This window comes from Colobus angolensis, unplaced genomic scaffold (genome assembly GCF_000951035.1).
Source record: "Colobus angolensis palliatus isolate OR3802 unplaced genomic scaffold, Cang.pa_1.0 Scaffold105, whole genome shotgun sequence".
Taxonomy (NCBI): Eukaryota; Metazoa; Chordata; class Mammalia; order Primates; family Cercopithecidae; genus Colobus; species Colobus angolensis.
Window position 1 is genome coordinate 5,811,125 of NW_012111475.1, and position 51,240 is coordinate 5,862,364.

At 44.3% G+C, this 51,240-nt stretch overlaps 1 protein-coding gene across 2 annotated transcripts; it reads right to left on the bottom strand.

The window, feature by feature from the left end:
* Positions 1–7,284: 7,284 nt before the first annotated feature.
* Positions 7,285–46,232, bottom strand: RNF8 (ring finger protein 8, E3 ubiquitin protein ligase). 2 transcript variants are annotated; one of them, XM_011944526.1, is made up of 8 exons: positions 45,912–46,232; positions 39,616–39,744; positions 30,474–31,211; positions 27,817–27,879; positions 24,358–24,447; positions 22,063–22,170; positions 17,987–18,191; positions 7,285–7,782 (listed from the first exon to the last, which is right to left on the bottom strand). In XM_011944526.1, exons 1-8 carry the CDS (start codon positions 46,020–46,022, stop codon positions 7,766–7,768), a joined length of 1,461 nt encoding a protein of 486 aa, XP_011799916.1. In that variant the 5' UTR covers positions 46,023–46,232; the 3' UTR covers positions 7,285–7,765. The 2 variants fall into 2 exon arrangements, with proteins under 2 accessions (XP_011799916.1, XP_011799921.1); XM_011944531.1 differs by lacking the exon at positions 17,987–18,191 and having other exon boundaries at positions 7,296–7,782.
* Positions 46,233–51,240: the final 5,008 nt, after the last annotated feature.

Below are 51,240 nucleotides of genomic sequence, written 5' to 3' on the forward strand. Positions count from 1 at the left end.
AACCCGGGAGGCGGAGCTTGCAGTGAGCTGAGATCCGGCCCCCGCACTCCAGCCTGGGCGACAGAGCGAGACTCCATCTCAAAAAAAAAAAAAAAAAAGCCGAAAAGTAAATGATGGTGCAAATACACAATGAAATAACAGGCAGCTTAACAAAGAAAGGAAACTATGTACTGACATGGAATTGTTGACAACATATATCTGAAAATAGTAAGGTACAGAATAGTGTACAGTTTATCATTTGTGCAAAACAAGGAGAAAGACCACATGTGTATTTGCTTGTGTGGACAGGGAAGATCTCTGGAAGAATACACAAGGAACTGTAATACTTGTTGCCTCTGAGTGGGAAGTAGTCGCTGTGGGGAAAGGGTGAGAGGCATTTCATTCTACGCCATTTTGTACCTTTTATTTCAAACTATGTGAACATATTGTCTACTCAAAAAGTGTACGTCTGTACTCTCCTAAAAATGAATTACAATATGTAAACTAAAGACAGAACATACAAAAATTGACATATACCAATGCAATCTATAAACAAAACACATGTATAGGGAAACAAGAAGTTATTAAATCAAGGTGGTAACAATCTTTTCCTTTTGCTATTTTTCCAGAATTGTTATGATGTGGTTATAGTAAGTACTTTTAAAGCAATTTTTCCATGTTTAACTTGACTTCCTCCATGATTCTACCAGTATTTCAATTAGTAATCATGGGCAGAAGAATGGAAATGAAGACTAAGGACTCCAGAATCCTCAAATTCACAGTATATTCAACAAAGAAAAAATCCCTGCCATCCTTAAAAAGTTGGCAAGTCAATAGTTTCCAACCCTTTATGAAAATACATGGGGTATAGGCTGGGACTGGTGGTTCACAGCTGTAATCCCAGCATTTTAGAGGCCGACGCAGGTGGATCACTCAAGGTCAGGAGTTTGAGACCAGCCTGGCCAACATGGTGAAACCCCATCTCTACTAAAAATACAAAAATTAGCTGTTTGGTGGCACTTGCCTGTAATCCCAGCTACTCAGGAGGCTGAGTATTTCAATGTTATCACTTGATCCTTGGAGGCAGAGGTTGCAGTGAGCCAAGATCACACCACTGCACTCCAACCTGGGAAACAAAGCGAGACTTCATCTCAAAAAAACAAAAAAGAAAATACATGGAGTATAAAGAACTACAAAAGAACGGTTCTTGGCTGAGCATGGTAGCTCGTGCACATAATCCCAGCATCTTGGGAGGCTGAGGCAGGAGGGTTGCTTGAGGTCAGGAGTTTGAGGCTGCAGTGAGCTCCGTGTACTGCAGTACACGCCACTGCACTCCAGCCTGGGCGACAGAGCGAGACTCCGTCTCAAAATAAATAAATAAATAAATGAATAAATAAATAAAATAAAAAAGCTTGTAGAAGGCAGGCTTGAGGAAGTACAATGGAGCACACTGACTGACTGGCTGTGCTGAGGACTCAGGCTATGCTGGTGGCAATGACATCCCTTGCCTCCACCCCTTCCACGAAGTGCCTATCTTATCTACATTGACAGCTATGAGGAAGGAAATGGGGGCTATTTACAGGGGGCGCCATGACATCTACTTTCTCCCTGGTCTCTGGGATAAGTTCTGGGTTCCAGTGGTTATGGTACTGATGGTCAGCAGCAACTTGGTTGAGAAAACTGAGAATTCTAAAGGTGTTGGTGATACCAAAGGTGCCAAAATGTGGCCTCAAGTTTTGGGAAGAGCTGTTCTCCTGCCTCTGTAGTGACACTGCTACCATGCTGGGCAATTCCAGAGCACCAGGAAGGAGAAGCATTCTTAGACTGAATGGTGGCTTTCTCACAAGAACAGGGAAGACCTGGGGTGAGCAGGCTGTGGGGCGACACCAGCAATGCTCTGGTGAATGTTTAACCGCCTATCCAGGGGTGGGGAAAGCTCCAACTTACAGCATTTGCCAATTTCCATGGTGTGAATCCTCCCACCATGGCTGATTTCAAACTACCAACATGACCTCACTGAATGCAGAGTTGGGAAGAGATGTACACCATTAGCTGCAGAACCAGGGCAGCACTGGGAGAGGCCCAGGGAAGACGGGGAGGAATTGAGATCAGGAGAGCACTCTCACAGCCAGGCTGAAACTCACAAAGGCTCATGGTCCTGAAAACTTGTCCAGCCCTATCCACCACTAGGTTAAGTTTGGTGTCAATATTCACATCAGAAACATTCAGCTGTGCTTACCTTGGCTGAAGTATCTGAGGCTTCCACAGAGGTCTTCTGGGTACCTGCCTATACAGGACAGTGGTGTGTGGTGCTTCAGGGCCTATTCTCCATGCTAAGAGGCCAAACTTGCCCTGAAACCTGCCACAGATATGCCCTTGAAGGCCCCTGGGTAGAGCTGGGTAGAGGCCCAGGAGAGTTTGATCTCTAAGGAGCTGGTCCCTACATCCTGAGGGCCAGTGGGTGGTGGTAAAAGCAGCAGACTGCAAACGTTTGGGGCTACCCAGGTCCTAAAGATGTGAAATGCCAGCTCCGGATCTCAAGGTGGGCCAGCATAGCCTGCTGGCTCTCCTGCGTGGAGGTTGAGGAATGTGAGGAAACACCCACTATTGCTAGCTCAGTAGGCAGCAGTGCGCAAACCCCTCCCACAGCATCTGATAAACCTTTGAAACGCTTTTGACACCTTACTAGAACATCAGCTCACAATGGTTGTGTTTTGCTCATTGCCATACCAAACACCTACAGCAGTACCTAGTAAGAAAATGGGCATTTGATAACTATTAATGAATTGAATTTATTGGATACATGCAGAGTATAAATAGCCCCAAATCACAGCAGGTTGAAGTATTCACAGAGCCTGAAGGAAAGTGGATGGCAGAGATAGTGGCTCTGGAAACTGGAAGAGGTGGGCATCTGGAATGCAGTAAAGCAGCAGCAGGCAGGAGGGAGATACTGCTTGGCGACTAAATGAGCTCAGGCACCCCATCACTGGTACATTGTTTGGGGATGCTGTAGACAAAGGAATGATAGCATTGGAGTATTTATTGAATACCTATCACAAGCTCAGCCCTTTCCTAGGATTCATATACTTTTCTAAATGGAAGAATCAAGAAAATAGTTCATTATTTCTCCTTAATTCAAGGCCCCATCGTCTTCCCAGGAACCCCACACTCCCACTGCCTCAACTCCCATTTGTGGGAGAAGCTGAAAAAGCTGACAAGGCAGGAAGTTTTTTTCTCTGAATGAGGCTAAGTAGGGGTCACAAGCCCTTGGCCTATTGTGACCAATGGCAGATCCTGTTCCAATCAGACCCCACATTTAGGAACAAGTCTGCGTCTCAGAGCAAGAGACAGATTCCAGGATTCTCATCTTAGATTAGGACCACAATACAAAGTAGACATTCCTTCTCTTAATTTCTATGTCAAATTTAGCTAATCACTGGATTCATCAGAAGCCTAGGGGGTTGAATGTCGAGATAAACATACCTAGAGTACCCCACGTTTCTGGCTTATCTCTCCACGATGAGGTGGAGAGATTCCAGCCACGGAGAAAGGCTGTAAAGAGCAAGCAGGCAGTTGGAGAGAGCTACCAATCCCAGACACTCCAGCAGCTATGGTGACTGCCTAGATGGTCACTCACAGAGGAGGAAAAAGTAGTGAGAGAACTGGAGATAAGGGGGAAATCCAGGTCTTTCTATGCAACAGCAGCTTCCAATCAGAGAAACAGATGATGGGTATCCAGCTATCCAATCCACAAAGCACAAAGTCCCCTGCTTTGGCACAGCCTGATTGTTGGGATGAAGCATGCCTAGAGGTAGAGTGAGCCCTTTCTAGGTTAACACAACCAGATATGGGACACCTGCCATTCACTGCAAAGTGCTTCACATAGCTGGCCGCATTCATCTGCTTAATAAAACCAGATAATGAAACAACCCCCCTTTTCCAGGTCCCCAGAGTCCTGCTGTAAAGAATGTGCCTTTAATTAGAGCCAGACTGCACAGCACTGGGGCTCAGCTATACTACAGTTTGATGCTGCAAGGCAGAAAAGTTACTATGTATTTTCTAGGCAAGCAAAATGCAGATGATGTTTAATATCAGGTATCTCTCCAAGGAAAGAACATTCTGTAGCTGAGACAAATAATGCAAGTTTGTGTTAATTTTTGGTTTGTCTTTTAAACATAGTACATTCAGGCCTTTGTTTGTGATCAGTGCAATAATGACAGATAAAATTATTTAGAGATGAAGAAACCAAAACGAAGATACAAGGAGGTTGTGTAACTTGCCTGAGGCCCACACAGTTACTAACAGCAGGGCCAAGATTCAAATTCTGCTAGTCTGGCTTTTAATGCTGTTGTATTGATTTATTATTCTTTTTAGTCTATCTTTAAGAGCTCACTTTCCTAGATGTTGTGGAACATTTGAGAGGGATATGGTATTCTGAAAGGAGGGGCTGCAAATCACTCTATGTCCAGCAGCTGTGGGATGGAATGGTCAGTCTGTGAGGTCAGTCTCTGTACATAGTCTTCAGGCTCAAGTCAAGATGATTCTTCTTGGCCAGGTGCAGTGGCTCATGCCTGTAATCTCAGCACTTTAGGAGGCCGAGGTGGTAGGATTGCTTTAGCCCAGAATTTCAAGACCAGCCTAGGCAACATAGTCTCTATTAAAAAAAATAAAATAATTTTTAAAAAGATATTTTCTTTTTAAAATATCTTTTCTCTAAAGATGTATGTACAAGGGTGTTAACTGCAGCATTGTTTTAAGAGTAAAAAGGTTTGGGCCGGGCGTGGTGGCTCAAGCCTGTAATCCCAGCACTTTGGGAGGCCGAGACGGGAGTGGATCAAGCCTGTAATCCCAGCACTTTGGGAGGCCGAGACGGGTGGATCACGAGGTCAGGAGATCGAGACCATCCTGGCTAACACGGTGAAACCCCGTCTCTACTAAAAAATACAAAAAACTAGCCGGGCGAGGTGGCGGGCGCCTGTAGTCCCAACTCGGGAGGCTGAGGCAGGAGAATGGCGTAAACCCGGGAGGCGGAGCTTGCAGTGAGCTGAGATCCGGCCCCCGCACTCCAGCCTGGGCGACAGAGCGAGACTCCATCTCAAAAAAAAAAAAAAAAAAGCCGAAAAGTAAATGATGGTGCAAATACACAATGAAATAACAGGCAGCTTAACAAAGAAAGGAAACTATGTACTGACATGGAATTGTTGACAACATATATCTGAAAATAGTAAGGTACAGAATAGTGTACAGTTTATCATTTGTGCAAAACAAGGAGAAAGACCACATGTGTATTTGCTTGTGTGGACAGGGAAGATCTCTGGAAGAATACACAAGGAACTGTAATACTTGTTGCCTCTGAGTGGGAAGTAGTCGCTGTGGGGAAAGGGTGAGAGGCATTTCATTCTACGCCATTTTGTACCTTTTATTTCAAACTATGTGAACATATTGTCTACTCAAAAAGTGTACGTCTGTACTCTCCTAAAAATGAATTACAATATGTAAACTAAAGACAGAACATACAAAAATTGACATATACCAATGCAATCTATAAACAAAACACATGTATAGGGAAACAAGAAGTTATTAAATCAAGGTGGTAACAATCTTTTCCTTTTGCTATTTTTCCAGAATTGTTATGATGTGGTTATAGTAAGTACTTTTAAAGCAATTTTTCCATGTTTAACTTGACTTCCTCCATGATTCTACCAGTATTTCAATTAGTAATCATGGGCAGAAGAATGGAAATGAAGACTAAGGACTCCAGAATCCTCAAATTCACAGTATATTCAACAAAGAAAAAATCCCTGCCATCCTTAAAAAGTTGGCAAGTCAATAGTTTCCAACCCTTTATGAAAATACATGGGGTATAGGCTGGGACTGGTGGTTCACAGCTGTAATGCCAGCATTTTAGAGGCCGACGCAGGTGGATCACTCAAGGTCAGGAGTTTGAGACCAGCCTGGCCAACATGGTGAAACCCCATCTCTACTAAAAATACAAAAATTAGCTGTTTGGTGGCACTTGCCTGTAATCCCAGCTACTCAGGAGGCTGAGTATTTCAATGTTATCACTTGATCCTTGGAGGCAGAGGTTGCAGTGAGCCAAGATCACACCACTGCACTCCAACCTGGGAAACAAAGCGAGACTTCATCTCAAAAAAACAAAAAAGAAAATACATGGAGTATAAAGAACTACAAAAGAACGGTTCTTGGCTGAGCATGGTAGCTCGTGCACATAATCCCAGCATCTTGGGAGGCTGAGGCAGGAGGGTTGCTTGAGGTCAGGAGTTTGAGACCAGCATGGTCAACATAGCAAGATTCCATCTCTACAAAAATAAAAAATAAAAAATAAAAAGAAGTGAAAAAAGGAATGGTTCTCTAGTTAGGCAGTAAGAAGGCAGAGGGAAGCAAATCATTAAATTATATAATGCACAGTTTCACAACCCGAGTAGAGGGCTCCTAGTTTCAAATAATCATTCTTTAATTTCTCGTATTTTTTCTCATTCTCATCACAGGAAACCAAGGAAGCCACAGGTTATCCCTAACCTTCTATCTCCTGAACATCAAAACTAGTTTCCTTTCTGTTTAAAAAGGGGAGGTTGGCCAGGCATAGTGGCTCACGCCTGTAATCCCAGCACTTTGAGAGGCTGAGGCAGATAGATCATTTGATGTCAGGAGTTTGAGACCAGCCTGGCCAACATGGTGAAACCCCGTCTCTACAAAAAATACAAAAATTAGCTGGGTGTGATGGCATATGCCTGTAGTCCCAGTTACTCGGAAGGTTGAGGTGGGAGGATGGTTTGAGTCTGGGAGGTGGAGGTTGCAGTGAGCTGAGATTACACCACTGTACTCCAGCTTGGGCAACAGAGTCAGATCTTGTCTCAAAAATAAAAATAAAAATAAAAAATGAAGGAGAGGTGGAGAAAAGAGAGACTTTTAATTTAAAAGAAAAATAAAGAAAAAAGCACATCAAGTTATCATAAAATCATTGCCTGTGTGTTTATGATGCAGGATAAAATAGATTTGGAAACATTCAAATGCCAGCTGAAGGAAAGGAGTTCTTCCCACCCCTGAAACAAGGTAAACAGTGACCCATCTCTGTAATAAAAAGGAAACACGACAATCAGGGGGTTAACAGAGCTCGTCTGGTGTGGCCATGATCTGCGGCTTGGCCTCTTAGGCTGACATTCACTTGAAGTCTATCATCTGATATAGTCACTTTCTTGGTTGTAATCTATGAGCTGCCAGTGTTTACTTGCGAGACTGTCTGGGAGCAGGAAGGGAAGGAAGGTAAATACACCAAAGCCCAGCTGAGAAACTGACAGGTTTTACATTTTATTTCCAGGAAATGAGAGAGTATTCTCACAAAGAAGAGGTAAGCCATCCTCTCAAAATAGACACCGCCTTCAGAGGCAGCCACGGGATACACCCAACCTATCCAAAACAATTGTCACCGGAGGTGTTTCTGAGGTATCAAAACAGTAACAACAACAACAAACTAAAAAAACAAAAGAGAACTCAAATAACTCATTCGACATGTAGTGAGGCAGAGTCTATGAAGTACCCTAAAGCAGTTGGGTGCTGGGAATCCTGGTGGTGCTTCAGCCAATGATGGCAGCAGGGCTGGCCACTGTGGAAGGCAAGTGACTGAGGGCTTCCTAACTCAGTCTCTGTCCCACAAGACTTCTCAGTTGACCTTCAGAGCAGCGGAGTCACGGCTAGAGAGAATGCTCCAGACCATCTCAGGCTCCCATTGCCTGGCAGTCTTTCAAATGCCCTTAGAGCATGGTCTTCAGAACAATCTCTTTGCTTTGGAGAAAAAGAAGAGAAATAAATAAATGAGGAGCTGGCATTTCCCTTCCCTGGACTCCCTGCTTCCAGCCTTGCCACTCTGTCTCTTCCTCACACAGCAGCCATAGCAAACTGAGAAAACAGAAGTCAGATCATGTTACTCTCGCTCAAAGCCCATTCCTCATTCCTCTCATAGTAACAGTTAAAGTCAAAGTCCTTTCAAAGGCCTACAAGGCCCTACACAATCTGCATCTTGCCCAAGCTTCCTCTCCTCATCTCCTACCCACTCCCCAGCGCTCACTCCACTCCTCAGCACTGGCCTCTTTGCTGTCCCTCCAACATACCAGCACGCTCCCCCTTACCATTCCCTCTTCCCCTACATGGCAGCATGGACGCCTCCTTCAGAGCTTCCCTCAATAGTTCCTGCTCAGAGGTGCCTTCCTTGATTACCCTACCAAGCATTGCCAAGGCTTTCACCATCACCCCTTCTCCCCTTCTTGCTTGATTTTTCTCCACGGCAGGAATCACATCTAACTTAGATTTTCACTTTTTACATCCTCAGCATCTAGAACAGTGCCTAGCACAAACCTGGCCCTCAATAAATCTGCTAAAGCATGTTAAAGGAGGGAATGAATTATATACAAGAACAGACAGGGAGAGGCGGGAGTTCTTCCTGTGTCCAGAGAGGAAGGGGACAAGAAAGGCTATTTACTTACTAGCCTCCAGGCTTTTCCAATAGCTTCTGCTTCCTTGATCCCAGAAAGGTGGGGATCCTGGCCTATGCCAAAGGCACAATAAAGTCACCGAGCAAATTTTCCCCTTTCTCTGAGACTGAATTCTAGAATGCTTTGGTAGGGGATTGAAAGGACTACAGAAGTTATTCGTCTCCCACTTCTGGGTAGCCTTTGAGGTGGTGGGCCTTGGGGCTGGGCATGCCTTCATCCTTGGAGAGAGAGAACCAAGTGGGGTTCCCTCCCTCTTAGCTAATGGTCTCAACTATTAGCTCACAGAAGAATACAAAAGCCACAAGAAAGAAATTATCTCAATGCCCCTCAAGCAAACTTCCTTGCCCCACCTCCCACATGAAACTCTTCCTTCTGTAAAACAAAGAATGTACCCTTCTACTCTTTTTTTTTTTTTTTTGAGGCAGAGTCTCGCTCTGTCGCCCAGACTGGAGTGCAGTGGCCAGATCTCAGCTCACTGCAAGCTCCGCCTCCTGGGTTTACGCCATTCTCCTGCCTCAGCCTCCCGAGTAGCTGGGACTACAGGTGCCCGCCACCTCGCCCGGCTAGTTTTTGTATTTTTAGTAGAGACGGGGTTTCACCGTGTTAGCCCGGATGGTCTCGATCTCCTGACCTCGTGATCCGCCCGTCTCGGCCTCCCAAAGTGCTGGGATTACAGGCTTGAGCCACCGCGCCCGGCCCCCTTCTACTCTTTAAAGACTAATTCCTTTCTGAGCTCTGCACTCCCTGTCTTCCCCTGCCTTCCAAAGAATCACACCCTATCCGCTATCTTGGTTTTCCAGCATGCCCTTCTCTACAGGCTCCTTTCAATCAGCAATTGAACATGCTCGAATCTCGTCTTTAAAAAACAACAAGGCCGGGCGCGATGGCTCAAGCCTGTAATCCCAGCACTTTGGGAGGCTGAGACGGGCGGATCACAAGGTCAGGAGATTGAGACCCTCCTGGCTAACCCGGTGAAACCCCGTCTCTACTAAAAAATACAACAAACTAGCCGGGCGAGGTGGCGGGCGCCTGTAAGTCCCAGCTACTCGGGAGGCTGAGGCAGGAGAATGGCATGAACCCTAAAGGCAGAGCTTGCAGTGAGCTGAGATCCGGCCACTGCACTCCAGTTTGGGCGACAGAGCGAGACTCCGTCTCAAAAAAAAAAAAAAATAACAACAAAAACTCCATTTCACCCTACTTCCTCCTCCAAATACAGCCTTCTTTTTTGGTGGTGGTCCTCACCATCTTAGTCACAGCCAAATGTTGTGAAGAAGTTGTCCATTCTTTCTGTACTCCCTCATCTCATACTCACTCCCCAATCACTGTGAACTGACTTCTGACTCCACCATCCCCCATGACGTATACTAGATAAAGTCACTGATATCCCACATGTCTGCACACTCAATGGGCAATTTTTCATCCTTATCTTGTTTAATGTCTCAGCAGCATTTCATATACGAACTTCTCACTTTATAACTCTTCATAAACACGTATTTACTGAAGAGCTACCATGTGCCAAACACTCTTCAATGCTCTGAGAATACTACAAGGAGTAAGATAAAATTCCTGCCCTCAAGGAGTTTAGAAATCTTGAGGCAAGAGTACACTAACAAATATTATTTCAATCTGGTAAATGCTTTCAAAGAAATAACAGGGCAATGTCTAGAATGTAATGAGGGGGGTCTACCATAGACAACAGTGTGGCCAGGAAGGCTCAAAGGACACCATGTAATGTCTTTTTTTCTTTTTAAAGAGATGGGGTCTGGCTCTTTGCCCAGGCTGGAGTACAACGGCACAGTCACAGCTTACTGGAGACTTAAACTCCTGGGTTCAAGGGATGCTCCAGCCTCAGCCTCCTGAGTAGACAGGACCACAGGTATGTGCCACCATGCCTAATTTTTTTTTTTTTTTGAGATGGGGATCTCACTGTGTTGCCCAGGCTGGTCTTGAACTCCTGGCATCAAGTGATCCTCTCACCTCAGCCTCACAAGTAGCTGTGAGGACAGCCGTGTACCAGCTCTAGTGTCATTTGTTGCCTGCCCCACATACCTCTTTTTCCAGCTCTCTCTCTTTGACCATTCATCAGACTGTCCTGTAGGCCCTTCTTCTACTACTCATCCCCTAATGTTGGTGTTTCTCACGGCTAAGAACTTGCCTTTTGGCTCTTAATACCACAGAGAGGGTAACAGTGGTTCATCCACTTCCATGGCTCATGATCCCCAAACCTAGGATCTCAACTTGGCCTGTCCTTCAGGCTCCAGATCCACACATTCAAATACCCACTGAACAGCTCCATTGATGTCCTCAGGTGCCTTAAACTTCTCAGTTGAGAACTAAATTTGTCTGCCCCAACTGCTCCTATTTTAGTAAATGCATCATCATCAACTCAGGTGCCCCTAATAGAAAGAAACCCGGACATGATCTGAGTTCCCCTGCACTCCCCACAGCATATCAGTCCCACAGACCTGTGGATTCTACCTCCTTAACTACCTCTTGAATCTATCCACTCTGGCCATCCCTGCTGCTACTTCTCTAGCCTAGCCACCATCATCGCTGGCCATGATTACTGCCTTTATTTTTGTTTCCAGAACCATGTAGTCTCTTCACTACAGCCAGACTAACCTATCCAGAAAAACACAAACATCAACAGTCAGATCTCCACTTAATATCTTCTGATAGTTTCCCCCTGCCCCTAGACTAACTCTGCAACATGTGTGTAACACCCTTCATGACCCAGTCCTGCCTACTTTTCCAGGCTGAATGCTCAATATTCTCTCTAGCACTCTGTACTTCTCTCAGCCCCTACAAACCCCTTGCTTTTACTTCTTGTCCTTCCACCTAAAATATACACTCCATGTCCTTCACTGACTCAGGGAAGACTTTCCTTGACTCAGCACCCTTTATTTCTCATATTGTAGGATTTTACTATAAGGAGCCTAGGGCCTGCACCTAGAGCAAAAGTTCCATGAGGGGAGAGGTTGCACATGCCCTCTTTGCTTTTATCCCCAAGCACTTAGCATTTAGTAGGAGCTAAGAAAAAGGAAAGACCCAGGACTGGGCATGGTGGCTCATGCCTATAACCCCAGCACTGTGGGAAGCTGAGAGCTGATTCAATGAGCGCAGGAGTTCGAGACCAGCCCAGGCGACACAGTGAAACCCCATCTCGGCCAGGCGTGGTGGCTCACGCCTGTAATCCCAGCACTTTGGGAGGCCGAGGCGGGCGGATCACAAGGTCAGGAGATCGAGACCATGGTGAAACCCCGTCCGAAACCCCATCTCTGCAAAAAATACAAAAAATTAGCCAGGCATGGTGGTGCACACCTGTAGTCCCAGCTACTAGGGAGGCTGAGGTAGGAGGATGCTTGAGCCCAGGAGGTGGAGGTTTGCAGTAAGTAAGCTGAGATCATGCCACTGCACTCAGCCTGGGCGACAGGAAAAAAAAGGAAAGACCCAGAAGAAAGGAAGCAAGGAAGAGATTTTCTTTGGGGTTGGTTCTGGTTCAAGTTTAATGAGACAAGGGTAAAAGCAGTCCAAACTCTCCAGGGTACAGAAAGTAATTGAAGTAGAAGCCCTAGCCAGGAAAAGGAGCATGTCTGGTTATATCAAGAACCATAGCAGTAGGCAGTTGGACAGAATATATATCCAGCTGATGAGGTATAACCAGACACTCTCTATGATTAGTTCATAGAATATCAACTTATTTGAGCTTGCTCTAAAAATACTCAGTGTTCATCTAGGGTTAACCAAGAAACTCAAAGAAAAGTTGCTTTGGTTAATGATGCTACTCTATATTTGCACAGGTAGTCTCCTACAACAGACATTCCTGGAAGTAGGTATGAAAAATCATAAAATTACATGTTAGGAGGGAAGGAGGATCCATGTTTTAGAGGGCCAAAATAACTGTATTGTCACTAAAAATCAAAAAAGGGCAGGAGAAAATTTTACTGTGGGAAATAGCAATGAACAATCTGAAGTGTCTCCTGCTAAACACCAGAGATGGCCAGAACTGCTCATGTTCCATCTCCAGGCCCTTTTCCAAGCCTGATGGACAAGCTAGGCTGGTGGGCTGACAGCTGGGCTGCAGCCTCCAGCAGCAATGGGATCCTACCATGGCCAGCAAGCACTGATTTTCACTTTCAGTACAACATGGTGCAGGGCTCACTGGAGTCACTGACTCTCCTGCATTGGACTCCTCAGGGTGTATTTAAAGCTATAGTAGCCCAGCAGTCAAAGTCAGCCTTGGATCTCTCAACCGGGGCATGCATGGTTCCCTCAAACTCAATCTTCCATACATTTAGGGTGCACTGAAAGATGATTAATAGCATCTAGGAAGGCCACTCTCCTAAACTGTGAAAACTTTTCTGGGTGCCCGCAAGACGGTAGCAGCTTTTGGTGAAAGGAAGAAGACACTCTACCACAGAGCACGAAGTCAGAGAACAGCCTTTTGACCTCCAGATGGAAGGACCATTCAGAAATCACAAGGATTACAGAGTCAATAAGGAATTCAAGGTTCTAGGACTTCCTGGGTTGCTACTCCATACAGTCCAATTAATCCCACAGCAGACCTCTACTAAGTTTCACTAGGTGAAGAGTTCCTATGATGCCTTTGTCATTTCAAACTGTGTATTCTGAGGTGTCAATAAGAGTGATAGGGGGAAAAAAAATTAGACCAGGTGCAGTGGCTCACACCTGTAATCCTGGCACTTTGGGAGGCTGAGGCAGGTGGATTGCTTGAGCTCAGGAGTTCGAGATCAGCCTGGACAACATGGTGAAACCCTATCTCTACAAAAAATAAAAAATATTAGCTGGGTGTGGCGGCACGCACCTGTGGCCCCAGCTACTTGGGAGGCTGAGGTAAGAGAATTACCTGAGCCTGAAGGCCAAGGCTACAGTGAGCTGTGATCACGCCACTGCACGCCAGCCTTTTTCAAGAAAAACAATAACAAAAAAAGAATGATAAAGGAAAGAAATTCAACAGAGGAAAAACCACACCTTGATGACAGGAAGGATACTAGGTCACAAAAGAAGAAGAGAAGGAAAAATGAAGGGCGATGAATAGGGAAGTGGTGAGAGAGAAATTAAAAAGCTTCTAGTAACAAGTCTGATAATGTTCCATCCCATTACAATTTTGCAAAGCATACTTTTTCTTTTTTTTTTTGAGACGAAGTCTCGCTCTGTTGTCCAGGCTGGAGTGCAGTAGTGTGATTTTGGCTCACTGCAACCTCTGCCTCCCAGGTTCAAGCAATTCTCCTGCCTCAGCCTCCTGAGTAGCTGGGATTACAGGTGTATACCACCACGCCCAGCTAATTTTTGTATTTTTAGTAGAGATGGGATTTCACCATATTGGTCAGGCTGGTGTCAAACTCCTGACCACGTGATCTGGCCCCCCTCAGCCTCCCAAAGTGCTGGGATTACAGCTGTGAGCCACAGTGCCCGGCCTGCATACATTGTTTAAAGTAAAAAAATCTTAAGAGCCAGACGCGGTGGCTCATGCCTGTAATCCCAGCACTTTGAGAGGCAGAGGTGGGCAGATCACCTGAGGTCGGGAGTTCGAGACCAGCCTGACTGACATGCAGAAGCCCTATCTCTACTAAAAATACAAAATTAGCCGGGCGTGGTGGCGCATGCTTGTAATCCCAGCTACTTGGGAGGCTGAGGCAGAAGAACTGCTTGAACCCGGAAGGCAGAGGTCATGGTGAGCTGAGATCGCACCATTGCACTCCAGCCTGGGCAACAAGAGAGAAACTCCATCTCAAAAAAAAAAAAAAAAAAATTCTTACGAATACAGTGTTATATACTATTTGAGTACAAGCATGTGGACACTTCTGCCTCATCCTGACCTTGCCACGATCCATTTTCTCTTAGACAAACACTGTCTTATACAAGGCAGGCAGAAATGCTGACTTCATGCAAATGACCCTGATTCTCCCGGGACAGAACTGAGTAGGTTACAATTACCTGCTAACAAGTACTCTCTCTGGAAGAGAGAGGATTGCTGCTGCCACTCCCTCAAAATCCCTTTAAAAGGCTGTCTTTCAGCAAAGGAGGATGGGCAATATCAGGGAAAGCCTTACAGGTGGGCTGACAGATACTCTTCAGAGCCTGGGCTTTGCCAGTTTCTCCTGTCCTGTGTTGGGACCACCCTCTACTTAGCCTATAGGAAGCTGGCAAGAGATACAGGCCATGTGGTCTGACCTGGATACATCTTCCCAGACACCCCCAACCTCTGGAGGGGACTCTGTGTCACAGATTTACACAATAGTTCACAAACGACTCTCCCCACCTCACACATGTGAAGGCCATGGCACACTCTAACTAGTAGCCACAATTCACTATTATAGTAGCAAGGGGCCAGGTGCAGTGGCTCACGCCTGTAATCCCAGCACTTTGAGAGGATGAGCGGGGCACATCACCTGAGGTCAGGAGTTGGAGACCAGCCTGACCAACATAGTAAAACCCCGTCTCTACCAAAAATGCAAAAATCAGCTGGCTATGGTGGTGTGCACCTGTAATCCCAGCTACCCAGGAGGCTGAGGGAGGAGAATCACTTAAACCCGGAAGAGGAAGGTTGCAGTGAGCCAAAATCGCGCCATTAAACTTCAGCCTTTCAGCCTGGGCAACAAGGCAAGACTCCATCTCAAAAAAAAAAAAAAAAAATAGTGGCAAGGCAGCTAAGGAATATAGTTTGAAAAAGCCCTTTGGTTGAAAATCACTGTTCTAAAGGACCAAGGAGATTTTATTTCTACATTGCTTGTTATTTTCTCAGTACAACCCAAAGAAACTGCTAGGAAAAGCAAAACATAAGAGTTTTAACACTCTTGTCAACCAACTAACATTGAATGAGAACGAAAGAAACGGGAGGGGAGCAGCTGACAGAAGACTGCTCTCTCACCTCACCAGCTCCAGAGGGAGATCATCTATAGGGGATTTCAAAAAAACCTTTCCATTCAGAAAAAGTCTCATGTCAATATCCCAGAGAGCCACAGTGACTCATGATACAGGACAGTCTGTTATCTGTCCTAGCTCCAGAGCATCCATCTCCAACTCAGGACCCAGCATCCTAACATTCCCATCCTCCTCCTCTCCTCTGGTCTCACACAAGAGATCAATAGCTAATCAGTCATGAGACTCTACTACTCCCACTGACATATGAAATTTCAGTAACCATCCCAGGAGGCCTATAAGTGAGGCTGCTCTTGGTGAAATCAGAACACAAGCATGTCCGCATGGGCAACCCCCTGCTGCCACAGGCAGGCAGGTCTCCTCTGAATTGATAAGAGCAATTCCTGCTCCAGGGCCTGCAGTGTTAGGACTCTGACAATTATAAGCTTGCCAGTCCTAGTTCCCAGATCCTAAATTTGGTCCTTTTTAAAAATTCCAATGCAGCAGGGATTAAACCAGCTTTCAATTGGCCCTGGAATATGGAAGGAAGGTTGGTATTTAAACCGAGAATTTTCTCTAAACCCAGTGAAGCTGTTGATAGCTCTGGCATGTCTTTCCCTAAATCAGGTCTCAGAAAACCTGTCTGTCTCCAGAGAAAACTTCAAAGCTGCATTCGGTGCGATAACTACAGAAACCAAGATGGTTGCCAGAACTGCTCCCAGCCAATGCATTTAACAGGGAAGCTGACTCATTTTACTATGTAGCCCTCTAGTGTTACCAAAAAAGTGAGAGACACCCTCTTTAGCCTTTGGAGAGAAAAAGGGTATCTGTTATTACTCCGCAGAATTAACTCTGTGTAATAGGAGTCAGGCGTAAACTTAGGACACAGGGCCCAAGGCCCTTCTTTCCTTTTTTTTTTTTTTGAGACAGAGTCTTGCTCTGTCGTCCAGGCTGGAATGCAGTGGTGCAATCTCGGCTCACTGCAACCTCTGCCTCCCAGGTTCAAATGACTCTCTTGCCTCAGCTTCCCAAGTAGCTGTGACTACTGGTGTGTGCCACCATGCCCAGCTAATTTTTGTATTTTTAGTAGAGATGGGCTTTCACCATGTTGACCAGGCTGGCCTCGAACTCCTGACCTCATGATCCGCCCATCTTGGCCTCCCAAAGTGCTGGGATTAGAGGTGTGAGCCACCGTGCCCAGCCTTTTCTTTCCCTAATGTTTTGTGAAGCCATTTACCATGCTTAGATTACAGGGAAAGAACTTAGGTGGTAGACCGGGCGAAGAAAGCCCATGGGCGTCCCTAGGTCTGCCTCCAACCCCATCCCCCGACTCAGCAGACTTCAGTTCAAAGGCCACAACCTGATCTTGGCCAGATCTGGGTTCCCAGATCACTGCTCCTCTCAAAAAGGGAAAGAGGGAAGAAAAAACATTTGCAAAGCCTCCATAGGTACTTTCTAAGCCTTGGCATCATGTGAATATTATGTCTCGTGTGGGCCACACTGGGAACTGGGGCAGGGCAGGTCACAGCTTCTCATGCCTGTGTTTTGCTTGTGCTACTGTCTCTGCTTAGAAAGCTAACTGCCTAGGGAACCTTTAAGGCTCATTCAAATGTCATTTCCTTGATGAAGCTTTCTCCCATACCTGCACCTCCCCAGGCCAAATCAGATGTGTCCCCTCCTTTGAAGTTTCATAGCACCCTGATAAGGAACTCATCACACTATCAACTTGCCTTTCTATCTTCTCCGCCAGACTGTTCATGCTGTAAGGGATGAGATAATGTCTTATTTATCTTTTTCTCCTGAGGCCTAGTGTAGTATTCCTATAAATGCTTATGGAGTGATGGGAGGTGAAAAGGAAGAACAATGGGATTCTGCCAGAATCAAGTAGCTCTTGGAGGTGAAATTCTGTGGGGGCTTAAATTTAGGCACAAAACCCAGTAGCACACAGCTGTTAGTAATGTGGTAAAACTTCAGTTCCAAAGAGCCAACTTTCAAAGGCCGCCCTGCCCTCCCACAGGTCAGAATGTATTCCTTGGGCATAACAGGCACAGACACACGTCCTGCTCAGCCTCTGCAACAAGCCTGCTGCCTCCATTCTGGCTGACCAATCGAGGGCCAGTTTCAAACTACAGCTGTTCCCTGGTGGTCTAGTGGCTAGGATTCGGTGCTTTCAAACTACAGCTGCTTGCAAGTCAGCATCAGATTCCTGGCCCTACTATCCTATTTATAACTCACTGTATACTCAACTCAAGGTTTTTTCAACACCTGGACAGCAACAGAAGTGTCTTGACAACAGCACCATCTAGTGATTGGTACAGCAAAACGTCTGACTGTGTGTGTTTTTTAAAACCACATCTTTATTTTACCCCCACAACCAAGGCACACATACTTAGCCTCCCACTTCCCTGCTGCTCAAGTAACAGTTGAGGTTAATTCTATCTCAACTCTTCCTCTCATGCATTATCTTTAACTCCCTTTACTCCTCCCCATTTATTCCACCTCTTCCCTAGTTGAAGAATTGTTTATCTGACTCTTTCTCTTTCCAAAAAAATTTGTTGAAGTTTGGAAGTAAAAAAGTCCTTTCTTGAGGGGTAGGGATTCTCACACACACTCACCTTTTCGTTCCCTAATGAGAACAATTCGTCGTTCTTTCACTTCTGAGCTCAGATTATTTACCATTTTATTAATGCAATTGTCCAGAACCAAAGAGTACGTTTTGGACTCAATATCCTTCCGACAAATGGGGCATTCTATCTTCCGCTTCATCCATTCATTGATACAGTAGGAGCAGAAACTGTGGGCACAGTTCAAGGTGACAGCCTACAACAGGAATGTGAACACACATATCAGAACTTTCATGCTTACTTTCTCAGGATGCTTCTGATCTCAAAGTTAGGCCAGGAGTGAATTTCAAAGGCCAAATGGAAAATCAACCACAATCCCATCTTGAGGGCTTACAAAGAGTATCAGAATCATTCTTGGGGTTGGGCCAGGCGTGATGGCTTATGCCTATAATCCCGGCACTCTGGAAGGCTGAGGTGGGTGGGTCACCTGAGGTCAGGAGTTCGAGACCAGCCTGGACAACATGGTAAAACCTCATCTCTACTAAAAATATGAAAATTAGCCAGTCATGGTGGTGCACACCTCTAATCCCAGCTACTCAGGTGGCTGAGACATGAGAATTTCTTGAACCCAGGAGGTGGAGGTTGCAGTGAGACAAAAATCACGCCAGTGTAGTCTGGCCTAAGTGACAGAGGGAGACTGTCTTTTAAAAAAAAATCGTTCTTAGGGTTGGGAAATTTTGAGCTTTATGTTAGACAATTCTTTTATTTTCTCAAAGTTAAGGGATTTGTCTGTTTCAGTCCACCAACTGAGACCATGCTCCCAGTGTGGGCTGGCCACCTTGCAAACAAAATGTTACTGGATATGAGTAGGACTAGTAAGTGTGGGAATGCTTACACCTGTAATCCTAGCACTTGGGGAGCTGAAGAAGGTGGACTGCTTGAGCCAGGAATTCAAGACCAGCCTGAGACATGGTGAAATCCCATCTCTACAAAAAAAAAAAAAAAAAAAAAAATAGCCGGGCATGGTGGCACAGTCTGTAGTCCCAGCTACTCAGGAGGCTGGGGTGGGAGGATCACTTCAGCCCACGAGCTAGAAACTGCAGTGAGCCATGACGGCGTCACTGTACTCTAGCGTGGGCGACAGAGTGAGACATTGTCTGAAAAAAACTAACAAACAAAAACAAACAATAAATATTACTAGTTTTCACCAATCTGATGCTTTTGTAAAACAAATTTTTCAAAAAGAAAAACAAATTTATGTCTTGCTAATTAACATATGAAAGGAAACACATACTAAATTTTCAGTACAGAGAATTATATAAGATATCATCTCTAAAACTGAAAAAGTAAAATAATATAGAAGGCAACTAAAAATGCTAGGCAAAAAAAAGAAACTAAAAAAGTAAAAATATAATGGGTTTATTGACAATGCCTGAATATCTAAGTAAACGTGCCAATGAAGAGAGAAAGCAAAAAGAAGCCTGTATTTGTGGGGCTCCTCTGAGTAATCCCTCTGGTCAATTTCTGCCAGAGCCCTTTTCACTCTGGATAATACAAACCTTTCTCTTTGTTACTTTTGTTTATGCACATCTCCTAAGATACAAGGCTCTTGTATCTTATGCTCAAAAGTGCTCATTCCTGCTCTTAGGATAACAGTGCAAAATAACACTGATATTACGTATTTTTCAAATGCCAAGTTGAGCACAGAAGCTAGGAAACATTGTGTTTATTATATAAGACAAGCTCTCATAAACAGTACTGAAAACCTATGTGATAAAAATGAATCATCTGAGGCTTACTGTATCCCAGCACTTTGGGAGGCTGAGGTGGGCAGATCACCTGAGGTCAGGAGTTCGAGACTGCCTGGCCAACGTGATGAAATCCCATCTCTACTAAAAATATAAAAAAATTAGCCGGGTATGGTGGTGGGTGCCTGTAGTCCCAGCTACTTGGGAGGCTGAGGCAGGATCACTTGAATCCAGGAGGTGGAGGTTGCAGTGGGCCAAGATCACACCATTGCAATCCAGCCTGAGTGACACGGTGAGACTCTGTCTCAAAAATAAACAAATAAATTAAATAAAACATATTTCTGAGACTGATTTTAAGAGGTAACCAGTAAAGTAGATAAGACAGTATTCTGTAAACAAAACACAGGTCAAGTTGTTTATGTCTTATATGTCTCTGCAGATGCTCCAGGTTGGCTAACTCATCATTTATTTCAACCCCCGTTTCTTGTCTTCCTCTTCTAGAGTCCATAAGCCTTGTCAGAACAACACAGAGCTTCTCCAAAGTAGAGAATCAGATGACTAGAAATTACGGGGGAAGTTACGATCTGAAGTCTAAGTGGACCCAGAGCAAAAGAAAAAGGTCTGCCCAAGAGAGATTTTTCAAGAGGCTAACAGACCCAACCTCCCTAAAAAGAAAGCTGTGCGTATATGCGCTTTCCTTTTTTTTGAGACGGAGTCTCACTCTGTCACCCAGGCTGGAGTGCAGTGGTGTGATATCACTTCACTGCAACCTCCACCCCCTGGGTTCAAGCAATTCTCCTGCCTCAGCCTCCTGAGTAGCTGGGATTACAGGTACATACCACCATGCCCGGCTAATTTTTGTACTTTTAATAGAGATGGGGTTTTGCCATGTTGACCAGGCTGATCTTGAACTCTTGACCTCAGGTGATCTGCCCACCTTGGCCTCCCAAAGTGCTCGGATTATAGGCATGAGCCATTGCACCCGGCCCACATTTTTTTTTTCTTTTTCTTTTTTTTTTTTTTGGGACGGAGTCTCGCTCTGTCGCCCAGGCTGGAGTGCAGAGGCGCGATCTCGGCTCACTGCAAGCTCCACCTCCCAGGTTCATGCCATTCTCTTGCCTCAGCCTTCTTTTTCTTCTGCCTTGCTCTGTTGCCCAGGCTGGAGTACAATGGTGTGATCTTGGCTCACTGTAGCCTCTGCCTCCCAAATTGAAGTGATTCTCCTGCCTCAGCCTCCCGACTAGCTGGGACTACATGCACACACCACCATGCCTGGCTGATTTTTGTATTTTTAGTAGAGATGGGGTTTCACCATGTTGGCCAGTCTGATCTCAAACTCCTTACCTCAAGTGATCCTTCTGCACTCGGCCTCCCAAAATGCTGGGATTACAGGTGTGAGCCACTGCGCCTGGCCTTCTTTTTAAAGGAGTCTGAAAAGCACTGTCATTTAGTAACTTGAGTTTAACACTTGTGGTCTAAGGTGAACTGGTCACAAATGGCAGAATTTGTTAAATAAATAAGTCAGTGCAAAAATATGATAGGCTAACAAATGGTAGAGGTTTCAAGTTTCCATAAGGAGCCTCAGAGTCCCTGAAATATACTCAGCTTGGGCCCTGAATTCCCAAAGTGACCACATTTTAATGGCGTTTACCCCCTCGTTTAAAAGGCTGCACTATAAGCATATTCTCAGCATTGGACCCATTCAGAGTAAAGAAAGAATAACTTTTACTGAGCAGTTTTATTCTGATACTTCCAAAATCTAATTTGGCCCTGTTTTCCCCTCAACAACAAAGAGATAAAGGCTTCACTGCAGCTAAAAATGTTAATCATACCAAATAAACATTTAAGAACAGACGAAATGCCAAAAAAGGACAGTGAAGGGAAAGAAGATTATAAAAACAAATGAGAAATGGTCATCTCTAGAGGTCACTTTGAAATCAAATAGTTACAAGTTCCTGGAAGAAAATCTCTTCAGAATGTTCCCCTATAGTAGAAGCAGGCTGTATAGCCCAGGCTCCATTCAGGGTTGGGAGAATAAGAAGGGGTCGGCCAGGTGTGGTGACTCACACCTGTAATCCCAGCACTTTGGGAGGCCGAGGTGGGCAGATCACCTGAGGTCAGGAATTCGAGACCAGCCTGGCCAACATGGCAAAACCCCATGTCTACTAAAAATACTAAAACTTAGCCAGGGGTGGTGGCATGTGCCTGTAATCCCAGCTACTCAGGAGGCTGAGGCACAAGAACTGCTTGAGCCCGGGAAGTGGGGGTTGCAGTGAGCCAAGATCGCAGCACTGCACTCCAGCCTGGGTGACAGAGTGAGACTCTCTCAAAAAAAAAAAAGAAGGGGTGAGCAAAAGAAGGGGTGAGCAACTTCATTACCTCAATGAAGTATTCTGAACAAATAATACATTGGAGCTCATTCTCTAGCACATCATTCATGTGGCTGAGAACTTCTTCCTTCTGTGCTTGCACCTTCTCCTTCTCTTCCTGCAAGACACACAATCCTACCTGTCATTCAGAGAACCAACAAAAATGCAAAAGGGGACGGGAGCAGGGTTAATTATTTAGAAGAGGATTCAGTCTTAATGAATGATTCATTCTGGTGTAGCAACATTAAGAATAGAACACTTTCCCTAAGGGTTATTATTAATAATTGTTTTCTAATACAGAGCACTAACCTCCTTTCTTTCCTCTCCCTACTTGCTATGGTGTGAATGTTTGTGTTTCCTCCCAAATTCCCATGTTGACACTTATTTCAAATGTGATGGTATTAAGACGTGGGGCCTTTGGGAGGTGACTAGGTCATGAGGGCTCCATGCTCATAAATGGGGTTAGTGGCCTTTATAAAAGGGGCCCAAGGAGAGCTCGTGTGCCCCTTCCACCATGTAGGGACACAGCAAGACTCTATCTATGAATCAGAAGATAGCCCTCACCAGACACCAAATATGCCAGTATCTTGATCTTGGATTTCCCAACCTCCAGTAGTGTGAGAAATAAATTTCTGTTGTTTGTAAGCTACGCAGTTTATGGGTCTTTTTTGTAGTAGCCTGAATGGACTAAAACACCACTTTTTCAGTATTTGCATTGCAGCTTCTGTCTCCTTCCCCAAAATTAGTCAAATGAGAAAAATGCAGGTGGTATACTAACCACACCAACCACCCAAGACCAGATGGGACACTAAGTAGTTTATAGCAAGCCATAGTTCAGATGTTACATAAGATCATCCCAAACAATTAAAAACTCACTGGACAAGAAAAGAGGCATGAATAGTCCAGAGAGGCAGGAAACTTGAGTTAGTTATAAAGTTAAAGTGTTCTTTGCAGCTGCCTTTTCTATAAAGTAAGGCACACCTCTGGAGGCAGAAGGCTGGAGAAAGACCCCTTGAATTACCTTCAGGCTCCATGCTCTATGATACCTGCCACTTCCCACTCCTGCAGAGGCCTGCAGTACCATCTCCCCGGCTTTCCCCAAGAGTGTGGACATACTTTTTAAGGAGGATCCTAGGTATGCTCTCTTGAAGCAGACATTTATTCACCCCCAAAACAGAAAGCATTAAGAGCCCCTAAGGGGGACAGGATAGGCCATTTGAGGTATATTTGAGTGGCTGGCTCATTTTTCATCTTTTTGTTTTCTTTTCCAATCAAAGCAAAGACTGGCAGACTGCTTAAGGCAGTGAAGAAAGTCTGGACCCCCTTAACTATAGTCAAATTCCCTGAGAACTTAAGAATCACTGGGTTTAAAAAGATGTGGTAGTTTCTTGGAGGTTGGAGAGGAAGGTATTATGTGATTTAAACAGGAAATCAAACCAACTAAAGTCCCTCCTTCAGCTCTAGGTGTGTACACGGAGAGGGTGGGATGAGAGATGCAGTCAGATTCAGGTATTAATTTCAGGTCAGAGGTTGCAAATTGGTGGCCTGTGGACTGGATCCACCCTGCAGACTTGTTTAATTTGGCCTTCACATTAAAGAAAACACACACAAAAAGCTGAAGTTGGTGCCAATATTTAAAATTTGGGATATTTCACTTAAACATTTGGACTTTCATCTGCTGTGGAAAAATCAGAAGATCTGACAACACTGGGCCTGCACTTCTGGATGGCAACAATTGGCTGAGCAGAGAAGAGCTGCCTCCTGGGATGGGGGTATGGGCAAATACCCCATCCAATGAACCATAGCCGACACAGCTCCCTACTGTGTTCTCACATTCAGGCCACTTCACTCACTTGGATTACCAGTCTGGCCCTGGTGGGCATTTAAGTTTATAACCCCTAATTCAAGAGTTCTCCTGATTTGACATAGGAAGGAATTGTATTAAGTAATTCACTTTACTTTATGTAATTCAAATTACATAGTTCAGGAGGAACTATTTCTTGACTACAATATTCCTCAGTCTGTATCAGTGACACACCCTGAAGGAGTACCCACCATAGACAAAGGACTAGAATGCAGGATGCAAGTGCCTTATTCCCAGCATTTTGCTTCTGAACAAGGGAAGGAAATAGATCTTGTCTGACAGGCAGAACCTTCTATAGACCTCTATAATCTTATAGATTATTTCCCCAGAGGCAAGGAGCAGCCATAATTTCTCTCATTCTCCATAGCAACTCTTACACTGTTGAAAATGCTGAGTTGCATGCACTAACCAAATTCTAAACTTCCATCTTCTTTCCAGTACCTTGGTCTGCTCTAATTCTTTGTTCTTGGCTTGAATGATTGCTTCAAAGTCCTTCTTGCTGCGATTTAGCTCTTCCATTAGAGCCCAATGCTGCAAAAACATAGCAGATACATACTCAGGATGAACTATAATGCAACCTTCCTTTTAGCCACAAACATGCCTGTTCTCTCCCTCTAGTTAGTGACTTTGGTTCAGGGATTGATAAAATGGCAATTTCAAAATAATACCTTTATTCCATCGGGCTATGTTACCTACCTGCTGCTTTTTTTCAGGGGAGAGGGCAGTTAGGGAAGGAGGCCACCAAATGCACCGGGGCCTCTAACACTAACCCATCATTGGTGGCCATCCATGTCAACTGAAGAACTTTCACTGCGTCCCAGAGTCTGCTTCTATAGGTTTGGCTTGGAGCCCAGATATGTGCTTTTTTTTTTTTAAGCCATGCAAGTGATTGTGGGAACAGTATTTAAGAACTAGTAAGTAGGCCGGGCGCGGTGGCTCAAGCCTGTAATCCCAGCACTTTGGGAGGCCGAGACGGGCAGATCACAAGGTCAGGAGATCGAGACAATCCTGGCTAACATGGTGAAACCCCGTCTCTACTAAAAAAAATACAAAAAACTAGCCGGGCGAGGTGGCGGGTACCTGTAGTCCCAGCTACTTGGGAGGCTGAGGCAGGAGAATGGCATGAACCCGGGAGGTGGAGCTTGCAGTGAGCTGAGATCCGGCCACTGCACTCCAGCCTGGGCGACAAGAGCAAGACTCCGTCTCGGGGAAAAAAAAAAAAAAAAAAGAACTAGTAAGTAATTACAAGCTATTCAGAACTGGAAGCGGCTTTTATGAAATAATCAGGAGGAAATGGGAATCAGCGAAATTAGATACTCATTTTTATTGAAATAAAAAAACTTTAACCTATTTATTCTACAAATCACACACTACATGCTCATAAGATAATGCTGCCTGAACCCTGCCAGTGTCTTCTGGAAGAAGGCACACCCAAGAGCTAACAGCTCATTCATTGTGACTAAATGCCTATGCTGAATGTCAAGAGGTTCCACATATATGAAACATAATTTATGAGCACTCTCATGCTTAAGTATAGCTTATACTTTAGAATCTCACCTCAAATTCTTTTTAAAAGAAGGTGGAGTAAAGGTAAGTATTTTTGAAAAGATATTATTCAAGAACCAAATTTTAAAATGTGTGATCTCCTGACCAAAAAAAAAAAAAAAAAGCAGTTATATCAGAAGGCCTGGGTCTTCAACTTAACTTACTAATGAGATATGTGCATTTTAACCTTCTCATCTATAAAATGGGAAAATACAGCCGGGCATGGTGGCTCATAATACCTGTAATCCCAGCACTTTGGGAGGCTGTGCTAGGTAGATCACTTGAGCTCAGGAGTTTGAGACCAGCCTGGGCAACATGGTGAAACCCCATCTCTACCTAAAACACAAAAAATTTGTCGGGAATGCTGGCACGCGCCTATGGTTCCAGCTACTCAGGAGGCTGCAGTGGGAGGATCACTTGAGCCCAGGAGGCAGAGGCTGCAGTGAGCTGAGATTGCACCGCTGTACTCCAGCCTGGGTGACAGAACAAGACGCTGTCTCAAAATAAAAATAAAAATGAAAGGAAATGGGAAAATAGGTGCTCCCTCCTACCTCAGTGTTGATAAGAAAATAAAATAATAGGTATGAAAAGCAGTCAGAGAAGTTTCTTGAGCCGTATATACATGAATCTTTTTATTTTCTTTTCCACTCAAAGACCGGCAGACTGCTTAGGGCAGTGAAGAAGGTCTGGACCCATTTCTAACTATAGTCAAATTCCCTGAGAACTTATGAATCACTGGGTTGAAAAAGATGTGGTTGTTTCTTGGAGATTGGAGAGGAAGGTATTATGTGATTTAAACAGAAAATCAGTTATAAAACACCATTATAAAAGCAGTTTTTTAATAAACTATAAAGAACAGCTTTCAAAAGGATCAGCATAGTGGAACAAAAAACCACCACCGCATGAGTGGCACGTCCCCCAGGCATGATGGTATAGAACCATGACCTAAAAGTATCATTTTTTTTTTTTTTTTGAAATGGAGTCTTGTTGCCCAGGCTGGAGTGCAATGGCACCATCTCGGCCCACTACAACCTCTACCTTCCGGGTTCAAGCGATTCTCCTGCCTCAGCCTCCTAAGTAGCTGGGATTACAGGCATGCATCACCACGCCCGGCTAATTTTGCATTTTTAGTAGAGACGGGGTTTTTCCATGTGGGTCAGGCTGGTCTTGAACTCCCTACCTCTGGTGATCCACCTGCCTCGGCCTCCCAAAGTGCTAGGATTACAGGCTTGAGCCACCGTGCCTGGTCAAAAAGTATCACATTTTAAGCTAATAAATCCATGGCCAAGTATCCCACGCAAAATGATAGTGTGCTTTCCTGTCTCAGGAGAGGGTGCAGGGTACTCAGTGATCCCTCAGCAATTTCCAACTAGCAGAACCACATTCTTTTTCAATTTCAAAACAATGTCTGAATATTAACTTAATAATGCTCCAAATGGGAAACACGCCTACTCTCCCACCCTAGAAAATAAACAAGCTCAAAAAATAAAATTCTAAAAAGATTGAATTAATTTTCATCTAATTCTTTCCAAAACTGTTTGTGCAACCCTCAAGGAGATCAAGGTAGGCACCCTATCGTGCTTACAATACAATATGACTGTTAGCACTGTAAGGTTGGGAAGTAGGTTTACGATAAAAGAATAAATTCCCCTGAACAAATTCCTATGCGATTTGCTCATTCTCTCCAATGAGATCTGAACCATCCTGACTAAATGGAACTACTAATCGTAATACATAAAAGGTAGAAGACAAAGTAGGTTTTAAAGATGCAAAAGAGCACACAAAAAAATAATCAAATGAGAGTAGTCAGGTTAAATTAAATAAATTACAGGTAATCTTTTAGGAGAATTTTAGTCCTGTTGAGCTTTACTTTTTCAATAAATTGATATGTTTTGTTGATTGTTAAACTGCACACTCTCAACCTGGCCTAAAATGCTTAACTGGAACATTCTTGAATTGTTTCTGGTTGGCTACAGCTCAGGGACATTGTGGTAACAGAGGCCTTCACGGGCCTGGTGGCCAAGTCATATCTCACATTTTCCCTCTGCTGCCCTCACCTTTCTGGAAGTGGAGCCACTTCCCCAGAGAGCCTCTTAACTGCTAACGTTCCATTCCATCTTCACCAGAGCAACTTCAGATCAGATGAAAATCTAAGTTTTCGTGCTGAGTTCTGGCATGTTTGTAAGGCTCCAAATCTCTGATCTGATGGTGTGAGCAGCTGCAACCTGCTCTGTTTACAGACTGGAGATGCCACAGAGATATGCGCTAAGCAGCAGAGGCAGTCAATGGTCATGTGATGCCTGGTTGCTCCCCACTCCACAGCCCACTATAATCTTAGTACTATGGCAAAGTTACCTCCTGCAGAGCCTGGGCCAGCTGTTGCTTCAGGTCCTCTTCTCCTTGTGCTATCTCCAAACCCTGCAAAGCCAAAACAAAATGGAAGGTTTCTCTGCAGGGAAAAGAAAAAAGGAACACAATCCAGCAACAAGCAGAGCAGACCAGCTAGTGTGAGCATCTGGAAACAACAGGGGTGAGGGAGCAGGTGGAAAATCTCCTGTTTTACTTCAAGCTGTTGGCAGTAAAGAATTTGAGCAGAGTTATCTGCTCAAATACTGCACACTTCAGGACTGTAAGCTTTAAGACACCAATTGGATTATTCTGGAAATACTATGGCCTAATAGTCCAAGCCTCCTTCACGGACTAAGCCATGATTCCCAAAAGGATGTAAACTGAGAACTTCTGAGCCCCCAAATAACTATAAACTCAGATGTATTACCCAATGCTGGCACTCACAACATCTAGCATGCTTTTTTCCCTCTACTCTGGCCACCTTGTCTCTCATTGTGAGTCTTTACACTTCAGTTTATATACTGCTCTTCCTCTCTCCTTGCCTGAGCTTGTATTTCCTCATCGGCCCCCTCCAATGTGGAAGCTTTCCAGGTTATCATTAACCTATTTTATCCAGCACCTTCCAAAAGAATTTCTGGGCCCTTCTGTCCTTAAGAATTACCTACCCATTTAATATGCCAACTTAAAATTGTTCTTTAATTTACTATATTGACTGAAAACTATTCTCTGATTATATCATGTGTATGATACATCTTGCCTCCTCAACAAGATAAATTCCTTAATGGCAAAAACCATTTGTTAAGCATCTTTATAACTGCCAGAATTCCCTAGTACCAGGCAATTTGAGTACTTAAAAAAAAAAAAAGTGTGAAGCAGCAAGGGTTTAATGAGCCTCTAACAAGTAGTAGGGGGTAGGATAAATCCCTAGGGCTTGGTGGGCAGAGGGAGATGCAGCTGATAAACAAGGGACTAGATACACTTCACTATGAGCAATATGTACACGACCTACTCATACCCAGAGAAATTATCCAAACTGATCCTTTTGCCTTTAACATTTTCGTTCAAAAAAAAGATTTTGCAGCTATACCTTGAGGCATGTCCAGAGCAGCCACAAATATTAATCAACAGTAACTTGTTCCTGAACATATTAGCCTTTACAGAGAGTTCTGTCCTAGTGAAGGTGTGATATACTAAACACATAGACATAAACCACCCTCTACTAATTTCAAGAACTAGTCTAGGCTGGATAAGGGAAGCAAAAAGGTACACACAAGCAAGCAGTGTATACTCTCAAAAGACCTATTTAATCCATGGCTTTTGCTAATACTACCAGTTCAAGGGGATGGCAGAGATCAGAATGAAATTTATAAATTGCTCAGAAATAAGCCAACACTACCTCTGGTTGTTCCTTACCCTGAGCAACCCAAACAAAAAAGTTTATTCACTTTAGTTGTGACTGGTCCATGTGAGTTCTAAGTCAACAATAGGGAATTCTTTTTTTTTTTTTTGGAGATGGAGTCTAGCTCTGTCGCCCAGGCTGGAGTGCAGTGGCGCGATCTCGGCTCACTGCAAGCTCCGCCTCCCGGGTTTACGCCATTCTCCTGCCTCAGCCTCCCGAGTAGCTGGGACTACAGGCGCCCGCCATCTCGCCCGGCTAGTTTTTTGTATTTTTTTTTAGTAGAGACGGGGTTTCACCGTGTAGCTCAGGATGGTCTCGATCTCCTGACCTCGTGATCCACCCATCTCGGCCTCCCAAAGTGCTGGGATTACAGGCTTGAGACACCGCGCCCGGCCAACAATAGGGAATTCTTGACATTCAATATTATCTGAGCAACTGGGTGGGAGTAAAATGTGTGGTTCCTGCCAGATAGGAAATGACATTTTGAGCAGGGACAGGATCTGCTCTAGCCTAAAGCTTTGTGCAAGAGTTTGTCATCGGAGCAAATGACTCAGGGATGGAAACACATTTGGTCTTACCTTTACACAGCTAAGACAGTCATTATTTTACCTTCCTACTATAAGCACTGTGGAAGGTGGTTTATCATTCAACCCAACAATGCATCATGGTGCATCTGTCCCATCACATGCTGGCTGCTCAAAATAGAAACAAAAACATTTTCTGCCTTTTTAGCCTCTCACCTCCTGGGTTAGCTACAGAGTTAACTAACCTTTATAGCTAACAAACTGTCAGGTACAAGGGCAGAGGAACCAGCTGACCTGTACTTGCCCTGGGACTAAGTGATTTGGCCTTGGCCACAGAGCAAAGATAGGTAAGTCTTGAAGACAACTAATGATTTAATTGGACTATACTGTGGTTTTGTGGCATCTTGACCTTCACCTAACTTCCCCCTGAATTCATGTTGGTTCTGAGTTGCCTCAGCTTTGCATCCTGAGATAAGTTATGTCCTGGTTGGCTCTGCTGGTCACTTTACCCTATCTAGGCACCCCATCTCTGGCTCTTGATCTCATCAGCATGCTGAAGCCTTAACCCTCTACTCAATCTCCTTCCCTGATCTCAAAAGTTTACTGTTCCCATTCCATTTCTTGTCTTTGGTGCTCAGAATTTGGTACCTGGCCCAGAAACTGAGAACTCTGGCCAGAGGCTCATGAAGTGCCTGCCCTACTCCTGAAGACCAATCTTGCCCTTCCCTTCTGTGTGGTACCTCAAGATGCTGTTCCTCTTCCTGGAAAGTCTTCTCTAGTTGCTCCACTCTTGCCTGCTGCTGCGCCTGCTCTGCACACAGCTGGGACTGTAAGTCCTGCAGTTCCTGCTCCATTTGCACAATTTTCTTTGAGTTCCCTTTTTGGGTCTGCTTTTTCACATTCGTAACGGCTTCATGTTTTTCTTGCATCTGTATTTTCAGCCTCAGAATCCTGGACATGGTCACCTTAAACATCTGTAAGCTTCTCTGAGATGCTGAAGAGTTTGAGGCTTTCTGCTCATGATGAACCTCTGTGACTATGGGGAAGCCAGAGTAAATGGGAGCCCCTGTGGTATTCTTACTTGGCTCAAGGGCAGTCAACTTAGGATCCAAATTTTCAGAGGGTGTACTGGCCACTTCACCTTTCCCCTGTGATTTCACTGACTGACCAGATTCATAAGACACTTTATTTATTTTGGATTTCAAATTTGAGGGGCCTTCAGCTCCAGGACCTCCTAATTGATCCAAACTGAATTTCCTTTTAGTTCTCAATTCCTTATTTTTTTCTATCATCTGGTCATTCTTTGGGGAAAGACAAGGATATATTGTCTCCCAGTCTTCTTCAGTAACTTCATATTCATACTCTGCATTCTCCTTATTTTCCAGAGGCACTCCAAGTTGGATGTAGTCCCCCTGCTGAATGGAATAGACCCTTAAAGGTTCCAGACGTGCTCTGTTCAGCCAAACACCATTTAGACTCTGGGGAAAATGAAAGACAGAAGAAATAAGCTTCGTGATTTTCGTCTTCTTAATGGAATCTCTCTCCTGCTGCTGTAAAACCTTCTGCCTTTTCAGAAGGAAAACTCTTGATAACAAATAGAAAAGAAAGATTCATAAACTACCATCCCTAGAAATAGCATTCGTTAAGCAGTGCTTTGGCTTTTTACCTATATTTCACATTCATGCTTCCACAGAGAACTGCCATATTAACAGGCAGGAATCACCTTATTATTGGTGAATAATTTACTCAAACACATGGAATAGCATTAAAGGAAACTGAAAGTGGCTAGCTCCTATTGACCTAAACTGCAGCAACGTCCCAAAACTAGAAAAAATGTTATTAGTGAAGAAAGCAGTAGTTAAGGGTGAGGTCCCTGAAGTAGGTTCAAATGCTATCTCTGGATGTGGTTCCTTAACACACTGGTAAACAAGCACGCACACATAAATAAAAAAAAAGAGAGTACTAAATCCGGTACTGGGGTCAAATGGCAGATAGGATCTGAGCCACTTAATACCAACAGGGATATATGGGCAATACAGGATAATGGATAAGAGCTGGAGCTCTGGACTCAGATGCGGGTTCATAGTCTGCATGGCATTTGACAATTCACTTAACCTCTCCATGCCTGTTTTGTATGCAGAATAGGGATAGTACAGTACCTACCTCATACTGTTCCTGTGAGGAATGAATAAGATAATGCATGTGAATCACTTAGCACAATGACTCACATAGAACAAATGCTTAAGAAATATTTACTGTCTGGGAGTGGTGGCTTAGATCTGTAATCTCAGCACTTTGAGAGGCCGAGGTGTGTGGATCACTTGAGGCCAGGAGTTCAAGACCACCCTGGCCAACACAGCGAAACACCCTCTCTACTAAAAATACAAAAATTAGCCAGGTGTGGTGGTGGGTGCCTGTAATCCCAGCTACTTGGGAGGCCAAGGCAGGAGAATCGCTAGAACCCAGGAGGCGGAGGATGCTGTGAGCCGAGATCGTGTCACTGCACTCCAGTCTGGGTGACAGAGCGAGACTCTTGTCTCCAAAATAAATAAAATAAAATAAAATAAACTTTTATGGTTTTAAAGAAGTCATAGTAACGAGGTTAAGAGCACAGATCCTGGAGTGAGACTGCCTGGGTTTGTAATGTGGCTCTATCGCTTAGCAGCTGGGTGATTTTGGCCGGGTTTCTTGACCTCTTTATGGTCCAGTTACTGCATCAATAAAATGGAGGAAAATAAGTCTCCCCTCATGGGGTCTGTGTGGATTTAATGAGATAACATATGGCAATTATTTAGACAGTGCCTGGGCATCATGTTACATAAGTGTTCACTACTATTACTATGCCTTGGTTCAACTGATTCATCAACAATCATTTCAATTCTATGCTCAATGTCATGCAAGGTAAATATATTGAGTGGAAAAGACATGAAAACTTTCAGCAGCTGACTGTGGAAAAGACAACACAAGGGCACAAATAAGTAAATATGGGATTACATGGCATAGCCTATAAATGCAAAGGAATATCATGTGCAGCTGGAATAGCTAAGGGATGCTAAATGGAGATGATAGGTCCTAAAATAGACTTGAAACAAAGGCAAGATTCAGAGTTGAAATATACTGGTGAGCATTTTAACCCATATCAAGGACTTAAGTTCAGGGGATAGGCCAGAGATGATGCTCACTTCTGAATTGGGACCAAGATTTATGTTTACACTGGCAACTACAGCTGCCTACTTTCAGCTAGAAAAAAATCCCCAGTCAATACAAATATGAGGGACAGGGGGCTTGACCACAAGGCACGGAGGGTAAAGGGCAAGTAGAGATCAGATCTCAGCTCTGGTTTGGCATTAGGCTCTTGTTTCCAGTTTTATCTTCTATTACTTGGTTTACACAGAAAGAAAAGACTGGTATAGATACATACAGAAAGATTAGTCTTAACCCACTGTGCATCGGGTCTAACCTGGTTCATCTAGGAAACCTCCTCACACCCTTTCTATACAGCCTGAGAAACTATGAGGAGTGGTAAGTTTTACTGAATTTTGAAACAGCATATGAGAAACAACAAACAAGAGGGATGGAGCCAGAACAATCTATCTGAGAACAATTTTAGAGCAGGACAGTCAATTTTAGATTATATGCAGGAAAAAGGTATCAGAAAAATTAAGAAGACACAGAAGGCCACCTAGTGCCAAAGTACAGAAATTTAAGGAAAGTCTCCAAAGCTAAGATAAGGTAAAATAAATAAATAAGATTACAGAAGCAGCCCACAGCTAAAGAGAATAAGAATCCCTCAGAAGCTGGGACAAACTTTCACAATATGTTGCAGCCCTCCATTAGATCCTCCACATTAACCCATTGCCATCAGAGCCCTTTTAGAAGCTGGAAAGTAAACTCAAAATTCTTCCATCACGTTTTGTCCTTGAATCCTTGTATATTTACCCATTCATCACTTCTTGGTGACATCTAGTGGTATAATTTAAACCAAAGCCCTGAGTCAGCTCTGTTCATGTAAGGTGACCAGAAAAGGACAAACGTCCCATGGCTGTAGAAGAACAATCAAGTACTGCTGGAGATGATCTCAAATACAATGGTTTAAGTAATCATGCTCTGTTCAAGGCTTTCTTGATGTTGGTTTTTTTTTTTTTTTTGGAGACAGAGTCTCACTCAGTCGCCCAGGCTGGAGTGCAGTGGCGCAATCTTGGCTCACTGCAAGCTGCACCTCCCGGGTTCACGCCATTCTCCTGCCTCAGCCTCCCGAGTAGCTGGGACTACAGGCGCCCGTCCCCACGCGCAGCTAATTTTTTTTGCGTTTTTAGTAGAGACGGGGTTTCACCGGGTTAGCCAGGACGGTCTCAATCTCCTGACCTTGTGATCCGCCCGCCTCGGCCTCCCAAAGTGCTGGGATTACAGGCGTGAGCCACCACGCCCGGCGATGTTGGTTTTCATAACTACCCACTTGAACAATGCTAGCAGCAGAAAACGATACCCGGGTCTGCCTGATGTCTCTTAGCCACCAATGAGAAACAGGTGGGATGATGCACACCTGCTTAGACAGGAATTACTTCACTAGATGCTCAATCTCTGTCCAGCTGCTTTTTTTGTTTTTTTTTTTTTGAGATGGAGTCTTGCTGTGTCGCCCAGGCTGGAGTGCAGTGGCCCGATCTCAGCTCACTGCAAGCTCCGCCTCCCGGGTTTATGCCATTCTCCTGCCTCAGCCTCCCGAGTAGCTGGGACTACAGGCGCCCGCCACCTCGCCCGGCTAGTTTTGTTTTGTATTTTTTAGTAGAGATGGGGTTTCACCGTGTTAGCCAGGATGGTCTCGATCTCCTGACCTTGTGTTCCGCCCGTCTCGGCCTCCCAAAGTGCTGGGATTACAGGCTTGAGCCACCGTGCCCGGCCTGTCCAGCTGCTTTTAAACAGTTTATTGAGGAAAGTGGAAACTCAAAACCAAAAGGCAATATTTTCTTGGAATGCTTTAGATAATTTATATAGCTCAGTGGTTCTCAACCCTGGCTATACAGTAAAACCACCTGGGAAGGTTTAAAACAAAGAGCGGTGCCTGGGTTTCACCTTCAGAGTAAGTTAACTGGTCTGAGATAGGGACTAAGTATCAGTATTTTAAAAGTTACATTTATATACCAACACATACAGTTGTGTAACTATATCACTATACAGTGCCCCTTGGTAGTCAACCTTTCCCGCATTCCCAGGCAACTGCTTATCTGTTCTCTTCCCTTTCCCAGAATGTAATACAAATGGAATCTTATTATCTACACTTTTGAGTCTTGCTTCTTTCACTTAGTGTAATGCCTCTGAGATTCATCCACGCTGTTGCATTATCAGCAGTTATATTTTATTGAGTAATATTGAAGGTAGTATGGGTGGAGCACAGTTTATACATTCCCTAGTTGTTTTTTTCCAGTTTTTGATGAATATTAATAAAGCCACTACAGGCGGGGTGTGGTGGCTCACGCCTGTAATCCTAGCACTTTGGGAAGCCGAGATGGGTGGATCACCTGAGGTCAGGAGTTCAAGACCAGCCTGGCCAACATGGCGAAACCCCAACTCTACTAAAAATACAAAAATTAGTTGGGCGTGATGCTGCACACCTGTAATCCCAGCTACTCGGGAGGCTGAGGCAGGAGAATCGCTTGAACCCGGGAGGTGGAGGTTTTGGGGAGCCGAGATCACGCCATTGCACTCCAGCCTGGGCGAAAAGAGCGAAACTCCATCTCAAAAAAATAAATTAAAAAAAGCCACTAGAAACATTCACATACAAGTTTCTGTGAGAACATAAGCTTTCATTAATCTTGGGTAAATACCTAGAAATAGGATCATTGGACAAGTATATATTTGACTCTTAGAAACCACCAGTTTTTCAAAGTGGAGGTACCATTTTATATTCACACTTGAATGTTGAGGAGTTTCAGTTATTCTGCATGCTTGCCAGCACTTGATATCATCAAGTCTTATTTCAGCAATTGTATTATGTATCCTCAATATATTTTTTAAACTCTTTACTAAAGTAGAACATGCAAACATAAAAGTGCACGAATCATAAATGTACCAACTAGATGAACAGTCACAAAATGAACATCATAGCATAACTACCACGAGGTCAAAAACAAAACAAACCCCACATTATCAGCATCCCAGAAACCCCATGTGCCTCCTAGTCAGTAGCCACCCTGGCAATAAGGTGACTACTATCCAGATTTAATAGCACATGTTAATTTTGCCTGGTTTTAAACATTGGATAAATGGCATCATATAATATGTGTTCTTTTGTGTCTGTCTTCTTTCACTCAGTATTATGTGAGATTTATCCATGTTATTAGATACAGTAGTTCATTCATATTCACTACAGTATAGTGTTTCAGTATAAGATTATTCCACAATTTATCCATTCTACTGTTGATGGACATTTGGGCTGTTTCCCTGGGAGTGAAAATACTGTGTCAAAAGCTATATGTATGCTCAACTTTAATGAATAATGCCAAATAGTTTCCCAAAGTAGCTGTACCAATTTACACTCCCAACAGAAGGGTAAGAGCATTCTATCGCTCCATATCCTTACCAATACCTGGCATCACTGGTCTTCAATTTTAGTCACTCTGCTGACTGTGTAGAGGTATTCCATTATGGTTTTAATTTAAATTCCCCAAATTATTAATGAGGTTGAACAACTTTTCATTGGATACAACCTTTTGTGACGTGCTTGTCTCTTGCTCATTTTTAAATAGGGCATATTTTTTTCTTATTGGAGTTCTGCATATAACTCAGGATAAGCCCTTCATTGACTATAATATGTAGCAAACATCTTCCTCTGAGTGTGCCTTTTACTCTCTTAATGGTGTCTTTTAACGAATGAACGTTTTTATTGTACTACCATCAGTATTTTTAAAAAGTACCCCAGGTGAGAGCAAAAACTGGAAACGGGGTTGATAACCACTGCCCTAGTTGCTGAGGACCAGAAGCTGGACTGTCCCAAGCAGCAAAGATTGTTCACATAAGAGTACACTCACCAGAGACTTCAAATACCAGATTCTGCAGAAGAACAATAGTAGGAATCACCAGGCAGCAGGTGAAAAGCAACAGGAGAGGAGGGTAAGAATGGGAAAGGCTCAAGTAAGACGTGACCGAACCTCTAAGGCATTTCATACTGTGACTTTAAAACAACCAATTTTCTGAAAGAGCTGGATACCAATACAAAGGATGGCCATCTGAGGAGCTTATGAACTGACCAAAACCTACATAACTAGAACTATCCTCATACTGTGTGCAGAGTTTAGCTGTCCTCCAAGGGTTTTTTTTTCCTATATTTTAAGCCAATTTTAAACCAAAATAACATTTCTTGCAATTTTTGTATGTACACTTAAGCTCTCACTTTCCGGCCATTCCAGCAGATAAGAGAATGCAGCTCTGAGTGTTAACTTATTAGAAACACCTATCTGTTGAAAGAGACTTGGCAAATGACTTCAAACACAACCACAGCAATAATATCCTACAGCTGAAATTCAGGTCCCTTATCAGCAGAAGAGGCCTGCCATGGCATCATGCCAGGAGGAAGCCAGAAAGGGGGCATCTGTAATCAAAAGAAAAGTGCAGAGGGGAGGGGGGATTTACTTGTAAGAACTGTTCCATCAAAACACCCCAGTCCTAGCTTCTCTTAAAAATCAGTTATCTCACAATCACAGCTAAAAAGTTTAAACAGGTTGTTAAGAAACCTATCTTTCCTTTTTATTGCCTGACTGAGACCTCCGAAGAATCACATGATAACAGCAACCCTAGAAGGAAGGGTACAAAGCAAACATTGGAGAGCGAGCCTGCAGCACAGTCATGATCTGATCTTGCACAGGCTGCCTCTGTATCCCTGTGGTTGACATTTAAATAACACTAAAGTTGATCAGCTGTTGGCTTCCCAACCTATGAAAATCTGCTAATCCCATAAGTGGATCACATCTACTGCACATAATTAAGAAAAGCAGCACAGAAAACTCACCTCTATAATACTGTAATCCCAACTCTCATACAGCCTACTCTGATGAGGCAAACATCTTTTCCTAAGCTGTTTTGATATACACTATTTCAGAGGCTTTAAAACCTTGCAGCTATATTTTAAATATGCATAATTAATTGTTTGACGTCATAAAGCCAGTGTAGCAAATTGCTTACGTACTTTACTGGTATTTACACAGGGCATAGCACAGAAACTTAAGTCCTGGCTCATTATAGAGAAGGACTTGGGCAAGACAGTCCTCAGATTCATCTGTCTACATAAGGGGTTAAAGTAGATAATGCCAGTGTCAATTTTTACCCCGCTCATGGTGCATTGCTGAAAGTGCTGAACCTATTTACTTAGCATTTGTGTATTGTCTCCTTCAATACAGTGCCAACTCAACTTAATTCTACAGCAGGGAGATACTTTACAACAGCTTAAATCTAGCAGTTTTATGCATGCAAAATGAGGCTGCTGGGAAGACCTGTGGGATATCCTCCCTTCTAATGGTACCTTTAAAATCCTAACTGGGGCAGTGAAGCAATATGAAATGGTACTTAAAGACATGTTATACTTCCTAAACATGAACTGTTTGTTAGAATTTCTCTCACCTCATAGTCTATATTTTCATCATATATCCTGGGTGCTTATATATCTGCACTTTAGGTATTTTCTTTTCTTTTTTTTTTTTTTTTGAGACGGAGTCTTGCTCTGTCACCCAGGCTGGAGTGCAGTGGCCGGATCTCAGCTCACTGCAAGCTCCGCCTCCCGGGTTTACGCCATTCTCCTGCCACTATAGGCGCCCGCCACCTCGCCCGGCTAGTTTTTTGTATTTTTTTTAGTAGAGACGGGGTTTCACCGTGTTAGCCAGGATGGTCTTGATCTCCTGACCTCGTGATCCGCCCGTCTCGGCATCCCAAAGTGCTGGGATTATAGGCTTGAGCCACCGCGCCCGGCCTTTCTTTTCTTTTTGATAGAGACAGGGCTTCACCATGTCAATCACACTGGAGTGCAGTGGCTACTCACAGGTGCAATCCCATTGCTGATCAGCACAGCAGTTTTGACCTGCCCTCCTTCCAACCTGGATCGGTTCACCTTCCTTAGACAAACAGGTGGTCCCCTGCCCCCAGGAGGACACCATATTGATGCCGAACTTAATGCAGACACCAGAACAGCATAGCACACTATAACCCAGAACTCATGGACTCAAACAATCCTCTTGCCTCAGCTTCCCCAGTAGCTGGGACTACAGGCATGCACCACCACGCCCAGCACATTAGGTATTTTCTAATTGCTGGGCTTTATATACTATTGCACCTCCCTCAACACATTTACCACTAAACTAGTGGTTTTCAAAAGTGTCTAAAGGAGAAAAACCCCATTATTCAAAGGAAATCTTCAAAACACCAACACTTCAAACATGTTTTAAAAGCCAGGGGAGGTTGCTCAGATTGAAAGGAATGAGGAAGGCAAGGAGCTAAGTGCAGTCAGATCAGTTTCTCCCTCCTCCCCCTGTTCACTGAGCCATAAGTGTACTCCAGAAGCATTAGCGGATTCTGAGATTCCCAGGGTCTCTGGGAGCTTCACCTCAAACAGGCTGGTTTGCCCAGTAACTTAGTCTAGTTTCTGGAATAGGACCTACTACCCCAATTCAGGTATTCTCTTCAAGGTAACAAACTTCAACACAAATCAAGAGAAATTATTTTAGCATAATCTAATCACTGGCAGCATATGGAAGTGGCTGCGCCTCTGGAAAAGGAAACTGGATGGCTAGGAAAGAAGAAGTTATACTTTTGAATTTCATACCATGAATTACCTATGCAAAAAAAAAAAAGTAATTTAAAAACAAATAAAAGTCATTAGGATTCTGTGAATTCCCGTACCTTGTTGTCCATAATTGTCCACTGGCCCTCAGGATTCTGCTTCAAAACACAGTGGTTTCGAGAAATCATCAGGGGGCAGATTTTTGATACCAGTTGGTATGTGACACCAAATCCTCGTCCTACAGTCACCTGGGAAGACAACAACAATGTAAGAAATACAATCAGTCATTGTGCTGAAAAGGGAGGTCCTTTACAAATCTCATCAACCAGCAGCATATGCAGGTCCTGACTTATGAAACCAGACACCTGCAGAACCAAAACAGTGCATCAGCTATCTCCCCTTCAGCTGCCATGAGAACCACCAAATAGAAAAAGGCAAACAGTTGTGACAAGAAGAGAAAGCTGAAAAAGAGTTATCCATGTATCTCAGGGTTGGCAAGATCTTGAAAGGTCATCTGGTTCAGTGACCATGAGATGGAGGAATTCTTTCTACACATCCCATCAACTTATAAATACTGCCAGTAACTTTATGTAAGGCAGGCCCTCCAATTTTTAAAATGTCTCTGACTTGGCATCTTTCTCCCTGTAAATTCCATCCATTGGCACTGGCTTTGCCCTGGCACCATCAGGAAATCTCCAATCCCCTTTCAATGTCACAGCTATAAAGTGAACCCTGAGTTTTCTTTTCCTGGCTCTGTATTCCCAGTTACTTCAACTTAACTCCCAGGGGATAGGCTTGAGTCTCTTTGCCATTCTAATGAGTCTGTGAAAGGACTGCTGGTTTATCTTGATTCTTGGAAGGCATATTAAGAAAAATAAACTTAATTTCTATTACACAGTCAAACACAAGTGTTACTTTTCCAGTTCTAGAAATTATCACTGGAGCATATAAATTGCATTAGTTTTCAAAGCAGATCTAGTACACTGCCAATGTATCCTCGAACTTAGGAATGATTAAATTTCTTGGTCTCCCCCTCCTCCAAGAAATGCTATGCTAAGTCATGTCTCTTCCGTTCTATACTTGATCGGATGGAAAACCTTGGATTCAAGTGCAGGACCTTAGATTGATTCCTACTAAATTTCATCTTGCTAGTTCAGCCTATCAAACCAACTTGTCAAGACCTTTCTGAATTTCTAATCTGCCATCAGATGAGACATACTTAATATCCCTTCCACCACATTTATATGATATGATGCCTTCTATACCTTCTTTCAAGATACAGAATGGGATGCAGCCAAAGGCAAAGTTTTCAGGAAAGCCTAGTAAACACTAATCCACAAAGCCTGGATATACCTTTGGCCAGTCATAATTCAACCAAAAGTCTTTGCATTGGAGTACATATTCTCTGTCTTATCCACAAGAACGGCTTGAGAGCTTCTGGAAAAGGTTGAAAAGAAGCGCCGATTCACATCTATCATACTTTCCTGTTGGACCAGTCTAGTTCATAACAACCCTGTGAAGGAAGGAAATGAAATTCTTCTGAGATCCAGATCACAGAATTCCCTGCTTCTTCTTCTTCTTCTTCTTTTTTTTTGTTTTTTGAGACGGAGTCTTGCTTTGTCACCCAGGCTGGAGTGCAGTGGTGCGATTTTGGCTCACTGTAACCTCCGCCTCCCGGATTCAAGCAATTCTCTTGCCTCAGACTCCCACGTAGCTGGCATTACAGGCATGCACCACCATGCCCGGCTAATTTTTGTATTTTTAGTAGAGATGGGGTTTCACCATGTTGGTCAGGCAGGTCTCCAACTCCTGACCTCAAGTGATCCGCCTGCCTCAGCCTCCCAAAGTGCTGGGATTACAGGTGTGAGCCACCGTGTCTGGCTCCCTGCTTATTCTTTTTAGTGCACAAATGACCTCTTTAATGACCCATACCACAACCTTAACTGGGAACTTTAAACCAACGTTAGCTAAAAACTGCCCTCTTCTCTTCGTTTGAAAATCTTTCAGAATCATGCGTGTCCTCCTCAGTCCCTCAAAGACCACCACGACTCACTGACCTAATCTATTCCTTCCCACAAACTCTCACCTCAGTATTGACAATACCATCCAACCAACTATTCAACCCATAACCCAGAAGTCATCTTTGATTCATCTCTGTCCCTCATCCCCACACTGAAATCACTGGTAAATTTTATGGGCTATAATTGAAATATGTCCTAAGTCTGTTCATTTCTATCTCTACAGCCACAACCTTAGTCCAAAACACCTGGCCGCCTACTGTTTCTGTTCCCACTCTAGCCCCCATAAACTTTATAGAGTAACCGGAACAGAAATGTAAACATTTTAAATCAGATCATTTTCCTTATTTCCTTAAAACTGTCCAATCATTCAAACTTCCTTCCATGGCCTATAAGACCCTGAAAGTCCTGAGCCCCTCTACTCTTTAGCCTTAACTCATATCACGGTGCCAACACTAGCTGCTCCAGTCCCTCAAACATTTTTGTTGTTGTTGTTCCTTAAGCCCCTCTCCCCGAAGTGCCAGCCTACTCGAGGGTCTTTTCACTTAGCCCCTCTGCTAAGAACACTCTTCTCTCAGATGTTGCATGGGCTCCTTATCTTTCATGTTTCAGCTACTCATAAGCCTACTCTGATCACCACTGTCTCAAGTTGGTTGTCTGCTTCCCATCGTGTTTCTTCAGTTATTAGGATGCTCTTATCACAAACCAAAATTATCTTGCTTATTTTACTTTTCCCCTCCGTGCCCTTAACAGAATATAAATTAGATAAGCAGGGACTTTATCTGTCTTGTTTACCACTGTATTTCTATACCTGGCATAGTGTTAAGTATTTGAGAATGAATGAAAAAATAACGAGGTCTTGCATATGAGTCCTCAAGATTTTAGGGTGGGTGTTTCTATGTCAGAAGTTAGAGACTGTATTTATTACCACTGGGAAATATGGAGCAGCAGCTGGAACTCATACGGTCTCCTTGTTCCTCTCTAAAATGTTGTGGTGACCACTCCACCAATACTGAGCACAAAGTTTTTCAGTTCTTTCACACTCTGCCAGAATTATATTAATTATAGAAGTTCCTCTGAATATACATATCTGTTAAAATTGGAATGGTTAGGGATTTATCTGTCATCCATACTCCGTAAAATTTCTATTTAGGTAGCTTTATCTCTAAGAGAGGAAGCATCTCATATTACATGCTAATACTGGAGGGGAGGCAGCCAGACTGCCATTGTGAGTAGCCTGGGGAAAACAGTACCAAAAAAGTGGAAGAGTGCCTTTTTCTGAAACTACCTCCAACAGACTCTGAACCCAGAAAAAGGAATCCTTCTTTTATATCCTTCCCTGCACTGCCTGGTCTTAGAATTTACCTTGGTACTACTGACATTTCTCCTCTACTATAGTTAAAGAGTGCAGTGAGGTTAACTGGAAATCTCAGGACCACTCAATGGAACACTAAATTTCCCATGGGAACTGACTGCCGACCCGTATGTGAGGGGTTGTTTTCATTTACAATAGTTTTGTAAGCATTTGAGCTTACATACATTATTGATCTAAAAGATCATCTTGTCCTTGCCCACCTTCACAAGACTATCTCTTTCCTCCTGGGCACAATTCCTACTGTTTCTCAAATAACAAGTAAAAATGGCCAGGTACAGTGGCTCACACCTGTAATCCCAGCACTTTGGGAAGCCCAGGCGGGTGGATCACATGAGGCCAGGAGTTCGAGACCAACCTGCCCAACATGGTGAAACCCCGTCTCTACTGAAAATACAAAAATTAACTGGGCATAGTGGTGCACATCTGTAATCCCAGCTACTTCGGAGGCTGAGGCAGAAGAACGGCTTGAATCAGGGAGGTGGAGGTGTGATCACACCACTGCACTCCAGCCTGGGTGACAGGGAGTACTCTGTCTCAAAACAAAACACCCCATAACAAAAGCCCCCCAAATCAGTAAATATAACCATCCTTTCCCTTTTTTCCCTTGGGGCAGAAAATTTAATGAAAACTAAATACAAGAGAAGAAAAGGAAAGGGAAGGTTCTGTTGTTTTCCCCAAAGGCCTAGATACTTTATAGTACCTGAGAACTAGCTAATTTGCAATAAATCTCCACTTGTTTTTCCACCAAACTCTACACATTGCTTTAACAAGCTTAAAGCCACTTATTTAGGCAATTTACTACAGTAGTCCCACTAATGAAATGAAAGGAACTCTGTTTTATTATTTTATCCACAACATCTGAGACTAAGAACGGGAAAGGCAGGGAGCTGACCTACCTTTGCTGTTATAATGTTATCAGCATACCTCTTAAAATCTTGTGCAAAACAGCTTGTGCTACGATGTGGGGATATTACAATAAGTACAACTTCTTCTCTTGCCTTTGATTCAGACTTCTTTTCAGGCTATGCTACGACCTGACCTTGCAGGCAGCCAAGCCTGGCAGGCTTCTCCTACACACAGGTCCCTGAAGCCAGCCACAGTCTTACCACTGTGTCTTTACCATTCACTCGGTTTGCACGGGTCCCTCCCCATAGAAGTGGCCCCACAAAGAACTATCAAATGGTTCAGAATACGTCTAAGAGTGCTTTGGAGTCTTCTTGCCCTTCCTACAGGTGCTTTAATTCTTCCTCCCCATCCCACCTGCCCAAGACTGCCAAGCTATTCAGAAGAGTCATAAATTAATCCACAACAATTGAATCTAAAGGAATAACATTTGCCCACTAAGTTACCTTATAAAGTTGTGTGTATGCAGGGATCACACTAAGTAATGTATGTGAAATTAACTAATAGTTATACATGAAAACAATTTATTTTTGTGTGTAGTATTCAGGTTATCATTCAGGTGTTCGTGTTTTAATTTGTTAAACTTCTCACAAACATATGCTGTTGGAAAGGGCCAGGCAGGGAAAGATCAGTGCTCAAGCTAAAAGACTGAATGCTTAATGTGGACTTTTAGGCACTAATACCTGGATAGAAGAGGTATTTGGGGGCAGAGATGTTTTCTTGGTGTTCCTCAAATCACAGCACACAAGTAACCCTTTATAACACCCCCTAATCGAGCAAAATTTGAGCCTGGACATGAATTCCTCCTCTGACTTGAAGAACTACTGCTCTGGGATGGAATTAAATAATCCACATCTTGGCACTTGATCACAGCCCATATGGATGTTCTTAGACTGCTTCATTGTATAAATCCTCTCTCCCTACTCAAGCCTTAAACTCTTCGAGCGCAGAAATTTTATTTGTCCTCATTGTACACCAAACAATGTTAAATAATAAATACCTGGCAGACTGAATTGAGGCGGTACGGCTTATAGGAAAAATCTACCCGAACATACATTAAGACTTAAAAGACTTACTGAATTTACAACATCATGACCAACCATCCACTTTTACTGCAAAGAGAACTTTTCATACAGATTATTTCCAAAACCCAGGTGGTTCCCAGGCATGACAAGCTTGTCCCTGACCCAGTTCTCCTTCTCAACCTGATTGCAATCTAACTCCCTCCTCCCCCCCTTGCCCTTTCAAGATGCACCACGCTGGTGCATCTTTTCCCTTAAAAATGTTTTCATTTGCAACTGCATTAATAAAGACGACAGGCAGCCTCTGGAGAGAACTCTGAATCCCTGCCTGACCCACCTCAGGGAGGGCCACTCGGCCGTACCAAGCCTCACGGGAGAAATGTGGCCCCTGCCCAAGTTGCCCATGTTCCTCAGAGTTGGGAAGGAGGAAGACATTTCTACGTGAAAGTTTGATTGCTTTAAGGGACAAAGCCCAAAACTTGAATCGTTTTCAAAACAAACTCGAGAAAGTTCACGCGCCGGGCCCCGCCTCGGCTTCCCTGCGGCTCGCGGCCCCCGCCACCGTTCCCCGACCTGGGCACCGCGGGGCTCCGTGCGCCCTAAACCGGCGGGGCTCCGTGCGCCCTAAACCGGATCTGGCCAGCCCCCGCCCTCCCCTCCCCGACACCCCCGCGTCTCCTCACATTCTCTGCGCGTCCCTCTCCTTCCCGGCCCCGGCCCCGCTACCCGCTGGCCCAGGCCTCTCTGGACGGGGCCAGCTTCTCGCCCCACAGGCCGCGGGCCAGGGCCTCCGTCCTCACCCCAACCCCTGTGGCCCCCCAGGGCTCCCCAGAGCCGAACTCTCTTTTCTTTCTCTCATTCGGCCCCTATTTCTCCCCCAAACACCTCCCACCGCAGGACCCTTCAGTCGCTCGCGCCAGAACCGCTTTCTCCCTTCTCTCCCCAGGAATCCACCCCCCACAGACACTTCGCTCCTCTTCCTGGTGCCCGCCTCCTCTCTGCCATTCATTCAGCGCAGCAAGACACCTTCCTCCCTCCCCGGAGCCCCGCTCCCTCCAGCCCCTGCCCTCCGCCCCACAGGACCCCTTCCCCCGTACCTCAAGCCCATCTTCCAGCAGCAGCCACCCGGCGCTCATCCCCACCCGCCGCAGGCACCAGCTCCGGCCACCGGCGCGGTCTCCTGTGACGAAGAAGCCGGGCTCCCCCATCGCCTACTCGACCCCGGGGGCAGTCAGCACCGAGCGAGACCCCGACCCAGGTTCCGGCTGCCTCTGTGCATCCTCTCAGCTTCCATATCTAAACAACAGACAGAAGCAATCACCACACGCTCCCGATCGCTGCGAACGCAGGCTCTGCTCGCCCGCCCTCGGCCAGGAAGCAGGAGCACTGCGCCTGCGCAAGAGGACGGCGGCCGCCCTGGGGCAAAGCGGGTGAGTTAGGAGCCAATCCGGCCCTGGGCGGGGCGGGCGTGACGCGAGGGCTCTGCTCCCCTCACAACTTCCCTCGCCCCCACCAGAACCATCACCTCAGTCCTAGCCGCCTCAGACTGGAACCTCTCCTCACCTTTCCTCTTTTTAAAAAAATCATGTAAAACTATAGCCCACTTTTAAACAACTTTAAACTTTCCATCAGATTTAAGTCTGCCTAGTCTGTTCCTAAATAGTCTCTATTTTGCACGACCTCCTTATATTACCGAAGTAAAAAATAATTACACTAGGCAAATCTACAAAGACGCAGGGCACAGTTACCTGGGGCGAGGTGTGGGAGCGGGGATTGAATGCAGATGGGCTTGAAAAAATTGGAGGAAAGCGGTAATAGAAATGTTCTAAAAGTGGATTGTGGTGACAATTGCACAACTGTGTAAGTTTATTAAAAAGTCATGGAAGTGTGGCCGGACGCAGTGGCTCACGCCTGTAATCCCAGCACTTTGGGAGGTCGAGGCGGGCAGATAGCTTGAGTTCCGGAGTTGTGACCAACCTGGCCACAAGCAGAGACACCGTCTCTACAAAAAAAAAAAAAAAAAAAAAAAAAAAAAAAAAAAAAAAAAAAAAAAAAAAAAAAAAAAAAAGGAAGGGCGAGGAAGGGAGGGAGAGAAAGAAAGGAAAAAAGAAAAATCAGCTGGGTGTGGTGGTGCACACCTGTTGTCCCGCTACTCGGGAGGCTGAGGTGGGAGGATCACCTGACCGCGGGAGGCAGAGGTTGCAGTGAGCCGACATGGCGCCCCTGCATCCCAGCCTGGGCGACAGAGTGAGACCCTGTAAGGTGAAGTGAAGGAAGTGTACACTTTCAGTGGGTGAATTTTATGGCATGTAAATTATACTCAATAAAACTGTTAATTTTATTATTATTATTATTATTGATTAGAGACAGGGTCTCGCCTTGTCACCCAGGCTGGAGTGCAGTGGCGCGATCTCGGCTCACTGCAACCTCCGCCTCCGTGTTCAAGCGATTCTCCTGCCTCAGCCTCCAGAGTAGCTGGGATTACAGGCATGCACCACCAAGCTCGGCTAATTTTGGTATTTTTTGGTAGATACCGGGTTTTGCCATGTCTTCTGGATTCAAGCGATCCAACTGCCTCAGCCTTCCAAAGTGCTGAGATTACAAGCATGAGCCACCCAGCCCGGCCAACTAAAAAAACTGTTTTTAAACTCAGCTTCTCATTTGGATTTTCCATGTAGTGTGATAGCTGCTGCCTGTAGTGAGTACCTCCAATGGTTGAGCCCCTTTTGTCTTTTCAGTTTTCCAACACCTAGTTGACAATTTCTTTTCTTTCTTTCTTTCTTTCTTTCTTTCTTTCTTTCTTTCTTTCTTTCTTTCTTTCTTTCTTTCTTTCTTTCTTTCTTTCTTTCTTTCTTTCTTTCTTCCTTTCCTTTCTTCCTTCCTTCTTTCTTTCCTTCTTTCTTCTTTCTTTGTCTCTCTCTTTTTCTTTCTCTTTTCCTTCCTTCCTTCCTTCTCTTTCTCTCTTTCTTTTTTTTTTGCACAAGGAGAATGAAGGAAAACAATTTTCCTAAATAAAATTCTGTCAAAAAAACAGCCAGGGCTGGACATGGTGGCTCATGCCTGTAATCCCAGCACTTTGAGAAGCCAAGGTGGGTGGATCACCTGAGGTTGGGAGTTTAAGACCAGCCTGACCAACATGGAGAAACCCTATCTCTACTAAAAATACAAAGTTAACCCAGCGTGGTGGCACATTCCTGTAATCCCAGCTACTCAGGAGGCTGAGCCAGGAGACTCACTTGAACCCAGGAGGCGGAGGTTGCGATGAGCTGAGATCTTGCCATTGCACTCCAGCCTGGGCAACAAGAGTGAAACTCCATCAAAAACAACAACAACAACAACAAAAACACAGCCAGGCATGGTGGCTCACTCCTGTAATCCCAGCACTTCGGGAGGCTGAGGCAGGTGGATCACCTGATGTCAGGAGTTCCAGACCAGCATGGCCAACGTGGTGAAACACCATGTCTAGTAAAAACACAAAAATGATCCAGGCATGGTCGTGAGCACCTGTAATCCCAGCTACTGGGGAGGCTGAGGTGGGAGGATCCCTTGAACCTCGGAGGCAGAAGTTGCGGTGAGCTGAGATCACACCCCTGCACTCTAGCCTGGGCGACTGAGCAAGACTCTGTCTCAAAAACAAATACACAAACAAAAGAAAACAACAAGAAAAGAAAATATTTACCCTAAATGAATTACACAGTGTACAATAGTAAATGGCTAACTTTTACTGAGTGCTAAGTGCCAGGTACTAGGCCAAGCACCCTACGTACTTTATTTGTCCTTTGCAAACAAAAAGAAAACTTAGCCAGTTATTAGTGGTTACAATTATAATCCCTACGTTAGAGATGATGAGAAAAGAGGCACAGAGAGGTTTTGGTAATCCTCCCAAAGTAACAAATGAAATGGCGGAGTAGGATGTCAATTCAAGTCTGTTTCAAAAGTCTAGTTTCCTAACCATGGGTGCAATCCCAACCTGGAATGTTTTATCTGTGTTGCGCAGTCAGATCAAGAAATGCAAGCCCTGACATCACAGACAGCCAGGAACACTGGTGACAGTCATAGCTGCACTCATGGAGATGCTTCCCTAAGCTGTGCATAGGTATCTGTTGGTGCCCCCACCCCACCTTAGCATTCTATCCCGGGAACAGCAAGCACACCTAGAAGCCGCCCTGACATTTAGTCTGTGTGTCTCCTTAGGCTTCTCTTGGCTGTGATAGATTCTCAGACTTTCCTTGTTTTTGATGACCTCAACAATTTGAGGAGTACCAGACAGATATTTTGTGGAATGTTCCTCAATTGGGATTTGTCTGATGTTTTTCTCATGATTAGACTCAGGTTATGGATTTGGGGAAGGAAGACCACATAGGTAAAGTGTCATTCTCATGGAACCATATCAAGGGTACATGTTATCAACTTGAACTATCCCTGTTGGTGTTCATCTTGTTCACCTGGCGTTTCTTATTTCTTGATCTGACAGTGCCACGCAGATAAAACTTTCCACATTGGGATTGCAACCATGGTTAGGAAATCAGTCTTTGGAAATCTAGATAGTTTTTGTCAGGTTTCTCCATTGTAAACTTACTTTTTTTTTTTTTTTTTTTTGAGACCGAGTCTCGCTCAGTCGCTTAGGCTGGAGTGCAGTGGCCTGATATCCACTCAGTGCAAGCTCCGCCTCCCAGGTTCACGCTATTCTCCTGCCTCAGCCTCCCGAGTAGCTGGGACTACAGGCACCCTTCACTATACCCAGCTAATTTTTTTTTTTGTATTTTTAGTAGAAACGGGGTTTCACCATGTTGGCCAGGTTGGTCTTGAACTCCTGACTTCAGATGATCCACCCTCCTCGGCCTCCCAAAGTGCTGCGATTACAAGCGTGAGCCACCACACCCAGCCTAAATTTACTCTTTTTTTCTCTCTCTTTCCACACTGTAACTCTTTGGGATGAAGTCACTATTCCTAGGCCAAATTTAAGGAGTGAGAAATTCTGCTGCACTTCCTTGACTGCAGGGTCTCTACAGAAACTGTCTGGAATTCTGCACGGGAGTTTGCCTCTCCTCCCCTGTTATTTATTCAATCACTTATTTGTGTCAGGCCGGGTACGGTGGCTTATATCTATAGTTCCAGCACAGCAGTTTGGGAGGCCAAGATGGATGGATCACTTGAGCCCAGGACTTCAAGATGGGTCTGGACAACAGAGCAGGACCCTCTCTCTACAAATAATAAATTAAAAATTTAGCTGGGTGATGGTGGCACGCACCTGTGGTCCCAGGTACTTGGGAGGCTGAGGCAGGAGGATCGCTTGAGCCCAAGAGGTCAAGGCTGCAGTGAGCCACTGCACTCCAGCCTGGGTGACAGAGCGAGACCTGTCTCAAAAACAAATAAATAAAATGAAAAATATATCAGTGTGAACCCATGGATATTTATTTTATACTTTGGGTTATAATCTCATACTGCTTTATTTTGTTTCTCAGATTGTTCCTACTTTGGCCATTGAGAGCTCTTTCAGGTGGCTATGGTGTCCTTTTGACATACTCCCACTGTTGTGTTTTGCTAAGTACTTCCTTACTTTCTGTCACAAGATGCCCTAGACCTAGAATCAGCTATTTCTCCAAGGATCTCTGGTTCCTTTTTTGGAAAATGGTATTAGAAACCAAGAAACTCGGGCCGGGTGCGGTGGCTCAAGCCTGTAATCCCAGCACTTTGGGAGGCCGAGACAGGTGGATCACGAAGTCAGGAGATCGAGACCATCCTGGCTAACACGGTGAAACCCCGTCTCTACTAAAAAGTACAAAAAAAAAAAAAAAAAGAAACCAAGAAACTCTCGGCACTAGGTGCAGTCATTGCTAGTGGGATGTCATTGTTTCTAGGCCTTCTCAGCTGACACGGCAAATAAATATATGGGTGCATACTAACCTTCTATATACACATATTTATAAATGTTTATGCATATATACACATTTGTGTTATATGTGTGTGTGTATCTTTAAGCTAGGCATGAGTTCATTCTGATGTCTTACCACTCTAATCCATTCCCAGAATCATCTTAGTTATCTCCCCTTGTTTATCTGTAACCTTCTACTTCAAAAGTGAGAACCCAGAATCCCACCATCTGCCATCCCTTGACTTAATCTTCCATTTCCAGTATACATGTGTAGTGATTTCAGAATTGTTAAGCCATACACTTGTGGAGACAACTTTATCACGTATAGTACAGTACTTGTATGCAGGTCTTTTGACTTCGGTCTTACAGACTCCACTCATTTCCAAAGTGGCTGACGTCAGCACCCTTTTCCCTCAAACCCCTTCAGAGAGGTTGTTTCATACATTTGTAATACAGTTAGATTAGATTTTTTTTTTCCCGAGATGGAGTCTTGCTCTGTTGCCCAGGCTGAAGTGCAGTGGCCCAATCTCAGCTCACTGCAAGCTCTGCCT

Bases quoted from the DNA above. Each gene is read 5' to 3' on its own strand.
- RNF8 (XM_011944526.1), bottom strand. From the start codon at position 46,022: ATGGGGGAGCCCGGCTTCTTCGTCACAGGAGACCGCGCCGGTGGCCGG. The intron at 39,745-45,911 runs GTACGGGGGAAG...TTGTCTTCCCAG, and splicing joins TGCTGGAAGATGGGCTTGAG to GTGACTGTAGGACGAGGATT. The intron at 18,192-22,062 runs GTAATGAAGTTG...TTCCTGTTGTAG, and splicing joins GTTCAGAATACTTCATTGAG to GCTGTCACCTTGAACTGTGC.